The sequence below is a fragment of the Neomonachus schauinslandi genome, chromosome 11, assembly GCF_002201575.2.
Source record: "Neomonachus schauinslandi chromosome 11, ASM220157v2, whole genome shotgun sequence".
NCBI classification, from domain to species: domain Eukaryota; kingdom Metazoa; phylum Chordata; class Mammalia; order Carnivora; family Phocidae; genus Neomonachus; species Neomonachus schauinslandi.
The window spans coordinates 8674225-8739513 of record NC_058413.1 but is presented as its reverse complement, the minus strand read 5'-3'; the positions used below and the strand labels follow the sequence as shown (position 1 = coordinate 8739513).

General features: G+C 41.2%; 1 protein-coding gene and 1 pseudogene across 1 annotated transcript; both read left to right on the top strand.

Annotated features, from left to right (window-relative positions):
* Positions 1–6995: 6995 nt before the first annotated feature.
* Positions 6996–31873, top strand: LOC110575921 (solute carrier family 22 member 9-like). Its single transcript, XM_021684955.1, has 10 exons — positions 6996–7498; positions 8186–8289; positions 14387–14541; positions 14640–14808; positions 15535–15658; positions 25925–26040; positions 27226–27440; positions 28770–28878; positions 29341–29544; positions 31746–31873. The coding sequence occupies exons 1-10, from the start codon at positions 7097–7099 to the stop codon at positions 31804–31806; spliced, it is 1659 nt and encodes a 552-aa protein (XP_021540630.1). The 5' UTR covers positions 6996–7096; the 3' UTR covers positions 31807–31873.
* A 9875-nt stretch (positions 31874–41748) lies between these two features.
* On the top strand, positions 41749–49086 carry LOC110576180 (annotated as a pseudogene).
* Positions 49087–65289: the final 16203 nt, after the last annotated feature.

The following is a 65289-nucleotide window of genomic DNA, read 5'->3' as shown; positions in this document are numbered from 1 at the left end:
GCTTTTAAATGGTGAGATGGTAGGCCTAATGACTCCGGGGTCAAGCATATCTCTAATGAAGGGCCAAAGGCCTTCTGTACTTTGCTTCAGCCAATATTTTGGTTTAACATTTTCACTAGACCTGACAACTGGGCAGGTTCTCATTTGGTAGCTTCCAAGAGAAAGGCCAGGAATTTGAGTTTATTCCCAGATGTGTCACTGAGTGAGGGCCTTTGTACCTCTCATAGGAAGAAAGAGAGCTGGGGGGAACCACCACTGGCAACTCTTCTAGAAATATGGTGCCAGTAGACACGTCTAGATTAATATTCACCCCCTTTACAGTTTTACCTGCCATGCCTTGTAGACTGTAAGAAGTTTCCTTGGGGAATTGAGAAGGGTTATTTGGAATTATCATAACTTGAGCTCCTATGTCTAATAGGCTCGTAAATGGGTGTTTGTTCCTAGGAGGTGGGACAATCTCCAGGGAGCCACTGAGTCCCTAGGGGTAATGCTCTGGGAGACTGCTAAGTCACAGTTGGGGGAAGTTTTGGGCTCTGTAGTGAGGTAAGTGCTTGTTTTAGGGAGAGGAGTTTGCACCAGGGCCATCCAGATATAAGGTCATTAGAAACACCAGTTGGCAGAGCTGCCAGTGTAAGGCACTCTGCTGTTTAGAATCATCTTACGCATTGCTTGGGGCTCTGGGACCAGGAAGTGGGAAGGGTATTCTACAAGGAACGTTGCAAGGCCTGGAACCCAAGGGCTGACACTGGGGTTGTGGGCTGCCTGTGTGTGCACTGTTAACTCTGGGAGTCTGTGTGAGTGTCTCCTTCATGGCAGACCACATATGCATATTCCCTCCAGGACTTCTGAATAGTATAGGAGGCCCCATGAAATAAAGGAGTCCAGACTTGTAATTGCAAGGGGGGGGAGGGGTCCCTGAAAGAAGAATTCTCTGGATTTAGGGTTGATTGGGGGCCTTTTTAGAATTTGATATGAAATCCAGGTCATCTGGGTGGCTATGTTCAAAAAAATGAGAAACCCATTGGACCATACCAATCTTATGGAGAAGGAGTTGGGCCTCCTCTAGTGTCTTCCATTGGTTTGGAGCCTTTGCAGTGATAACCACAACAAAGGGGTGGGTGATTTACATTTAGTGGGGAGCAGGGTAACTTCCTTGGGTGTTTTAGATACCAGCACCAGGTGTTCAAGCCATTCATAGCTCGGGCCATTAGATCTTGGGCCACCATGCTCCGGAAGCGGGATCCCTGATATCCCATAGGGCTGGGGTGGGGACTGAGGTGTGACAGCAGCAGGGTATACAGCAACAGATGGACTGCAGACCCAGTCTGCACTTGCTTTTGTGAGGAACCACGCCTTCCAAAGCCGGGGTGTTCCTACTGTACTGGTCAGAGCTCGGAGTCCTGGTGTAGCTCACCCACACAGCAGTCAGGGAATAGGGGTCTTCCCCTCCTCCTTCTAAGGGCACTGCCTGGCACCTTTATACAGCAGCCCACACTTGGACGCCGGTTGCTACTCACATGTCCCAGCCGTGAACTCATGCAACAGGACCTTGAGAAAAATCATAGTTAATTTACCTAATAGTAGGCTGTGCTTGGAGTTGTGAAATACACTCAAAGTCTATTCCCTGCTGGGGGAATTCACCCTCTGTGGGCATTAGCAAGCAGAAGACACAACCACCACCAAACTCTGAACTGAGTTCAGGGCATTCTTTTCTTTCCTTTAAGGATAATGCATGTTCACAGCCAGATAGTTTTATTGACCCGTCCTGTAGAATCCCAGGAGTCTAACAGCATTCCTTCTTTTCTCCCTCTTTCTCATATCTTCAGTCCAGGCTTGCAGTGTTTCTGCTAGTATAAAACTCTCTAAAAATGTGTTGGCCTCCCAAGCAATCCGCAGGAGTCTGAGCCATTAGACAACCTGTCCTACCCAGATCTTTCCTTGTTAACCACATCTCCCCCCTGACTTCTGCAGTAATGGGGACTGATTTTATGGGTCACACCTGAAATCACTTTAGCAAGAGGTGGCCCAGCCACACTCCTGATGTTCTTTCCAGAACATTCTTTCTCATTTTTTGCAATATGTTTATGCTAAGAATTTTCCAAATATTCAAGTTCTGGCTACTATTTGCTTACTACTTCTTCTATGTATCTCTCTCCTCTTCCATCTTACTATAAGAAGCAAAGAGAAGCCAGGTCGCACCTTCAATGCTTTGCTTAGAAACCTCCTCATTGAATATTCAAATTCATCACTTACTAGTTCTACTTTTCACAAAACACTAGAACACAATGCAACCAACTTCATTACTATTTTATAACAAGGTTTTTTTCTCCTCCAATTTCCGGTAACATGGTCTGTCCATCTGAAACCTCACCAGAAGCATCTTTAACAGTCACCAATACTCTATTCATGATGGTGTATGCCTTCTCTAAGATCAAAAAAACTTTCTCTAAAACTCTCTCTTTTTTTCTTCCTGATTTCTCAAAAGAATTGCCTTTAACATACATATTTCTGCCAACAGTCTCTTCAGGACAATCTAGGCATTTTCTAGCATGTACTTCAAAACCCTTCCAGCTTCTACCCATTACCAAGTTTTAAGGCCACCTACTTCTATGTTTTTAGGTATTTGTTACTGAGAGGTAGAACTCCATATTACAGTACCAAAATCTGTACCAATGTCCAGGACAAAGAACAGTAGGGATAGAAGCTATGCATAAACCCAACAACATGGGCTCCCACTGACTAAGTCTGAATTAGCTACTTCCACTGCTGAGTGTCAAAGTGCTGTGTCAATAATATGTCAATGCTAGATCAACAGCACGTTGCCATTTCTCCAGGAGACCAACCAGAACAGGGATGCCAAACTGGTCATATCAGATCTCTTTCAAGACCAAAGAGCAGTGATTCATCTTGACTGGAATCAACCCAGACTCTGGCTAAGTATTTCTCTTTCTTGCCTTTACGACTCAGCTAGAATAACTGTTCAAAGGCACAGAGAAGCACTTGATCCACCAACATAAACTTATTCATACACTTCATCGAGCCAAAGAAGACATGTGGTGTGAAAAAAAGGCATGGCAGTGGGTTCATGACCACCAGATCTCTGATCCCCTGGTTGAAATTCACACTCTACCACATGGAAACTGCCAGGATCATAGAGCAATGGGATGGCTTTGTTAAATTTAAAGTGCACTGAGGAGACAGCTAGGAGATGATAGTATGCAAAACCTGGAAATTATTTCCAAATCGAATTACATACTCTAAATCAATGACCACTCTATGGTCCTTCATTCCCCATAGATAGAACAAATAGTTCTGGGAACAAAATGGTACAAGTTGAAATACCCTGTTTACCAAACTCCTAGTACTCCACTTGGGGATTTTGTTCCCTTTGTCCCTGCAAATCAGGCTATGTATATGAGCATAGAAGTCTTGGTATCCAGAATGGGAACATTTTCACCAGGAAACACAGGAAGAGCATCATATATTAAATTATGCCTACCCCACGGTCACATCTGTTTCCTAGGCTAAGAGGCCAGAAGTCAAGGAAAGGAGTCACCAACTGGACTGGATTAATAAACCCTCAACATCAGCAGGAGGTACAGCTGATCTTTCTAGTATGCCTACATATGCTTTTCCTCCAGAGTTGTTCCACTGGGGGGCAACTCGTGGTACCTCCCTGTCCAACTTTGATGGTAAAGGGACATGGGAACTTGCCAGCCCCTTGAAAGAGCATGATGTGTAGAAAGTCTGACCTTTCAAAGATTAGGCCACTGCTCCTGGTATGACTCATAGATCAGGACTATAAGGGGTACCTAGAATATGTTATAGCAGAGAGAGAGAGAGAGAATGAATAACACTCACAGACCTGAGATCAGCTGCATTTGTAGGTTTTCCCTGAAAGGAGTTACTCCGTGGTGATTGAATTTATTACATAAATCATATGCATTCACCCAGCACATGAGATGGACTCTGTGGGTAGTTATGTTACACCACTGAGATATCCCCAGCCACTGGGAGTTTTGACAGATGGTGGCTCATGGCAGGATTTAGCCCTTGGAATTGCCCTTGGTCAAAGGAAGGTATATTGTTCAATGTTACACCCCAGGGACACTGCCTCTATCCGATAATCTGTCAATGCGGGGTTGCAATGGCTTATTCTGTGCCTCAGTTACAGACATTTGTGAAGAGTCAAGCTTGCCTTAAAAAGCGCAAACTCCTAGCTATAAAATAAATAAGCAATAAATAAATAAAATAAACTTCCAGCTACAAAATAAACATTTTGTAAATATAACTGGTGGCAGCTGAACAGAATCTAATCTTTGTTTCACAAATTAATGTTGTCAAAGGAATGAAAAAAGTGGAAAGTAACTTTGAATAAAGAACACAATTTCATTCTAAGTTATGTGGTGTGATCTATTATGACCATCCAGAATTTTTCTGGTTTTCTTTGCACAGAATGTTATGTATTCTGGCTAATTTTCTAAAAGCAAGCATTTAAATCTTACAAACTGAAGCTATATATCAGTTTCTAGTGCACTATGATTTTTCTCAGTTATCTATTAAGATGACTTTAATTGTATGTTTACATGGTAGAGAAACTGGATTGTTTCTGTATAGAAGACTATGAATGCCAATACAAGCATTTGGGAATTTATGTTGCAGGAGGTATTCTTAGAGGTAATAATGAATCATCTAATAATACAAACTTACAAACTACTTGACTTTTCAAATACATACAGCACTGATGTTAATCATCTCTAAAAAGCTAGAAATATTTGGTCTAAGTAGGGCCATTCGGGTCAGATTTATTTTAATGCCACTGAACAAACAATTGCATTTACTTTAAATAAATTGCAAAATTACCAAATATGCTATTTGTATTGTTGAACGTAATACATTATAGTTGTCAACTCTGAATTTCACACAGGCTAGTTTTTGTCTTTTGTTTTACTATGCTTTTGGAACTCAGTCTAACAAAATTAGAGAAAAAGGCTTCAGGTTTCTGCTCTGACTTATAAAGGGTAAGAAAGATGCCATTTGTATCCTCACAAAAAGATGGGCATTAAGGAGGGCACATGATGGAATGAGCACTGGGTGTTATATGCAACTGATGAATCACTGAACTCTACCTCTGAAAGTAATAATATGCTATAAGTTAATTAATTGAATAATAAAAAAGGAATCCATAAGCTTGAAGGCTGGTTGGTGGAAACCTTCCCAACTTAAATGCAAAGTGAAAAGAGAATTTTAAAATGTAACAGAATAGGTAACTGTGAGACAGCAGCAAACAGCATAATATTCTTGTAATGGGAATGTCAAGAGAGAAGAATGAGGGAAAGGACCAGTGGAAACTTGAAAGTAACCGTGGCTGAGCATCTTCCCAAATTAAGGACAAACACCACATCAAAATCAGTGGAAAGGCCCTAAGGAGATTGATTTCTTTCAAAAAGAGACACACGCATCCAGGCAGAAATTGTATCATTGTTGCCAGAGTTTGGGTGCAGGTAATCAGGATTGCATGTTAATAGTCAATAGAACTGTTTCTTTTGGGAGGTGATGAAAATGTTCTAAAATGAAGTAATCATTATGGTTTCCAAGTTTTCCCACATATTAGACTTAGCAGAAAAAATACTCCAAAGCCACTATTAAATATGTTCACAAAATATGTTTGAGAACGAAGGACAGGCATGAGAACAATGACTTGTCTATGAGGTTATGTCAATAGAGAGAACTCGTGACTTGGGACATACAGTTGCTGAAGTGCTAAACCCACCAAATGTCTCAGTGGTAGATCTGAAATGGCAGCAAAACAGAATTCTCAAACGTGAAGCTGGGGCAACAGGGGTTATGCCACACGAAGAGCAGAAAGAAAACACTGGCAGATTCTCCAAGACAGTGTAACGCCCTTTGAGGAACAGAATGTAGCCTTTTCAGATTGGCTTCTTTGATTTAGTAATTTACATTAATGGCTCATCCATGTCTTTTCCTCTCTTGATAGATCTTTTTTTTTCTTCTCTTCTTTTTTAGGGTGATATCCCCTTGTCTGGATGGACCACAGTTTATTTATCCCTTCGCCCACTGAAGGACACCTCGATTGTGTCCAGATTTTGGCAGTAATGAAGAAAGCTGCTACACACATCCATGTGCAGGGTTTTGAGTGGACGTAAGTTTCCATCTTATTTGGGTAAATACCAAGAAGCATGACTGTTGCTGTATTTTCTCAATTCCTCCATAGCCCATTGTGCATTAGCCATGTGTAGTTTTTATAATGTCATTATTTCTGTTCCTCTGTCACCCACTGCAAGATAAGACCCTTAGACCTTGTCTTATCCACTGCTGTATTCCTAGCACAGAAACAGTCCTCACAAATGTTATCTGAAGGAATCAGTAAGCCTGTGGAAGTCAACCTCTTTAGGAGCTTACCACTGGCTTAGCCTCTACCCTCTGTCACTACCCACTCTGCCCACATTTGGAGTTAACTTATTTTTAGTGTGAATTCGTGGAATGATTTGAAGTGAAGCAGAGTGTCACTTTCCACAAGGGAAGGATTGCACCATACTTCACTTGCTTTCGTTTACTCAGAGTTATTTTCATTAACTCTTTTAATCAAAATTCAGGAACTACATAAGCCAAGCACTAAACTTTCAGTACTTTTCACGGGAAAATAAAAAAACGGTTTCCTTTTGAGTCTCACAAGTGATACATTCTGCAGAGAACTGGGATTCATGTAGCAGGTTTATTTTATGTTATTTACAGATGTGGGGATGAAAGTCCAGTGCCACTTCAGGGCATTGCTGACGAAAAGAATTTTCACAAAGTACACCTTTAAACAGTGCTGGTTGTCAACTGCTGGAAGCATCTCAGCAAAATACTTCTCTGGGACTTTAAAGAAAACGGCTACCCACCTGATCCTCAAACAATTTGGAGAATCAGCTTCTGTGGCCCTGGTGGAGGTGAAGCGGGGCCCACTGAGGAAAAAGTGGAGTCAGAATCAATACACGCTTGGTGTGACTTAGTGAATGGAGACCTTTCTCTCTTTGAATTTTTCTAAATAAAGTCATTTTGCCTTCCACTGGCAATCACTTTTTCAGCATTGATGGCCTTTCAGGACCTCCTGGATCAAGTTGGAGGCCTGGGGAAATTCCAGATCCTTCAGATGGTTTTCCTTTGTCTCTCCAACCTCATGGTGTACCCTCATATTTTGTTGGAGAACTTCACGGCAGCCGTCCCTGGTCACCGCTGCTGGGTCCACATCCTCGACAATGACACTGTCTCTGCTAACGGCACTGAGATCCTCAGCCAAGATGCCCTCCTGAGAATCTCCATCCCACTGGACTCAAACATGAGGCCAGAGAAATGTCGTCGCTTCATCCATCCCCAGTGGCAGCTCCTGCACCTGAATGGGACCTTCCCCAACACGAGTGAGTCAGACGTGGAGCCCTGTGTGGACGGCTGGGTGTACGACCAAAGCTCCTTCCCTTCCACCATCGTGACTAAGGTAAGAGGCTCTATTTACCTCTTGTGAGTACATACTCTGGGGGTTTAGAGGCAGCACAAATAATGAACATGCTTCAAGCCTTTAATCACTGTATAAGTGTTCATTCTTCATTATTTCAGCAAATATTCTTTATGTCTTTATTAAATGCCACTAATCTACATATTTAATGAGTCTAAGAACTAAAAAGTAGATGTGACCTTGCAATTATATGGCTTTTATTCTTAGGAAGACCAAAGTCTAAGCAAGTATTTTATGTAATGTGTTGAAAATGTTATGCTTGCGAATTAGAAACATCGAGATATTGATCAAAACCTCCAAGCACAGATTGTACCCCTGAGCAGCCATAAGAGATCTGCGGTGAAACTCTGCCATCAGTAAATGTTTAAAGCTTTTCAGATGATTGCATTCTGTGGCCAAGGTTGAGAATCACTTCATATGAAATAAAACAAGGCATTAATATAGCCAACAGGTTTCGATGAGTCTTCCTAGAGGAAGTTGTATTTAACCTGATACTTGAATGATAAAGGTCAGCTAATGCAAAAAAAAAAAAAAAAAAAGGAAGCTGTAGAGGAAGAGGGGGGCCCGATATAAAGAAACTGGTGTCATTCAAGCTGTTTCAGTCAGGTTTCCACTGAGGGCTTATAAGTCACTATGCTGCGCTCCTTTGCTGGTTTCCTTCTCTTCCAGTGGGACCTGATATGTGAATCTCAGTCACTGAAATCAATGGCCAAATTCTTATTCATGGCTGGAATGCTGGTGGGAGGCACAATATTTGGCCATTTATCAGACAGGTGAGTGTCTCTGGATCACTGGGGTATTTTGTTGAACCAACACATCATTCTTCCAGTAAGACACACTTATTGTCAATTACACTGTCCCAGGCTTCCTTGGTCCCTAGGGATCTAGAAACACATGGGGGATCACAGTCAGTATAGCAAGCTCTGTCAGCTGTGAGTGCCATGTACAGGGCACAGAAACAGCATCTCCATCAGACATGGGGACATTTTAGAACAGGGTTTAGAGAGGAGGTGACACAGCACGTGGTTTAGGAAGATGGGGAAAAGTTACCTGTGGGAACAGAGAGGATGTTTCATGACATAAGATCGGCCTATTTGAAGACACAAATACGTAAAACAGTGTTGCAGACTTTGGCCAGGGGGCCGTGTTCAGTCCCTCCTGGACGCTGTGAACTGAATGCTTATGGATTTCCAGAGCATGATCACCATGTCCCTGTTTCCCAAGTGTGATGGGTAAACATTCCTACTACACCTGTTGTGTCCATAGCCATGTGTCTTGATGGTGTATAGAAAACATTTTTCCAGTGACCTTGATTTTTTTTTTTTTGCAAAAACAGCGCTTTGAAGGTATGTTTTAAACCATGTAATTAATCTAATGACAACTGCTGTCACCATTTGTGCTGTTAGAAATTAGAGTATCCTGTGCTTGACAGTATCACTTCTGAATTAGACAGCCAGTTGCCAGCTCCAGGGATGTCTCCTCTGAGGGATATGGAGAATTCAGGTTCCCCTTACCACCTACCAGCACAACGTCATCTGTTATGTTAGCTCAAAACTGTGAACTCTGAAGGCATGATGGCATAAATGTAGCTTATAAAAGTGTTTCCAGTCAGAGTGTCCATTTCTAACAGTTCCATAACACAGAACCACCCACTTGCAGAAATAAAAATAAAACCATATCTCTGTGGCTGATTCATTTTTTGAAAAGAGTGCCAAGATCATTCAGTTGGTAAAATATAGCCCTTTCCACAACTGGCACCATGACAACTGGATATCCACATGCAAAATAATAAAGTTGGATCCTCACCTAAAGCCATAATAAATATTAACAAAAATGGGTTAATGATTTAAATACAAGAGCTAAAACCATAAAACTCTTTTTTTTAAAAAAGATTTTATTTATTTATTTGACAGAGAGAGACACAGCGAGAGAGGGAACACAAGCAGGGGGAGTGGGAGAGGGAGAAGCAGACTCTCCACTGAGCAGGGAGCCTGATGCGGGGCTTGATCCCAGGACCCTGGGATCATGACCTGAGCCTAAGGCAGACACTTAACGACTGAGCCACCCAGGTGCCCCTAAAGCCATAAAACTCTTAAAAGAAAATGGGGGGGGTGAATCTATACGACTTCGGGTTTGGCAATGAATTCTTTGATATGTCACCAGAAGCATGAGTGATGAAAAAATTGATAGATAGACTGGTCTTCATCAAAAATTAAAAACTTTTGTACCTCAAAGCACATTATCAAGAAAGTGAAATGATAACCTATGTAATGGGAGAAAATATTTGTAAATTATATATAAGCCATAAAATAGGAAAATAGACCAATGGAATGGGTTTAATATTCAGCATATATGAAGAACTCCCACTTTCAACAACAAAAAGACAAAAAACCCAATTTTTTAAATGAACAAAGGACTTGAATATACATTTCTTTAAAAAAGATGTACAAATGGTGCATGAGCACAAGAATAAAATGTTCAACATCATGATATTGAAAACAATGTAAGTCAAAGCCACAGTGAAATACACTTCATACCTACCAGAATGGCTATAATACAATAAAACAAGATGGGGGGTGCCTGGGTGGCTCAGTAGGTTAAACATCTGCCTTCAGCTCAGGTCATGATCTGGGGTCCTGGGATCAAGCCCCGTGTCAGGCTCTCTGCTCAGTCGGGAGTCTGCTTCTCACTCTCCCTCTGTGCTCTCCCTTTCTCTGTCTCAAATAAATAAATAAAATCTTAAAACAACAACAACAAACAAACAAAAAACAAAACAAAACAAAAAACCAAGATGGAAAATAACATGCATTCACAAGGTTGTAGAGAAATTGGAAGTCTGCTGACAGAAAGATTTTTAAGAAGGAGGCTTTGGTGTGGCAAATAGAGGATCAAGGATCAAATCTGTATCTTCAGCCAGAGCAAATGGATACATGCTGATACCATTTAGTGAGATGAAGGAAAATAGGAAATGAAGCACATACAGAGGAGAAAGTAAAGACTTCTGTTTTGGGTGTAATAAACTGGAAGTGCCTATTAGTCATGCAGCAAGAGATTTCAAGTAGAGGAAAACAATGCTGACTATGGATCTGCTTGAAAACCATCTGTCCTAAATATAACCCCTAGCCAAGATTACACTCAGCTAATAAATACCCAAGCCGCCATCTTCCCATGACCCTCCCATTAAAGGGGAATATATGGCCAAGCAAGGAGATCCTAAAGTTTTATTTATTTATTTGAGAGGGGGGGAAAGGGCAGAGGGAGAGGGAAAGAGAATCTCAAGCAGATTCCCCGCTGAGTACGGAGACTGCCACGGGGCCTGACCTCAAGAACCTGAGATCATGAGCTGAGCCAAAATCAAGTCAGACACTTAACCAATTGAGTGAGCCAGGCACCCCTAGAAACGACTTATATTTTTTATACATGCATGCTAAAAAAATTAGGAGTGATGTGTCATGTCGTCTGTAACTGCCATTCAGATAGTTCAATAGAAAGGAGTTTGTGTGGGGGTGTGTGTGTTTGGGGTGTGTGTGCGTGTGTGTTCACAAAGGCAAAGAAATAAGGCAAATATAGCAAAATGCCATCTAGTGGTGAATCCGCTTGAGATTTATAGCAATGTTCATTACAGTATTCATTTAAACTTTCATATTTGACAATTTTCAAAATAAAGAGCTAAGAACAAGTCCACCGAAGTGGGAGCCACATACATCAGAAATATATGTCTTAAATAAAATTGGTAAAAGTGTATATATAATTTTGTAACCTCTTTTTATGCATATGTTTACAGTTCTACATCACGTTTTCTTTTCCAATTAAAAAAAAATTTTTTTTAGACAGTCTTGGGGGGAGGGGCAGAGGAAGAGGGAGAAAAAGAATCTTAAGCAGACTCCACCACCAGCATAGAGCCTCACTTGGGGCTCAGTCTCACAACTCTGAGATCATGACCTGAGCCAAAACCAAGAGTGGGACACTTAACCAACTGAGCCACCCAGAAGCCCCTCAAATATTTTTTTCAAATAAATTTGAGAAACCTATACCAAAAAAGAAAACATACAAAGCTTCTCTAGTTATCTTCATCAAATACAATCATTCAAACATTACTGTGTTAGCCAAGGTAGCTAGTTACAGTAAGAACCCTAGAATCAAAATTAGGATTTTAATAAAATCATGATTCTCACTGTCCTCACAGTGTGGTGTGGGTCACATGGCCCCCATCCTCTGAGCAGTGGCTCAGGGAACCAGCATCTTCCATTGTGTGACTTTTTCATCTGCACGTTTTTTGTTTCCAGCCATGTTGTCAGAGAGAATGAGCAGGACCCAAGTGGACCTTGTATGGACAGGGCTGGAAGTGGCCTTGGTCACTTCTGTCTGCAACCCATGGTCAGAATGCAGACGTGTGACTCTAACTTAAATATAAGGCTGGGAAGAGTCATCTTCCTCTGCATTTGGAAAAAAAAAAAGCAATGGTGAACATACAGCCAAAGTGCACAATTAATAATTAATGAAACAATAATCTTTATATTTTGCCAGCACAAATTTCTCTTCCTTTGATATCAACCACAGATGGTTGAGTTATACTCATTTCATGAGACAGAGTCCTCATTAGTTTGGCCATGAATTCCTTTCATGTATCTATGTATATGTTTCATTTTTTCCTTATGCCCCAATCCCATTTCCTTCTTCCCAGTAGGGGTCATTATAATGCATTAACTATATTTCTTTAAATTCATATGTTTTTCAAAATAAATGACATTGTTTGGTTTACATATATTTTAATTCACATATGTATGTAAATGTGTTATTATCTCATTCTTTTTCTTTTGTACACCCAATGATATGTTTTTTGAGGTCTATACACATTCCTACGTGTACTTCTAGTTCATTCTTCTAATTGCTGCATAGTGCTCCTCAGTGAAGATCCATGACGATGCTCTTCATCCATTTTTCAGTGATGGACAACCAGATTGTTACCAAATGCCTGCCGCTCTAAATATCACTACATTTTAAAGATTTTTATTTTATTTATTTATTTGAGAGATATCATGAGCAGGGGGAGAGGGAAAAGCAGACTCCCTGCTGAGCGGGGAGCCCGACTTGGGGCTCAATCCCAGGACCCTGGGATCATGACCTGAGCCAAAGTCAGACACTTAACCGACTGAGCCACTCAGGCACCCCTAGATATCACTACCTGATATATCTTTAATACAGCTGCTTTTCATTTTGACTGACCAGACTTTCCAATAATAGTCATTACATCATTTCATTAATCATAGCGTTTCTTTACATAGATTTTATTCCATTTTAAATGGAAATACAAATGTATGTAATAAAAATACTCAGAATATAAAAGATTTAACACTGCGTTATAATGGAAATATTCTGCAAGCATAGCAAGGATTGCAGGTTTTTTTCCCAATCCCTCTGTTTGTCCACTGTTGGTCATACAGAATCAGCACAGAATCATCCACGTTGTCCAGAGAAAGGCCCTCTCTCCCAGACAACTGTGAAACACAGAATTCTCCTTCCTTTTTAAAAATACCTTGTCAGGCTCCCTGCTCACTGGGGAGTCTGCTTCTCCCTTCCCCTCTGCTTGCCACTCTCTCTCTCTCGTGCTCACTCTCTCTCTCTCTCGCTCAAATAAATACAATCTTTTATTTTTTTTAAAGATTTTATTTATTTACTTATTTATTTGACACAGAGAGAGACAGCGAGAGAGGGAACACAAGCAGGGGGAGTGGGTGAGGGAGAAGCAGGCTTCCCGCTGAGCAGGGAGCCCAATGCGGGGCTCCATCCCAGGACCCTGAGATCATGACCTGAGCCGAAGGCAGACGCTTCACCGACTGAGCCACCCAGGTGCCCCATAAATAAATAAAATCTTTTAAAAAATAAAATAAAAATACCTTCTCCTTCTCTGTTTCTTTATGCTCATCTCACCTAATCCTTTCCTCTGAGAACTCACTCTAAGTTCTCTGAGTTGTTCACTTATTATTTTAGGGAAACATGTTGTTGAAGGCCTATAAAGCCAGACATAGCAAAGAGGGCCTCTAATGCAACCCATCAGCAACTTTGCTGTATTGTTCCTTGGATATTCCTTTCATGTAGTTTATCCATGACCTGTGTGGTCCTAGAGTCCCAAGCACAGATTTAGATCTTGTCTTAGTCAGCTCAGGCTACCACAACGAAACACAGGTGGCTTAAACAACAGAAATTTATTTTTTCAAGTTCTGGAAGCTGGGAGGTCCAAGATCTGGGTGCAGAGAGATTTGGGTCCTGGTGAGAGCTGTCTTCGTGAATTCAAGGCAGCTGCCTTCTTGCTATATAGCCTCACATGGCAGGAAAAGGAGAGCAATCTCTCTTCTCATAAGGGCACTAACCCCATCATAAGGACCCCATTCTCATGACCTCATCGAAACCTAATTAGCTCCCTCAAAGCCCATCTCCAGATACCATTTCACTGGGTATTAGATCTTCAATACATGAATTGGGGTGGGGGCAGGGGACACAGTCCATAGCAGTTCCCTAGTGTTCTAGACACGGCACAGACTCCACTGTGTTAAGTGCTTGTGTTAGTACAAGGGACACGTGTGATGTGTTAAAATTTCCAGTACTGCAACTGGTCTCATATGGCTTCAATTGGTCTCAAAGATCTGGTAACAGACTGGGGAAGAAGTTTTGTTATACTCAGTCTCTATTTACAAACAGGTGGGTTGCTTCTGGGAAGATCTCCTGTTGACTAGCTGTTGATTCTTTAAAGTTTCAAGGGCAAAGTTTCACTTACTAAAACCCATGCTAAATTTCAAAGTGTACCTTCTTTTGTTAATTTTCCCATCCGGTCATTCTTATTCCCCCATCTAACCGGTTCCCATTCCTCAGGTTTGGGAGGAAGTTAATTCTCAGGTGGTGCCTCCTGCAGCTGGCCGTTGCTGACACCTGCGTGGGCTTTGCTCCCACCTTCGTCATTTACTGCGTGCTACGCTTCCTGGCTGGCTGCTCTACCACGAGCATCATGACAAATACTATTATGCTGTGTAAGTAAACACTTCGCATCTTTGACATTTTCCAAGCCTTGACTTTGACTTTGAGATTCCTACTTTGAAGTCAAAATCCTGTTCGTGTTTTCTTTCAGGCATAGAATGGACAGTGCCCCGATGCCAAGCCATGGGAATAACAGTGGCAGTCTGTACTGCTTGTGTAGGACAGATGATCCTGGGAGGACTGGCTTTTGCCATTCCAGACTGGCACACCCTGCAGTTGGTGGTTTCTGTACCGTTATTTGTCTCCTTTCTTTTCTCAAGGTAAAAGCTTTCTTTTTTCCTTTGTCTTAGAGGATCCTGGGATGCAAGATACATGGAATCAGGTCCTAAGAATTCTGTTTGGTTCTTAGTTAAGAACTTGAGCACATGCTCTCCTAATAAGTGTCCTTTGTACGCTTCACGAAGCTGAACAGGTGGGGTTACCAGATAATATCAACGACACTCAGGTAAACAATTTTTTTTGTATAATATTCCAAATATTGCATGGAGCATAGCTACACTAAACATTTTTCATAGTTTATATGAAATTTCTATTTATCTGAGAGTTCTCTATTTTTACTTACTAGCCTGATAGAATACAGGGTGTCTCATTCAAGTAAAATTTCAAACAAACAACAAATACTTCTCAGTGTAAGTAGGTCCAAAATACTGCATGGGAGATGGTTATACTCAACAATTACTCATATTCACTGTTCATCTAAAATCAGATTTAACTAGACACTATTTCTATTTGCCAAACCTGAAAATATTCCCCAGAATAAGAGTGAGGGGGCAATATGACTCCCGCTCTATATTGCCAGTAGTGAAATGTACCACACAGAGAGACCATCCTCCCAGTTTTTTAGTCACGGTACAAGAGAATGTAAGTTTGTGTTTTCTGGTATAACAGAACAAGAGGTAGGTATTAGATGGGAGGGGAGAGGCATTTCAGGACAAAGAGTATGGACACATGAGAGACTTGGCTGCACCTCTGTCTTCTTTGATCAGGTGGCTGGTAGAGTCTGCTCGGTGGCTGGTTATCACCAACAAATTCGAGGAGGGCTTAAAGGCCCTGAGAAAAGCTGCACATAGGAATGGAAGGAAGAATGCTGGAGAAGCCCTCACCATAGAGGTGAACAGGAATGGGAGTGGGTTATGGGATGTAGGGAACTGGTGACCTGACCTAGGCACTGGTTGGTGTCCATAAAGTAAATAAAGGGTGGGGACACGGGTCTGGCTTCGGGTCTTCTTACCTCATTGTCCTGGTCTCAGCGGCCATCCATATTGTCTGAGTTAATATAAAGAGAGAATATCCTGTTGCTGGGAACTGAACACAGATATTTTTACTCAACAGGAGCAGAGAGCTCTTAGTGTTTACAATCATAAAGATTGTGTATTTGTTAGAGAAAGTAACCCAAATGAAGCCATTTCTTTACATTCATATTCTGATGGCCTTTTTTGAGGATAGTAAGACCAGTAGAAGGGAGGCTTAGTGACCATGCAGACTAGAGCATGTTAAGTTTGTCATACACTCTTTCATTAACGGTATTTACTGCTTGCTTCCCTGGGCCCCTTCTGCTCTCTCCAGGAGATTTGGCATTGGCCACAATAGTCCAAATCTCTGCTTTGTGGAGTTTAAATTCTACTTATTACAAGTTCCAAGAGCATGGCTGAGTGGAAATGCCTCAGAGAAGTCTTCCCCCCCCCGCCCCGGGTCTGGAAGGCAGATATTGCTGTGGATCATTAAGTAAACCATTCATCATGTCATGAACATATACATTATTTATCAAAAAATTATAATGTGCTAGTCATGATGCTTGATCCTGAATAGCAGTAAGGGTCAGAATTCTGTGTTTCAAGGAACTTTAGTATTAATAAGAGAAAAATCAAGACATCTTAAAATTAACACATATTATGAAATCCAGCTTCTTAAATTTTTAACTGTATGATACAGTATTGTTAACTGTAAGTACAATGATTCTAAAACTTTTTCATCTTGCATGATTAAAACTCGATACCCATTGAACAGCAATCTCCCATATTCCTTCTCCCTGGTCTCTGGTAACCACCATTCTATTTATTGTTTTATTATTTTAATATTTTATATATTTCATATAAGTGGAATTGTGAGGTATTTGTCCTTCTGTGACTGCCTTATTTCATTTAACAAAATGTCCTTGAGATTCATCTGTTGTAGCCTCTAGCAGGATTTCCTCTGTTTATGGATGAATCATATTCTGTGTATGTATATGCCACATTTTCTTTACCCATTCATCCACTGATGGACATTTAGTTTGTTTCCATGGGTTGGCTATTGTGAATAGTGCTGCAGTGAACATATGTGTGCAAATATCTCAAGATCCTGTTTATAATTCTTTGGGGCTTAACTTAACTTTTCTGTTTGCAATGAAAGGGGGATGGAAAGGATTCTCAGAGAGACAAGGAAACATCATCTTTCCCATTTAATTGGAAAAGGAGAGGATTAGGGTCTAGACAGTCAAAGAGAAGCAATAAAACATCTCTGGAAACATGTTCAATGGCACAGCTGAAGGATTTTTCTTAAAACAACTTTATGCAAGTGATGAATCACAAAATTCTACTCCTGAAACTAATAATACAATATATGTTAACTAACTTGAATTTAAATAAAATCTAAAAAACCCCAACTTTATTGAGGTATGATTAACAAAGAGCTGTACATATTTAATATATAAAAGTTGATGAATCTGATAAGGACACATCCAAACATCAGTACCACAACCCATGCAATAAACATATCCATCATCTCCTAAAACTTTCTCCTGCCCTTTTTATTCATTATTTTTGTGATAACACTCAATAGAAGACCTACTAATAGCAAATTTTCAATATATAGTACAATATTGTAACTATAGACACTATGCTATACAGTGGATCCCTAGAACAGATTGACCTCACATAAGTGAAACTTCGTACTCTTTGACAAATATGACCCCATTTCCCACACACCCCAGCATCTGGCGAATGCCATTCTGTTCTCTGCTTCTTTGTTTCAGATCTTATATCTTAGTCTTTAACACTTTGTGAGTTGATTTTTGTGTACATCATAAGATGTTTCCAGTTTCATTCTTTTACATGTCAATATCCAGTTTTCCACAACACCATTCATGGAAGACACTATCCTGTCCCCACTAATATGAATTCTTGGCACCACTGTCCAATATCAAGTGACTGTGTATGCTGAGTTTATTGTTATTCTGCTCCATTGGGCTGTATGTCTGTTTTTATACTAGTACCATACTGTATCTTTGTAATATATTCTGACATCAAAAGATGTGATGCCTCCAGCTTTGTTTCCGTTCAAAAATTCTTTGATTGTTAAGGGCCTTCTGTGTTTCCATATGAATTTTAGGATTGCTTTTTCTTTCTTTTTTTAATTCAATTAGCCAATATGTAGTACATCATTAATTTCAGATGTAGTAGTCAATAATTTTTCAGTGCTTGCTTTTTCTTTCTTTTATTGAGAAATAGTTGACACACAATATTACATTAGTTTCAGGTATACAACATAGTGAATCAACAACTCTATACGTTATGCTATGCTCACAAGTGTAGCTACTGTCCCCATACAATGCTAGTACACCACCATTGACTATATTCCTCATGCTGTACTTCTCTAATTCATGACTTATTCATTCCATAAATGGAAGCCTATACCTCTGACAACCATCAGTTTATTTTCTGTATTTATTGGATCTATTTCTCCTTTTTGTTTTGCTTTTTAGATTCCACATGTAAGTGAAAATGTATGGTATTTGTCTTTGTCTGACTTATTTCACTTAGCATAATATCCTCTAGGTCCATCCAGATTGTCACAAATGGCAAAATCTCATTCTATTTTTATGGCTGAGTAACATTCCGTTATAAATATACATCATATACATACATATATATTATACACATACCACATCTTTTATCCATTCATCTATCAGTGGACATTATGTTGCTTCCATATCATGGCTATTGTAAATAATGCTACAATAAACATAGGGGTGCATACATCTTTTTGAATTAGTGTTTTTGTTTTCTTTGGGTAAATATCTAGTAGTGGAATTACTGGATCATATGGTATTTCTATTTTTAATTTTTTAAAGATTTTATTTATTTATTTTAGAGAGAGAGCGTGAGCACAAGTGGGGGGTGGGAGCAGAGGCAGAGGGAGGGAAATCCTCAAGCAGACTCCCTGCTGAACATGGAGCCAAATGTGGGGTTTAACCCCAGGACCCTGAAATCATGACTTGAACTGAAATCAAGAGTCAGATGCTCAAGTGACTGAGCCACCCAGGTGCCCCTCTATTTTTAATTTGTGAGGAAACTCCATGGTGTTTTCTGCACCAATTTACATTCCCACCAACAGTGTTATATCCTCTTATTGAACTTCTCCCTTTATCATTAGGTAATGCCCTCTCTGTCTCTTGTTACAGTCTTAGTTTAAAGTCTGTTTTGTCTGATATAAGTATTGCTACTCCAGCTTTTTTTTTGCTTCCACTTGCATGGAATATCTTTTTCTATCCTTTCACTTTCAGTCTGTATATTTCTTTAGGTCTGAAGTGAGTCTCTTGTAAGCAGCATATGGATGGGTCTTGTTATTTTTAATCATTCTGTTACCCTATGTCTTTTGATTGGAGCATTTAGATCATTTACATTTAAAGTAATTATTGATATATATGTACTTATTACCATTTTGTTAATTGTTTTCTGGTTGTTTTGTAGTCCTTCTCTGTTCCTTTCTTCTTCTTTTGTTCTCTTTCCTTGTAATAGATGGCTTTCTTTAATGTTGTGCCTTCTTTCTCTTTATTTTTTGTGTATCCATTACAGGTTTATATGAGGTTCATATATAACATCCTAAATATATAGTAGTCTATATTAAGTTGATGATCACTTAAGTTTGAATGCATTCTAAAAGAACTTCCTTTTTATTTCCCCTCTCCACATTTTATGTATATATTGCCCTATTTTACATCTAATTACTGTGTGAGCCCCCATAACTAATTCTTTACATATAACTGATTTTATTATTTTTATCTTTTAATCTTCATACTAGCTTTGTAAGTGATTGCTCTACTACATTTACTGTATGTTTGTTTTTACTCATGAAATTTTTTTCCTTCCAGAATTTTCTCATCTCTAATTATGGCCTTTTCTTTTCCACTTAAAGAAGTCCCTTTAACATTTCTCACAAGGCCAGTTTAATGGTGATGAACTTTTTTTTAAGACTGATTGATTAGGGCGCCTGGGTGGCTCAGTTGGTTAAGCGACTGCCTTCGGCTCAGGTCATGATCCTGGAGTCCCTGGATCGAGTCCCGCATCGGGCTCCCTGCTCAGCAGGGAGTCTGCTTCATCCTCTGATCCTATCCCCTCTCATGTGTTCTCTCTCTCATTCTCTCTCTCTCAAATAAATAAATAAAATCTTAAAAAAAAAAAGACTGATTGATTAATTGATAGATTTTAGAGAGAGAGTGCATGCACATGTGTGGGGAGGGGGCAGAAGGAGAGGGAGAGAGAATCTCAAGCACACTCTGCGCTAAGCACAGAGCTTCACACAGGGCTCAATCTTACAACCCTGAGATCACGACCTGAGCTGAAACCAAGAGTCAGACTCTTAACTAACTGTGCCACCCAGGTGCCCCTAGTGCGGATGAACTTTTAAAACTTTTGTTTGTCTGGGAAACTATCTTTTCTTCCCTTCTGAGTGGTAATCTTGCTGGGTAGAGTATTCTTGGTTGTAGGGGTTGTTTTTCCTTTCAAAACTTTGACTCTATCATGTCCCTCCCCTCTGGCCTGCAAAGTTTCTGCTGAAAAATCAGCTCTAGTCTTATGGGGTTTCCCTGGTATGTAACTAGTAGCTTCTCTCTTGCTGCTTTTATTTATTTATTTTTAATTTATTTTATTTTGTTTTATTTTTTTATTAGTTATGCTAGTCACCATACATTACATTTTCAACTTTTTGAGGAACCTCCATACTGTTTTCCAGAGTGGTAGCACCAGCTTGCATTCCCACCAACAGTGTAAGAGGGTTCCCCTTTCTCCTCATCCCCACCAACATCTGTCATTTCCTGATTTGTTAATTTTAGCCATTCTGACTGGTGTGAGGTGGTATCTCATTGAGGTTTTGATTTGGATTTCCCTGATGCCAAGCGATGTTGAGCACTTTTTCACGTGTCTGTTGGGCAAACAGGATTTTTTTAAAGTACCACACCCAGGGTGGAGCCCAATGTGGGGCCTGAGCTCACGACCCTGAGATCAAGACCTAAGGTGAGATTAAGAGTTGGATGCTTAACTGACTGAGTCACCCAGGTGCCCTGAACAAGATTGTTTTCTTAATTTCATTTTCAGATAGTCTGTTGCTGGTATATAGAAATGCAACTGATTTTTATATTTTGATCTGATATCCTGAAACTTTACTGAATTCATTTATTGTTTCTAACAAAATTTTGGAGGTGTCTTTAGGGTTTTTTACATGAAAGATCATGTCATCTGCCAACAGAGATAATTTTACTTCTTCCTTTCTGATTTGGATACCTTCTTTTTCTTATCTAATTGCCCTGGCTAGGACTTCTGAATCCTCTGTTGAATTAAAGTGGCATTCTTGTCTAGTTCCAGATCTTAGAGGAAAGGCTTTCAGTTTTCCATCATTGAGTATAATGTTAGTGGTGGGCTTTTCATATATGACCTTTAAGGTAAGTTCCTTCAATACCTTATTTCTTGAGAGTTTTTTGAATCATGGATGTGTGTTGAATTGTGTCAGATTCTTTTTTACATCTATTGAGATGATCATACGGTTTCTAACCTTCATTCTGTTAGTGTGGTGTATCACGTTTTTAAAAATTTACTTATGTTGAATTATCCTTTCATCCCAGGGATAAATCCCACTGAGTCATGGTGTGCAGTGTGCTCTTGAAGTTGGTTTACTAATATGTTGTTGATGGTTTTTTCACCTTTGTTCATCGGGGATATTGGCCTATAGTTTTCTTTTCTTATGGTGTCTTTGTCTGACTTTGGTATCAGAGTCATACTGCACTCATAAAACAAATTTGTTAGTATTTCCTATTTATTTTTTGGAAAAGTGAGAAGGATCAGTGTTCATAATTTAAATGTTTGGTAGAATTCACCTGTGAAGCCATCTGGTGTTAGGCTTTTATTTCTGGGCTACTTTTTAAAAAAAATTCTAGTTAGTTGATATACAGTTCAATATTGGTTTCAGGAGAAGAGTTCAGTGGTTCCCCATTTACATAAAACACCCAGTGCTCATCATAACACGTGCTCTCCTTAATACCTATTGCCCATCTATCCCATCTCCCACCCACCTCCCTCCATCAACCCTGTTTGTTCTCTATAGTTAAGAGTCTCTCATGATTGGGGGGCCTGGGTGGCTGTCATTAAAGTGTCTGCCTTCAGCTCAGGTCATGGTCCCAGAGTCCTGGGATCAAGCCCCACATCAGGCTCCCTGCTTGGGGAGAAGCCCGCTTCCTCTCCCACTCCCCCCGCTTGTGTTCCCTCTCTCGCTATGTCTCTCTCTGTCAAATAAATAAATAAAATCTTAAAAAAATTAAAAATTAAAAAAAAGTCTCTCATGATTTGTTTCCCTCTCTCTCTCTTTTCCTTCTCCCAAATGTTCATCCATTTTGTTTCTTAAATTCCACATATGAGTGAAATCATATAGGATTTGTCTTTCTTTGACTGACTTATTTTCCTTAACATAATACACTCTAGCTCCATCCACGTCATTGCAAATGGCAAGAATTCATTCTTTTTGATGGCTGAGTAGTTAATTGTATATATATACCACATCTTTATCCATTCATCAGTTGATGGGCATTTGGGCTCTTTCCATAGTTTGGCTATTTTTGGTAATGCTGCTATAAACATCAGGCTGCATGTACTCCTTTGAATGTGTATTTTTGTATCCTTTGGGTAAATACCTAGTAGTGCAATTGCTGGATCATAGGGTAGTTCTATTTTTAGCTTTTTGAGGAACAACCATACTGTTCTCCAGATCAGCTGCAACAGTTTACATTCCCACCAACAGTGTAAGAGAGTTCCTCTTTCTCCACATCCTCACCAACACCTGTTGTTTTCTGTGTTATTAATTTTAGCCATTCTGACAGGTATGAGGTGATATCTCATTGTGGTTTTGATTTGTATTTCCTTGATGATGAGTGATGTTGAACACCTTTCCTTTTTGGGGGGGGAGGAGCTGCCTGTAATGTTTTTTAATTTAAATTCAATTAGCCAACATATAGTACATTATTAGTTTCTGATGTAGTGTTCAATAATTTACCTTTTCATGTGTCTGTTAGCCATATGGATGTCATCTTTGGAAAATGTCTATTCATATCTTCTGCCCATTTCTTAACTGGATTATTTGTTTTTTGGGTGTTGAGTTTAATAAGTTCTTTATAGATTGGATACCAACACTTTATCAGATATGTATCTTGCAAATATCTCCTCTGGGATACTTTTGATTACTGTTTCAATCTCCTCATTTGTAATTGGTTTCTTCAGGTTTTCTATTTCTTCTTGATTCAGTTTTGGTAGTGTGTATGTTTCTAGGAATTTATCTATTTCTTCTAGGTTGTCCGCTTTGGTGGCATATAATTGTTTGTTATAGTCCTTTGTGATCTTTTTTTATTTCTGTGGCATCAGTTGTAATGTCTTTTCTTTCATATCCGATTTTATTTATTTGAGTCTTTCTCTTTTTTTCATGGCCAGTCTAGCTAAAACTTTGTCAATTTTGTTCATCCTGTAAAAAAAACCTAACTCTTCTATCAGTTTTTTTCTCCCTCCCCCCCCCCCCCCCCCCCCAATTCCTTAGAGCCTTGTATGGTGTTTGTACATTTTTTTTCAATTAGCTAACATTAGTTTTTGATGTAGTGTTCAATGATTCATCAGTTGCATATAACACCCAGTGCTCCTCACAACACATGCCCTCCTTAATACCCATCACCCAGGGTGTTTGTGCATTTGAAGAAGCAGTCGCCTCTTCCAGTCTTTACAGTCTGCTTTTGGCAGGAAATGCCCTTCACCAGTCACCATGGCTGGAGATTCTGGGTAGGCCATTTAGCAGGGTTCATCAGTGGACTTGCTGTCTGGGTCCATGGATGTGTGGACCATTTGCCAGGGTCTGCAGGTGGGTCCACTTCCAGGTTCATGAACAGACGGGCCAGGTTGTGGGCTTGATAAAGCCTCTTTGAAGTAAAGCAAGGGTAGAATGTGAATGGCAAGAGGAAGACATAGCCTGGATTGCAGATGTGCAGGAACTGAATGCTACTTGAATGTAGTTACATTTGAAATAGGCCTTACAGGTTAAGGTAGAACTAGCCATGTTTAAATCAAGCAGGGATATGATTAAATTTGCAATTGAGAGCAGTCCAAATGATGGCAGAGGGGCCATGCCAGTGGTGTGCTGGTAAATGTTTAATACCTAACATTACAAGAAGTGAAAAAAGCCATAGATCTCAAATTTGTGGTGATTATCAATTTTTGTAGTATGAATACCACCACCATTGTCAATAAAAGCCACCAACCTCATGGCAACTGCTTTACAAACTACCTAAAAATTTAACAAAGGGCTGTTGTGAATTTGTACATGCTAATTCCAGGACACCAACCAGCTGTTCCATGTTTTTCACCCCAACATGGTGTTATGATTGGCACAAATAGTTTTTGTTTTGTTTTGTTTTTCTATTAGCAAAGGACAATCAGAGGAAAAGATGCATTTTAAAAAACAAAGATCCAGCAGGCTCCCATTTGAATATAGGCCTCCTCTTCCATGAATAAGAATTTTACCAGGTAGGAGGAGCTCCTTGAGTTCCCATAAATGACCTGGCATCACCTCCCTAAATTCTTCTGGAAATGCAACTCACATCTCTGCTCACCAAAAATGAATGGCCAGTGTGAAATAACCTCATCATCTCCCAAACTTTTACTCTGATATTGGATGTGATTTGAGGCCAGTCTCACAGGCATGGCAGCCCTCATCTGGTCCAAGTTTAAGGTATTCTTGGAGCCCATTCTTAGAATACTGCCTAGACAATGGCCTGTGGTCATGGGTTTCTGGTGTTAGTTGCAGGAAGGAGTTGCTATCTTGACTTTTCTCTTCCAAAAGCTTAAGTCCAGGATTTTGCTGCTTGAGCTAGCTCTGCAACTGCAAAGGATATTCTTGATCTGGTAGGTCCTCACTTAGGTGACCTTACATTTCTCTAAAGTCCCTTCCTCATGGAATTTTTCCAATGGACTTCATGATATTGTTTCACTTGTAGAGGTGGGATGAGAATTAAGTCAATATTATTGGAATAATTAATAAGTAAGTATCCAAGGTGTGCTGGATATAATTCCATCTATGTATTTGTAACCTCATGTATGGCTAGAAAGTCTTTATGAAAAAGGTGCTATTATTTTTCGCTACCTATTTCTTCTCCCTCTCCATCTCCTCCTCCTCCTCTTCCTTCTTCTCCTTCTCCTTCTCCTTCTTCTTCTTCTTCTTCGTCTTCTTCTATGACAGGGAAATTGGGGTTTAGAAATACTTAATCACCTTCTGCAAGGTATACACCTAGCATGTTGCAGGACCATCAAGTAACCCCAGATTATAACCAATTTGGGTATAAATTATTCTACATCAAGTTCCTGCCCTGGTTTCATCCTCAGATTTAATTCTAGGCACCTCCTCCATGGAGGCACAATATGCCAGGATTCCCCTCAAAGAGACTGAATGAAGAACCAAAATAAAGGCTCTCAGGAAATGTCATTTTTCCTGAGATAAACAGTTTCTTTGCAAAGGATGGCTGGCTGGGAACCAAGCTTAGCTTCTGGGTCTTTCATGTCCATCTAGCATAAATGGAGCTTTGGACCTTAATCCAAGTAATTCACATTTGATTTTCTTCCTGATCTGAATATCTAACATATACACCCTTTTGGATGCCCTGCAGCCCACTCAGATCTTGTGTTTAAAAAGTCTTTGTTGTTGGGCGCCTGGGTGGCTCAGTCGTTAAGCGTCTGCCTTCGGCTCAGGTCATGATCCCAGGGTCCTGGGATCGAGTCCCACATCGGGTTCCCTCCTCGGCGGGAAGCCTGCTCTCCCTCTCCCACTCCCGCTACTTGTGTGCCTGCTCTTGCTATCTCTGTCTCTGTCAAATAAATAAATAAAATCTTTAAAAAAAAAAAAAGTCTTTGTTGCTACATAATTTTCCTAAGGCTCCTTTAACTCCCTAATTCACCTTTCACATGTCAGTGCATTTTTGCTGTCTCAATTTCCTACTAAATATAACAACAAGTGGTCCAGCTTGTCCCCTGTGGGGGACCTCCCAATGCTCACATTGTGTGACAACTGAACAGTTTCTTGTTGCGGTTGTTTTTGAAGGTTTTGAGATCCACCATGCAGGAGGAGCTGGAGACAGCACAGAAAAAACCTTCCATAACTGACTTGTTCCACACACCCACCCTGCGCAGAAGGATCTGTTTATTGTCCTTTGTGAGGTAGGCTTCACACTATGCATAAAGAATATTAAAGTAGTGGCTGGGCGCCTGGGTGGCTCAGTTGGTTAAGCGACTGCCTTCGGCTCAGGTCATGATCCTGGAGTCCCTGGATCGAGTCCTGCATCGGGCTCCCTGCTCAGCAGGGAGTCTGCTTCTCCCTCTGACCCTCCCCCCTCTCATGCTCTCTCTCTCATTCTCTCTCTCAAATAAATAAATAAAATCTTTAAAAAAAAAAGAATATTAAAGTAGTGGAGACATGAATCTAATCCTATCAAAGGATACAACATGTTGTAGGGACAGATTTGGAGATAAAACATGAGGAAGCCAGAAAGATAATTGCATTTTTTAGTTACAGAAAGACTGACCCAGAACGAATTGTGCAATGAGTTTTGTTTATTGTGTCACCTTACCAGGCTCAGCATATGGAAATGGAGGCTGTGAACTTCAATCACAGTAGAGATTTTAGCTTTAAGTTTCTTCACTTGTTTGTTTCCACTTCGATTGAGATAAAATTACAAACATTTGGGGTGCCTGGCTGGCTCAGTCAGAAGAGCATGTGACTCTCGATCTTAGGGTTGTGAGTTTGAGCCCCACCTTGGGTGTAGAGATCACTTAAATAAATTAAAAAAAAAATTTTAAGTGTACCAATGTATACAGCTAAATGAATATTTGCATATGTAAATATGCAACCGTCACCCAAATCTGGATATAGAAAAAATTCTAAAACCCTAGAGGACCTCATTATGTATTCTTTTTTTAAAAAATATTTTATTTATTTATTTGAGAGCCAGAGAGCACAAACAGGGTGAGGAGCAGAAGGAGAAGCAGACTCCCCGCTGAGTATGGAGCCTGATGCTGGGCTCAATCCTGGGACTCCAGGATCATGACCTGAGCCGAAGGCAGATGCTTAACTGACTGAGCCATCCAGGCACCCCCCTCATTATGTATTCTTAAGAACAATACCCTACCCACCAAAAAAGTAACCATTATGACCTCCATTATTATGCAATATTTTATGACAGTTTTTAAATCATCACCATGTAGAATATTCTACAAAACAGACCATGCCTTTTGTACTGGAACACCAACCACTGGCTGCCTGTCTGATAATATTTATGATTGTTGTTTGTAGAACCTAGGGTCTAAACGTAATGACATCTTTCTTTCTTCTTTTGTTCACCACAGATTTGCAACCTACATGCCCTTTTTTGGCCTGATTCTCCACCTCCAGCACATCGGGAACAATGTTTTCCTGTCCCAGGTTCTCTTTAGCATGGTCAACCTCCTCGCCAATTACGTTGCACTTTTGGCACTGAATCATATGGGCCGTCGAGTAAGCCAGATGATTTTCATGTCTGTACTTGGAGTCTCCATTCTGATCACCACATTTCTGCCTGAAGGTGAGAAAAGAGCACAGGTTGAAGAAAGGAAATATATCAGGGACTCGGGGACTGGGCTCACACATGGGAAGGGAGAGTATGGGTCTAATGATCCCCCAAAACTGATCTGAAGATTTAGGACAGATTCTACGATTAAGCAGCTGGGAAAGAGTCAAAGCCCAGTAAAATTTGGTTCAGACATGGCTATCCTCATCACATCTGAGAAGTATCTGGTGTCATATCTTTCTAAAAGTTTCTCTAGGAGAGCAATTGATCACTTGCCCTTTTGGCTTTGACCAATCACACTTGTAACTGTAAATGACAGTATTTTGTCCAATATATATTAATTGTATCTCATATGAGAACACAATACCCTCATTTCCTCTCTCTGGTTTCTTTCTTATTACTACTGCTTCAGTGACAATTTACTGCCTGATGTCTACATATATCCACTTGTGTGTCTTGTATTAGGTCACCATAATTGCAATTGTGGTTTAGGGAAGACTTTTTGATTTCAAGAAAATAAAAATATCTTGTCTTCAAGCAAAGAAGTATGCAATAGGAACAAGGAGTGAAGCAGTTAAAGCCTCTCTTAGGATCAGTTTTACTAAATTAAATGATCCTATGTAATGGATAGGAGAACTGAGGTGGTCCTGGGCTTCGCCTAACTCCCAGCATAGCTGTGTATCTTACAGGATCCCAGATTGGTAGCTCTGCCCTCATCTTGGATGTCAGCAATGATGTTTGCTTCTTTACCGCGGAGCGTATTCCAATGTTGTAACGCTCTCGTGAGATTTTTTTTTTTTTTTTATTGAGTAGAAAACGGACTCAGATTTCCTTTCAGAGGTTTCCAAAGTCCAACAATTGTTCTTGTAATACAGGTCTTTATTCTTCAATCTTCAAATATAACTGTAGATCAAGCTACTTATCCATAGACAATGGTTTTATTACTCTCTGCCACAGTACTAGCCCCAAGTCAATTTCATGTATGCATACAGGTTTTAAACTTCTCAAAGACATGGATGAGTTTTACATCCCTTGGTAATTGTTCATATGGAGTCTTACTTTATACATGAAAGGCAGAGGAGACACTGGACAAAATAAATGAAAGCAAACTCACATTCCCCTCTCAGTCTTTGGCAAATTTCTGATGTGTAAGGGAGAGGTAATAAAATGACTCGGGTTTTTTATTCTGTTTAAGCTGTAACAGTAAGCTCAGCTCTAGTCACTATACATTCTCTGCCTCTCTGCACTTTCTCTACAATGTATTTAACACATGCAAACATCTCCAACTGTGTCTTCTTCACTTGTAATTTGGTGGGTGGTGAATCTCACTGTCTTCCTCTCCAGAAATGCAGACCCTGCGTGTTACTTTGTCAACTTTGGGAGTAGGAGCTTCTTCTGCTGCAATCATGTGTTCTTCTGCCCATGGAAATGAACTAATCCCCACCATAATCAGGTACAAATCGCATGGGAGCTCTAGCCGGGTCAAAATAGGCCTTTCCCAGCTAATTAACATTCATAGTGGGAAGAACACTGATGAGTTATCAAAAGCATCAATTATAATAGTATTAATAGTAACAAAAATTACAGCCAAAATTTGTTAAAATCTGACTTTGGCAAAGCACTGTGTTCTTTTTTTAACATATCACCTCACATAATCTATAGAACCACTCAATGGTAGATGCTATGGATAAGAGTATTTTTTAAATAATGAAAGTATGTCTTAGTGCACTTGCACACTTGAAAAAAATTGCCAGCAAATAAAAGAGCATATTTGAAATGTAAGAGTATATTGTCAACCTTCATGTATCTAACTAAACACTGTTGTGATATCTTCTATAATCGAAGCAAAATAATAAATCACAAATTACTTGCGTGGATTTATACCAAATTATTTTTGTACTGTTTGTACCCCAAGGGCAACAGCCACAGGAATCCTGGGAATTGCTGGTAATATTGGAGCGGCCCTGGCTCCCCTCTTGATGATCCTAACCGTGTATTCTCCCCACCTGCCCTGGATCATGTATGGAGTCTTCCCCATCCTCTCTGGTCTTGTTGTTCTCCTCCTTCCTGAAACTAGGAATCAGCCTCTGCCTGACTCCATCCAGGATGTGGAAAAAGAGTGAGTAAACCCTCTGGCTGCTCCTTAAGGGAGCTGTGTGCTCTAGATCCGTGATGAGGAAGGCAAGACACCATTCAGGATCACTGTCCCCTGGGAAAGATTTATGAATTTTTTTTTAAAGATTTTATTTATTTATTTGACAGAGAGAGAGACAGCAAGAGCAGGAACACAAGCAGGGGGAGTGGGAGAGGGAGAAGCAAGCTTCCCGCCGAGCAGGGAGTCTGATGTGGGACTCGATCCCAGGACTCTGGGATCATGACCTGAGCCGAAGGCAGACGCTTAACGACTGAGCCACCCAGGCACCCAAGATTTATGAATTTTTAAAAAATGTTTTATTTATTCATTTGAGAGAGAGAGAGAGAGAGCACAAGCAGGAAGAGAGGCAGAGGGAGAGAGAGAAGCAGACACCCTGCCGAGCTGGGAGCCCGACGTGGGGCTCGATCCCAGGACTCCAAGATCATGACCCGAGCTGAAGGCAGACGCTTAATGACTGAGCCACCCAGGCACCTCTATGAATTTTTTTTAAGTGAGTTATATGCCCAATGTGGGGCATGAACTCATGACCCCAAGTCCAAGTCACCTGCCCTACCAACCGAGCCAGCCAACTGCCCCTCCCAGAGAAAGATTTAGACTTAGACACATGCCATGTGGTCAGTGCCTTTGGTTTAGCTACAGCCTCAACTCTCCTCACACTGACCTCAGACTCCCCCGCGGCTCCCCAGGTCACACAGACTGGCTCTGCCTTGCCTGCATTAGTAAGTTAGTGGTGCAGGGACCAAAATTAGGTGCCTAAGGGTGACAAACACACCCTGAAGGTATTTCACAGACACACACAGATCCAGACACCAGACTCTCATCCCTCAGACCCTGGCAGCCCTCAGCTGGGGGAGTGCAGTAGCTCCCCAGAGTGTCTGAGGACTGCCCTGGTCACTGAAGAATCTGAACGGGATCAGGGAGAGAACAGGAGCCCCTCCCACAGATGACCATGCATCTCAGGGGAAGAGTCCCATTAGGCAGCCCGTGAGATCCAGACTGGTTGGTTTCCGCTGGGAATGCAACTGTTGAGAAAAGAGGGAAAGGAGGAGTAAATATAGGTTTGTTTGTTTGTTTTACACAGAACAAGAAATTTTATTATCTTGAATGCTGGTGCATTCAAACAAATGACAAGCTTAATCAGAAGAGGAGGCAGAGGGAAACTTCACATACGGAAGTGGATTTCTGGGCAGGTTTAAAACCTTTAAAAGTTGAAGGCATAATTGTTCAGGCTTTTTTCAGATGGAAGGCTTCTCTTTTACTTGACATTTTCACTTTAACAGTTGTTATGTTATGAAGTTCAACCAAAGTCTTTCACCTGTAAGGTTAAATGGAAAACAGAGTTGAGTAAAACAATTTCTCTAGTATATTAAGAGTGTTAGAAAGAGTTTGTTTTCTTTGTTCTTTCATATACGTGGTAATGTCTAACTTTGAAATTTTCTTACAGATGTCTTAATTTTTGAGTTTTTAAAAATGGTAAGACCATGAATTTTCTTGATTTATAGATCATAGTAGCTTCATAAATGACCAAGACTCATGTACAAACAAAATTTCAGATGCTCTCGAAAACATATTTTGAGATATAGCACAGGTGATACCTATTTCTTTTTGGGTTTGCTTATCCTTTTGGTATACTGAAGAATACCCAATTTAAAATACAGGTATTTTTTGGGCATGGAGCCTACCAAAAAAAAAAAGGAAGGAAGGAAGGAAAGAAGAAAAGAAAGCAAGAAAGAAAGAAAGAAAGAAAGAAAAAGTGGGGCTGCCTGGGTGGTTTAGTCAGTTAAATATCTGACTCTCCATCTCAGCTCAGGTCTTGATCTCAGGGTCATGAGTTTAAGCCCCGCATTGGGCTCCATGCTGAGCATGGAGTCTACTCAAAAAGGAAAAAAAAAAAAGGCATTTTTAAATGATCAAGAATTGGAAAGGATTTTTAAACTTTTGTATACTGCCTTTGCCTCTTCCAAATCCCTTGGGCATCCAGATCCCTTGGCCTCCAAAGGTAAGAGTGGGAGTTGGAACTATGGAAGCTGCCTTCCCAGAATTTACTCAGATTCTTGGGGCAGGGGTCAAGAATCCATTTGCTCTAAAGAATGCAGGACATACATGTTGATTTGACGTCTTCTCATTTTTGTGCTTGTTTTTTGGTCTCATTGTATTTTTACCAGGAGAGAAGCCCCAAGAAAAGCAAAGAAGGAAGATACCTTCATGAAAGTGACACAGTTTTAAGGAGTTCCAAGAACTAACTGCTAATCAAAGAGCAAGATAGAGGAAGGAAAATCAGGATCATCCCCAGATATTGGCAAGATCTGTAAAATAAATAAAATAAAGATGTAATGGAATCATGGATCCTATTTACAATTGCAGTACTAAGTAACTATGAAATATATACAATTAATCATAATGAGAAGTTTGAGAAAAGTCATAATACTTAAAAATATTTTTTTATTGGGGCACCTGGGTGGCTCAGTTGGTTAAGCGACTGCCTTCAGCTCAGGTCATGATCCCAGTGTCCTGGAATTGAGCTCTACATCGGGCTCCCTGCTCAGTGGGGAGCCTGCTTCTCCCTCTCCCACTCCCCCTGCTTGTGTTCCCTCTCTCACTGTGTCTCTCTCTCTGTCAATTAAATAAATAAATGAAAAAAATATTTTTTATTTTTTTTTTTTTAAAGATTTTATTTATTTGAGACAGAGAGAATGAGAGAGAGAGAGCGCACGAGAGGGGGGAGGGTCAGAGGGAGAAGCAGGCTCCCTGCCGAGCAGGGAGCCCGATGCGGGACTCGATCCAGGGACTCCAGGATCATGACCTGAGCCGAAGGCAGTCGCTTAACCAACTGAGCCACCCAGGCGCCCGAAAAAAATATTTTTTTATTCCTGAAGTCTCACTGATATACAATGTTATATTAGTTTCGGTTACACCACGTAGTGATTTGACAATTCTATACATTAAAAGTCATAACATTTTAAAAGGAATCATAGTAAAATATTTGTAAAATTGTAGATCTCTAGCATGTTTCTGGATAGAAAGGTAGAATAGTATTTAAAAACTTTGATTCTGCCCCAATTAATTGGCAGAGTAATTGATGGAGTAATTACAATGGAAAACTCCATTCTTTTGGGACAACTCAAAAAAGAGTTCCAAATGTATCTACAAATTAGTGATAGACAAAATTATTCAAAAAAATGAGGCTCATGGAGGGAGGGTGGGGCAGGTTTTGGGGGCAGCAAATGCTGGAATGAGAGGCAATAGGTTTAAAACATGAATAGCAGATGCATTTACAAATCCAAAGAAGTCCAGAATGATATGGTAGCATGTTTGACACTTAAAGTTTAATAATTAGGGCATCATAAATCACTGGCTGAAATAAATGATTTACATAATAAGTACCATTAACTGACTTTATAAATAAATGCCTAATAATTTAACTTAATTCTCTAAACCAAAAAAATACTCCATGTGATTAAAAAGATATATAGAACAATTAAACCATGTTATTCAATACAAAACCTGGCTACAAAATCTTGGGATTACAAAAGTGTTCCGCATAGTAAAGCAAATGCCAGTTATATAAGTAGAGGTAGATTGGACTACTTATTTAAAACCTCTCTTGGACCAGCTCTAGCGAGAGGAGAAATAGGAGAAATCTAGAATAATATTCATAAAAATGATAAAAGCTGTTAACCTTTAGTAGTGTACCTTTATGAGATTTTTATTTTCTTTTTTTATAAGTCTCTGTGTTCTAAGTTTAAAAAGGATAATGCAACATTTTAAAATATTATAAGGATTTGTCAAAAATAAATCGTAGGGGCACCTGGGTGACTCAGTCGGTTAAGTGTCTGACTCTTGATTTCAGCTCAGGTCATGATCTCAGGGTCGTGAGATAGAGCCCTGCATTGGGCTCCAAGCTAGGTGTGGAGCCTACTTAAGATTCTCCCTCTCCTTCTGCCTCCCCTAAAAACATTGCAAAAGACAAATTAAAAATTTTCAAAATGGCTCTATATTAATATGTGCATCTAATAAATACTCATGAAAAGAATACATAATTCAATATTAAATAGTCAAAAGGCAGGAACATATAATTTTCAAAAGAAAAAAGTCTTATAATAATGCAAAACTGTACAAAACCACTGGAATTTAAAGACATTCAAACTAAAATAAAATGCCAACTTTTATTTCCAAAAGACCAAAGATCTGTAAATAGAAATTTGTTAATTGATGGCAGGATTATAAAATAACACATGCTATAGAACTGCTTTAAACACTGAATGGTGTCATTATAAAGAGCGCTAAAAATCTTTAATTAATTCAGCAATCATTTATTCAGCATATAACAGTTACCAAGCAGTATGCTGGGAACCTTGGATACAAAGAGGAAAAGAGGGGCGCCTGGGTGGCTCAGTTGGTTAAGCATCAGACTCTTGGTTTTGTCTCTGTTGGTGATCTTAGGGTCATGAGACCGAGCCCAGCGTTGGGCTCCGTGATGGGCATGGAACCTGCTTAAGATTCCCTTTCTCCCTCTGCCCCTCACCCCCTCAAAAAAAAAAGACATGATCATATCAAAAATATAAAAAAGGAAGGAAACTTGATAAGTGAATGAAGATAAATTGCTATCAGCAGAAAAAGGATTATTTTATGAGATGTTTTATGTAGACCTCGTGGTAACCACAAAGCAAAAATCTAGAGCAGAGACACAAAACATAAATAGAAGGGGAGACTGAGCAAATCACCATGGAAAACCACCAACTTACTAAAGTAGACAAAAACAAGAAAAAGGAACAAGGGAGAAACAAAATAACCAGAAAGGAAAAGATGAAATGGCAATAGTAAATTCTTAACTATTGATAATTACCCTAGATGAAATGGATTGAACTCACAAATCAAAAGGCACAGAGTGGCTGAATGGATTAAAAAAATAATACCCTAATATATACTGCCTGCAGGAGAATGAAAGTGTGGAAGATGATATTCCGAGCAAGTGGAAATGAGAAGACAGGTGTAGCCACACTTACATCAGACAAAATAGACTTCAAGCCAAAAAGGTAAAAAAAGACTAAAAAAACATTATTATATGATATCAAAGGGATCAATACATCAAGAAGATATAATAATCATAAATATATATGCTTCAACACCTAAGCATTGAAATATATTAAGCAATTAATAACAGATCTTAAGGGAGAAACAGACAACAATACAATAACTACAGAAGATTTCAATAACCCACTATCAGCAATAGATAGATCAGCCAGACAGAAAATCAACAAGAAAATATTGGAATTGAACCACACTCTACAACAAATGGACTTGGTAGACTAGAACATGCCACTCAACAGCAGCAGAATACATCCCTTTCACCCAACATTCAAAGATGTGCAGTCTCATACTTTTCTCATTTCTTTAAATTATTGAATATCTAAATGCTTAGATATAAACAAAGCAATTAAAAATTTCATGGTTTAAATCTCTCAAACAAGCCAGACCCCACCTTCACTCCATTGCTGGGACAAGACCCATGCTGGTGCCCTTGTAGAAACAAGTTTTAAAACACACTGGTGAGGGTGACTCAGGGTATGGACATGGGCTTCTGGGACTCAGACAATTACCTTAGTGATCACAGTTTTGTGCCAATTAAACACTAGTCTGAGCCTAGACAAACCTACTCAGCATCGGTTCCTTGAATCCTTTCTCTGCATATCTAGTGCAATAGTCCAAATTCCTTTATTCCCCGAGTGACCAGTAATCCTATTTGCCTAATTATTTGCCTAATAATTAATAACACCCTCTTTTGATGTCAAAAGTATCCCACTGAGGATGAAAACTTTATGGTCACTCTACATATTCTTGACTGGAGAGAGGCTACATATCAGAGTTTGGAGAAAGGAAATCATTGGCAATGCATTTAAGCCTTTTGATGATGATTAAAAATTTTATTATGAACCCTAATCTGAGACACTGACCTTGAGTCATATACAATGTCATCCAGATTATTATCTGCCAAACCTCCTTTAGGATCATAGAAACAATAAATAATTGGGTAAAGAGAAGGAAATAATGAGCCATGCTCACTGTCACAGACTAAAAACTGTTTACTGGAGACTGCATAATATCTGTAACAAAAGCCCTTCCCTATTCCTACACAATTTTAAAAGGACTCTCAAGATGTCAGTCTTCCCAACTTGATCTATAGATCCAATGCATCAAAATCAAAATCTATCCAAATTATTTTGTAAATATCAAATAATTCTAAAGTTTATATGGAGAGGCAAAAGAGATTCCTCAAAAAATTAAAAATAAAACTACCACATGATCCAAAAATTCTACTTCTGGGTATATATCTGAAGGAAACAAAACCACTATGTTGAAGAGGTATCTGTACCCCCATGTTTATTGCAGCATTATTTACAATAGTCAAAACATGGAAACAACCTAAGTGTCTATTGATGGATGAATGGTTAAACAAGTTGAATGGAATACCATTCAGCCAGAAAAAAGAAGGAAACCCTGCCATTTGTAACAACATAAATGGACATTGAGAGCATTATGTTGAGTGAAATAAGTCAGACAGGGAAAGACAAATACTGTATGATATCACATAATGTGGGCGCTAAACAAAACAAAACAAAACAAAAAAAGACACCCATAGAAAAAGAAATCAAATTTGTGGTTACCAGATGAGGAGCAGTGAGAGGGATTGGTTGGAGGTGGTCAAATGAAACAATTTCCAGTTATAGAATAAATAAGTACTGAGGAATAAATACGTACAACAGGATGACTATGGTTAACATTGCTATATGATATATTTGAAAGTTGCTAAGAAAATAGATCCTAAAAGTTCTCATCACAAGAAAAAAATTTTTTTTCTTTTTGTATCTGTATGAAATGATTGCTGTTAAATAAATTTTTGTGGTAATCATTTCACAATATTTGTAATTCAAGTCTTTAGCTATATACCTTAAACTTATACAATGCCGTATGTCAATTATATCTCAATAAAACTAGGAAAAAAATATGCACCAATCATCATAGTACCTAAATATCTTAAGCAAATACTAACAGATATAAAGGGAGAAGTAGACAACAATATAATAATAGTAGGGGATTTAAATACACTCATTTTCTTTTTTTTAAGATTTTATTTATTTGTTTGACAGAGAGAGACACAGCGAGAGAGGGAACACAAGCAGGGGGAGTGGGAGAGGGAGAAGCAGGTTTCCCGCTGAGCAGGGAGCCCCATGTGAGGATCGATCCCAGGACCCTGGGATCATGACCTGAGCTGAAGGCAGACGCTTAATGACTGAGCCACCCAGGCACCCCTTATATGCCCCATTTTCAACAATGGATTGATCATCCAGATAGAAAATGAATAAGGAAATAATAAACTTAGAGTATACTTTATACTAAATGGACCTAAGTGTTCTATAGACATATGGAGAACATCCCAACAACAGCAGCAGAAAACACATCCTTCTCAAGCACAGATGGAATGCTCTCCAGTATAGATCCCATGTTAGGACACAGAACAAGTGTTTCCACCAGCTCGCCTTCCTCATTTCCTGCTCACTGCAGTTCTTGGCTAGACTTTCTCTCATGACTGTCTTTGCAAACAGTGTTATGCTCAGTAAGTCAACACTTTTGGCCTTGTACACTTTCCAAGCCTTGACTCTGACTTTGACATCCCGCCTTTGTTTGAACTTCAAATCCTGTTTGTGTTTTATTTCAGTTGTAGAATGGACAGTGCCCCAATTCCAAGCCCTGGGAATGACTCTGGTAATCTGTATCAGTATTTTCAGACATTTAATCTTACGAGGTCTGGCTTTTGTCATTCGAGGCTGGTGTACTTTCCAGCTGGTTGTTTCTGTGTCATTATTTGTCATCTTTCTGTCTTTAAGGAATAAGCTCTCTCTTAGTCTTAGAGGATTTTGGAATGAAAAGTGCATGGGATCAGGGTATGTGGATTCTTTTTGGTTTTTGGTCAACCTTTGAGCATGTGCTTTACTAATCTGTGTGATTTGAAAAGCTGAACAGACAGAGTTTCCAGGTAGTATCTTTGGACACTAAATTAAATTTGAATTTCAGACAATGAATTTTTTAATAATAATTATATCTCAAATGTTTCATGGCACATAGTTACTCTGAAAAATTTTCTTTGCTTGTGTGACATTTCTACTTGTTTGAGGTTCTGTATTTTTATGTGCTACCTGGATAAAATACAAGATGTCCCATTAAAAATTCAAATTTCTGATATATAACAAATAATATTTTAGTATAAGTATGCCCAAAGTATTGCATAGAACATAGCTTAACTAAAATTATTCACTATTCATTTGAATACAATTTAACTAGGCACACTGTACTTATTTTTGCTAAAATTGGCACCTCCCCTGAAGAAAAGGGGAGCCAATATAACTCCAAGTCTGTATTCCAAGCAGTGAAGATGCACTGCACAGAGGGATCATCCTCATAATTTCCTACTTATGGTACAAGAAGTAGATTAAATATTTTCCAGTATAACTGAAGAGTGGTGGTTATTAGATGGGAGAGGAAAGGCATCTATCTGCTGGGGAAGAAAACTTCCTTCTACACTTTTAAGTTCCGTGGATGGCCTGAGAATTAAACTGACATAAGAGAAATTAGCAGGAGAAATACATACAAATTTATGTAATATTTTTACAGGTACACGGGAGTCTTCAGAAGGAAAATGGGAAAAACAAGAAAGAAAAAAGGAAGAAGAGAAAAGGAAAAAAGGAAAGAAAAAACAAAGGAAAATGAAGATTCAAAAAAGCCAATAGCTCTAAAGGCTTATATACCTTTTGACTACACACTCACACATACAAACACACAGTAAATTGTGGCGATGAGACAAAACAAAGGGGCTGATCCCGATCAAAATTCCAATGACATTTTTCAAAGCGCTGGAACAAACAATCCTAAAATTTGTATGGAATCAGAAAAGACCCCGAATCGCCAAGGAAATGTTGAAAAAGAAAAACAAAGCTGGGGGCATCACGTTGCCCGATTTCAAGCTATATTACAAAGCAGTGATCACCAAGACAGCATGGTACTGGTGCAAAAATAGACATATAGACCAATGGAACAGAATAGAGAACCCAGATATGGACCCTCAACTCGATGGTCAAATAATCTTTGATAAAGCAGGAAAAAACATGCAATGGAAAAAAGACAGTCTCTTCAATAAATGGTGCTGGGAAAATTGGACAGCCACATGCAGAAGAATGAAACTTGACCATTCTCTAACACCACTCACAAAGATAAACTCAAAGTGGATGAAAGACCTCAATGTGAGACAGGAATCCATCAAAATCCTAGAGGAGAACACAGGCAGTAACCTCTTTGACATCGGCCACAGCAACTTCTTTCAAGATACATCTCCAAAAGCTAGTGAAACAAAAGCAAAAATGAACTTTTGGGACTTGATCAAGATAAAAAGCTTCTGCACAGCAAAGGAAACAGTCAACAAAACAAAGAGGCAACCCACAGAATGGGAGAAGATATTTGCAAATGACACTACAGATAAAGGGCTGGTATCCAAGATCTATAAAGAACTCAAACTCAACACCCAAAAAACAAATAATCAAATCAAAAAGTGGGCAGAAGAGATGAAAAGACACTTCTCTGAAGAAGACATACAAATGGCTAACAGACACATGAAAAAATATTCATCATCATTAGCCATCAGGGAAATCCAAATCAAAACCACACTGAGATACCACCTTACACCAGTTAGAATGGCAAAAATGGACAGGGAAAGAAGCAACAAATGTTGGAGAGGTTGTGGAGAAAGGGGAACCCTCTTACACTGTTGGTGGGAATGCAAGTTGGTACAGCCACTTTGGAAAACAGTGTGGAGTTTCCTCAAAAATTTGAAAATAGAGCTACCCTATGACCCAGCAATTGCACTCCTGGGTATTTACCCCAAAGACACAGATGTAGTGAAAAGAAGGGCCTAATGCACCCTAATGTTCATAGCATCAATGTCCGCAATAGCCAAACTGTGGAAAGAGCAGAAATGACCTTCAACAGATAAATGGATAAAGAAGATGTGGTCCATATATACACTGGAATATTACTCAGCCATCAGAAAGGATGAATACCCAACATTTGTATCGACATGGATGGAACTGGAGGGGATTATGCTAAGTGAAATAAGTCAAGCAGAGAAAGTCAATTATCATACGGTTTCACTTATTTGTGGAACATAAGGAATAGCATGGAGGACATTAGGAGAAGGAAGGGAAAAATGGGGGTGGGGAATTGGAGGGAGAGATGAACCATGAGAGACTATGGATTCTGAGAAACAAACAGGGTTTTAGAGGGGAGAGGGGAGGGGGGATTGGTTAGCCAGGTGATGGGTATTAAGGAGGGCACATAATGCATGGAGCACTGGATGTTATACGAAAACAGTGGATCGTGGATCACCACATCAAAAACCAGTGATGTATTGCATGGTGACTAACATAACATAATAAAATTAAAAAAAATAAAATAAAAAATAAAAAAGTTAAAAAAAAATCCCTGGAGAATGAAATGTTATGTGTCACTTGTCAACAAAGCCCAGCACTTTTCAGTGAAATAAGCATCTCATTCTGGAAAAACTTAATTAAAGCTGCTGTTGGCACTCAAGTGATTTACACCATCATTCCCAGCCTGTGCCTGGTGATTCCCTGGGGAGACACCAATTATCTCCTGGGGATATTGTGAAATTCTCAAAATACTCCTCTATACAACATGAATCTTTAATTCATTTTAACTTAACCAAAAAAGAAAAAAAAAAGGAAGGAAGGAAGGAAGAAAATGAGGGAGGGAGAAGAAAACCAAATTATGCGTATTTGTTCCAGAAAAAGCTACAAAGTTTGGAACCGAGAGGAACTAAAAGAAATGGGGGGTAGGGAGGGGGGCTCTCTTTTGCAAACAGGTCCAGGAGGCATGGATTCAAACTCTAGTTGAAGACCCACTGTGTGCTGGTCACTGGGCAAAATCCTAGGCTCACTCTTTTCCCCTTCGACTTGAGAGGAAGTGAGCTTCGTGCACAGAGGTGGTCAGGCTCTTGGTTTCTCGGCGCCTGGTTGCGAAGCCTGGATTTAGCAACTTCTTGCACAAACCCAAGAATCAGCAAATGCCCACAGGGGCAAAGTGGCTGCAAATCCTTAGCTTACCTGCCATCTCTACCCTCCAGAGTCCCAGCCTCCCTGTTTCTGGTTGCTTCCATCGTTCTCTTGCCTTTTGTATTTTTCCTAACTTGTCTTGTTGTTTTTAGCAATACTGTTGACCTGCCACATACTCTTCTATTCACCCGAGAAGTGCATATGCAAAATGGTAAGTTTGTGGGGTGCCTGGGTGGCTCAGTTGGTTGAGCATCCGACTCGATTTCAGCTCAGGTTATGATCGTGGGGTCGTGGGATCGAGCCCTGTGTCAAGCTCTGTGCTCAGCGAACACTCTCTTGACATTGACTCTTGACATTCTCCTCCTTGCCCCTCCCACCACTACCTCCTACACACGCATACGGGCGCTCTCTCTCTCAAATAAATAAAATCTTTTTTAAAAAGTAAAAAAAAACAAACAAACAAAGGGGCTGCACCTGGGGGCAGTAATTTGTGAGACAGTGAGTAGAAAATATATGGGAAAACTAAGGGGAAAAGTTATTTTATTACAAGTTATTTCATTAAGTTTGTACAGGTCCTTTTTGGCATCAACTCCCAGTCTCTACGATAAGAATCTCTTCTCTTCCTGGCACAGAAAGGACATCTTTGTCATGGGAAATTTCATGACCTACTTTCAGGTAGAAAGACGGAGGTTGGAGCTCTTCCTGCATCTGCTGTTTCTCACGTGCCTTCAGCTCAAAATAATCAGTAGGCCAGAGCAGTATATTTGGGGTGGTATGTTCTGAGCACCTCCACATCTCAAGACAAAGAATACGTGAAAAATGGGCACGTGAGAATTGGCTGCACCGCTGTCTTCTTTGATCAGGTGGGTGACAGAGTCTGTTCAGTGGCTGATTATCACCAACCAACCTGAGGGGCCTTAAAGAAACTTAGGAAAGCTGCACACAGGAATGGAAGAAAGAATGCCATGGCATGAGGAGGAAGGGAGCTGGATAGGGATATGGGGAAGACATAACCTGACATCTATATTAGTTAGTATCCATAAGGGGAATGGAAGGTAAGATCACAGGTCTTCCGAGCTCACTTTCCTGGTTCTCAAAGGGTATCAACATTGTTTGGGTTAACATTAGACATTAGGAGACATTAGAAGGGAATACGCTGTTGCTAAAAGTATTGAACACATATTTTGCTCAATGGAGGCAGGAAGCACTGAGTATTAACAATTCTAAAGAGTATATATTGGTCGGGCGCCTGGGTGGCTGTCGCTTAAGCGGCTGCTTTTGGCTCAGGTCGTGATCCTGGGGTCCTGGGATCGGCCCCACGTCGGACTCCCTGCTCAGCAGAAAGCCTGCTTCTCCCTCTCCCTCTGCCTGCCACTCTGCCTACTTGTGCTCTCTATCTCTCTGTCAAATAAATAAATAAAATCTTAAAAAAAAAAAAGAGTATATATTGGTCTCACTCTGTGTAAGGAAAAGTAATAAAAACTAATCCATGCCTTTCCAACTAATGTTATGGCGGCCATTTTTCAGAACAGTAAAGCCAGTAGAAGGAAGAATCAGTGACCGCGTAGAAGAGAGCATAAGGAGGTTTCCTATTTGTTCATTCATCCACACACTTTCATTTATGGTATATGTAGTGAGTGTCTACCTGTGGCAGGTTTTGTTCTATCTCTGGAAATATGTAATATTCCATTATTCATATATACCACATCTTCTTTATCCATTCATGTATCAGTGGACACTTGGGCTGCTTCCATATCTTGCCTGTTGTAAATAATGCTTCAATGAGCATAGGAGTGCATATATTTTTTCAAATTAGTGTTTTTGCTTTCTTTGGATAAATACCCAGTAGTGGAATTACTGGATCATATAGTATTTCTATTTTTAGTTTTTTGAGGAAACTACACACGGTCCCCCACAGTGGTTACACCAATTTACATTCCCACCGAGATTGCATGGGGTTCTGTTTTCTCTACAGCCTCACCAACACTTGTTATTTCTTATCTTTTTGATACTAGCCATTCTGAATGGTATGAGCTGATATCTCACTGTGATTTTGATTTGCATTTCCCTGGTGATGAGTGGTGTTGAGCATCTTGTCATGTGTCTGTTGGCCATCTGGATGTCTTCTTTGGAGAAACGTCTGTTCATGTCTTCTGTCCATTTTTAATTGGATTATTTGGGGGCTTTTTTGTTAAGTTGTATGAGTTCTTTATATATTTTCCCAACACCATTTATTCAAAAGACTGTCTTTTCCCCACTGTATATTCTTGCTTCATCTGTCATAGATTAATTCACCAGACAAGCATGGGTTTATTTCTAGCTCTCTATTCTGTTCTTTTGATCTATGTGTCTATTTTTGTGCTATACTGTTTTGATTACTACATCTTTGTAATATATCTTAAAATCTGAGATTGTGTTATCTCCAGTTTTGTTCTTCTTTCTCAAGATTGCTTTGGCTATTTGAGGCCTTTTGTGGTTCCATACAGATTTTAGGATTATTTGTTCTAGTTCTGTGAAAAATGGTATTTTTACAGGGATTGTATTGAATCTGTAGATTGCTTTGGGTAGTATGGACATTTTAACAATATTAATTCTTCCAATCCATGAGCATGATACAGCTTTCCATTTGTGTCTTCCTCAATTTCTTTCATCAGTGTCCTATAGACTTCAGAGTATAGGTTTTTCACTTCCTTTGTTAAATTTGTTCCAAGGTAGGGCGCCTGGGTGGCTCAGTTGGTTGGGCGACTGCCTTCGGTTCAGGTCATGATCCTGGAGTCCCTGGATCGAGTCCCGCATCGGGCTCCCTGCTCGGCAGGGAGTCTGCTTCTCCCTCTGACCTTCCCACCTCTCATGTGCTCTCTCTCATTCTCTCTCTCTCAAATAAATAAATAAATAAATCTTTAAAAAAAAATTTGTTCCAAGGTATTTTATTCTTTTTGTGCAATTGTAAATGGATTGTTTTTTAAATATCTCTTTCTGCTACTTCATTATTAGTATACAGAAATGCAACAGATGTTAGCTGTGGATTTGTTTGCTGAGAGTTTTTATCATGAATGAATGTTGAATTTTGTCAAATGCTTTTTCTGCATCTACTGAGATGATCATATGGTTTTTATCCTTCACTTTGTTAAAGTGATGTATCATGCTGATTGATTTGGGGATATGAAACCATTCTTGCATCCCTTCTTATTCATATTTTTAGTGATGAGGAAGTTGAGGCTTAGAGATGTCCTGTTACTTTCCTCAAGGTATATACCTAGCATGTTGCAGAGCCGTCGTATAAGGCCAGGTTATAAAATCTGGGTATAAATCATACGACACCAAGCTCTCCCCTGATCTCATTCTCAGATTTAATTCTAGCCATCTCATTTGTGGAGCACAGCATGCCAAGATTTCTCTGAAAGAGGTAAACCCAAGAACCAAAATATGGACTCTCAGGAAATTATCCTCCTTCCTGAAATAAACTATTTATTTATTTTTTTTAACTAAGAGCAGCCGACTGAGGACCAAGCTCGGTTGCCAGAACTGTCATGCCCATCTGATATAATGAAGCATTGGACTATAATCCTAGTTACTCTTCATTTAGTCCCCATCCTAATCTAAATCTCTAGCCAACACACCCCTTCTGAGGCCCTGCAGCCCAACCGAGTCTCGCATTAAAATGTCATTGTCACTACATAATTTCCCTCAGTCCCCTCTAACCCTCCAATTCACCTTTCATAGCACTTTTACATTATCAATGCATCTTTAATGGCTGTATTTTCCAGTATACAGAAAAATAAGCCATCTATCTTGTCCTCCATTATGGACCTCACGATGCCTACATTTTGTGAAAACTGAGCGATTTCTTGCTGTTGTTGTTGAAGGTTGTGAGATGCAAGAGGAGCTGGAGGCAAGACAGATAAAACCTTCTGTGTGTGACTCGGTCCACATACCCAACCTGCCTAAAGGGATCTGTGCCCTGTCCTTTGTGAGGTAGGCTTCGCACAGTACATGGGGAATGTTAAAATATTGGAGATATTTTTCTGTTTCTTATTTCAGAGGATACAACATGCTCTAGAGACAGATTTGAAATAAAATCTGAGGAAGCCACAAAGATAATTGTTGTTGGGAAGTAGCAAACAGGTTATGAAAAGACCAACACAAAACAAATTGTACAGTGAGGAGTTTTATCATATGGCCCTATGAGGCTCATCACTGGAGATGATACTGAGATCTTCAATCATGGACAGAACTTGCTTCAAGTTCCTTTACTTATTTGTTTTCATTTCAACTGAGGTAAAATTATAAACAGTAAAGTGCGGCTCAATTAATATTTCCATATGTGAATATATAACCATCACCCAGATAAAGTTTAGGAAAAAACTCTAAAACTCTAGAAGGTCCCACTATGTATCCTCCACAACAAAACTCCCCACCCCCCCAATAAACTTAATAATTATAGCCTCCATGATCATACCATTATTTTATGATAACTTTTAAATCATTACTTTGTGAAGAAACTGTGTTTAAAATGTACCCAGAGATTATGTTTTAATCAGGTATGGCAAGACATGCACACTTGGAAATGATTATCATGAAGGAAGCTTATGCTCACAGGTCCCTAGAAAAAGAAGGCATGACATGCCAGACAGGGCCATGTGGAGAGCACCAGGGTCATTCAGGAGGCAGAGAGGAGAAAGCATGGCCTAGCACCTTTATTGCAGTTTTGGTGGGAACAGGAGAGGGTAGGTCCCCAAGTAAGGTTAGGATTGGATGGTTTGAATAATTCTGGTGGGCTCTGGGCCATAACAGTGGCCCCTAGTTGTCCAGAACCTGGCCCTGGGGTGGTTTAGGGGAGAGGGAATATTGGCATGATGTGTGAGCTTGATAAAGGAGATGGTTGGAGCATGGGCTCTGGGTTGGTGGTTTGTGTATCAAAGGTGGACTTACAGGGGAGTCATTTGCTCTCTCTATGAATTAGCTACCCCTGGGGGAGGCAGTCTCTCCAGGATCAAGGCCCAAAATGCCAGAGTTTCCAAAATACAGAAAATAAGATATAGTCAACACGAATATTCTACAAATCAGACCATGCCTTTGTATTTTAACACCAACCCTGGCTTCCTAGCTCAAATAATCATTTTTAGGACAGAGAATCTAAACCTTATGACATCTGTCTTTCCTCTTTTGTTCACCACAGACTCACAACTCTCATACTCGCTTACGGCCTGACTCTCCACCTCTAGCATGTGGTGGAACATTATTTTCCTGTTCCAGATTCTCTTTGGCTTTGCCAACCTTCCAGGCAACTGTACTGGATTTTTGGCAATGAATCGCCTGGGCCGAGTGAGCCGGATGATTTTTTTTTTTAATTTTTTTATTCTTATGTTAATCCCCATACATTACATCATTAGTTTTAGATGTAGTGTTCCATGATTCATTGTTTGTGCATAACACCCAGTGCTCCATGCAGAATGTGCCCTCCTCAATACCCATCACCAGGCTAACCCATCCTCCCACCCCCCTCCCCTCTAGAACCCTCAGTTTGTTTTTCAGAGTCCATCATCTTTCATGGTTCGTCTACCCCTCCGATTTCCCCCCCTTCATTCTTCCCCTCCTGCTATCTTCTTCTTCTTCTTCTTCTTTTTTTTTTTTCTTAACATATATTGCATTATTTGTTTCAGAGGTACAAATCTGAGATTCAACAGTCTTGCACAATTCACAGCGCTTACCAGAGCACATACCCGCCCCAGTGTCTATCACCCAGTCACCCCATCCCTCCCACCCCACCCCCCACTCCAGCAACCCTCAGTTTATTTCCTGCGATTAAGAATTCCTCATATCAGTGAGGTCATATGATACATGTCTTTCTCTGTTTGACTTATTTCGCTCAACATAATACCCTCCAGTTCCATCCATGTTGTTGCAAATGGCAAGATCTCATTCCTTTTGATGGCTGCATAATATTCCATTGTATATATATACCACATCTTCTTTAGCCATTCGTCTGTCGATGGACATCTTGGCTCTTTCCACAGTTTGGCTATTGTGGACATTGCTGCTATAAACATCGGGGTGCACGTACCCCTTCGGATCCCTACTTTTGTATCTTTGGGGTAAATACCCAGTAGTGCGATTGCTGGATCATATGAGCCAGATGATTTTTATGTTCCTGCTGGGAATCTCCATTCTAGCCATCACATAGGTGCCCCAAGGTGAGAAAGGAGGTTATATGGATCACTGATCTGAAGCCAGAAGGAAAGGGAGGATGGTGTTCCAAGGATTTCCTGAAACCGGTCTGGGGGTGAGCACAGTTTCTGCCATTACGTTGCTGGGAAGAGAACCAGAGGTGAGCAAATGTCAGCTCAGATATGTGATTGCCTGCATCACATCCTGGAAGTATCCAGAAACTGGTGTCACCTCTTGCTGGCAGGTTCTCTAGGACATCAACTGATCACTTGTATTTGGCTGGTAACACTTTATATAGTAAGCATGGAGGATCTGGACCTTGTCATTGCATCCCACATGAGAACACTTCCTCTGTCTGGGCTCTTTTTTTATTACTATAGCTTCAGCCAACATTTACTCTCTGGTATGTACATAACCACTCACATGTGTTCTATCAGGTTGCCATAACTGCAGCTCTGGTTTAGGAATGTCATCCTGACAGTAAGAAAATAAAAATTCCTTGTCTTCAAGAAGAGGAGTAAACAGTAGGAACAAGGCATTAAGTCATTAAGAGGCTCTCTTAGATCTCTTTTACTAAACGGAGTGATTATATGTAATGAATGGGGCAACCAAGGTGGTCCCCAGGCTCCACCTAACTCCCAGCACAGTTGTGTATTTTATAGAATCCCAGATCGGTGGCTCCACATCTCATATGGAATGTCAGCAATGGTGCAAGTTTGCTGTCTTATAACAGAGCCCACTCCAACGTTGTAACACTCTTTTTTATTTTTTTAGGGAGTGAGAGAGAGCGGCGGGGCCGGAGCAGGGGGGGAGACAGAAGGAGAGTGAGAGAGAGAATCTTAGCCAGGCTCCACGCCCAGCACAGAGCCCGTTGTGGGACTCGATCTCAAGACCCTGAGATCGTGACCTGAGCCGAAATCAAGAGAGTCAGACGTTCAAACGACTGAGCCACCCAAGCTCCCAGGAGTTGCTATTTTATTATTCTCTTCTGCAATACTAGTCCCATGTCGACATTGTGTAAGCTCCTAGGTTTTAAACTCTGGAAGACACGAAGGAGTCTTTCACCCTCAGTCACTGCTCACACGGCAGTCCTACATTGTACACAAAGGACAGAGGAGACACGGGACAAAATAAATGAAAGCAGCTCCTGCTGGACTCAGCTTCCCCTCCCTCCTTTTCTGGCAAATCTCAGATACACAGGAAGAGTGGATGAAATAACTCAGAGCCTTTTATTCACCGCAAGGCAGATTATGTAGGTCAGTCATACTTCTCAGCAGGTTAGCCACCACACATGCTCTGCCTCTGTGCACTTTCTCTACAGTGTATTTTAAAAGCACAAAATCATCTCCAAAAAAGGCCCTTTTTGCTTGTCATTTGATGGATTCTGATTTTCAGCCCAGATGTTTTGGGTCTCACTGGTCTTATTCTCTCCAGAAATGCAGACTCTACGAGGGGTTTCGGAAGCTTTGGGTAGGAGGAGTTTCTCCTGCCACTGTCACCACTGTTTCCACTCATGGAAGTGAACTCATGCCCACCATAATCAGGTACAAATCTCATGATGCTCTTTCAGGATCAAAACAGACATTTCCCAGTGAATTGACACTTACTGGGGAGAAGAGAACCAAGACGAGTTGGTTGTCAAAAGCATCAATTATAATAGTAATGATAATAACAAAAATTATGCCTAAATTTTATTGAAAGCTGAGTTTTTGCCAGGCACTGGATTAAATCATTTAATGTAACATCTCATGTGATCTTCTGGATCACACAAAGGGTAGATGTCATGGTTAACAGTATTTTCTTAATGATCAAATTGTGTCTTAATGCGCAATTAAAAGAAAAAAATCGTTAGCAAATAAGAGAGATTTTCAAAGCAAGAGGATGTCATCAGCCTCCCATGTGTCTAAACACGCTGATGTGCCATCTCCCATAACCAGAGCAAAATAATAAACCACAAATTATATGTGTGGATATTCACTATATATTTTGTATTATCGTTTGTACCCCAAGAACAACAGCCACAGGAATCCTGGGAATTGCTGCTAATATTGGAGCAGCCCTGACTCCCCTCTTGATGATTCTAACAGTGTATTCTCCCTACCTGCCCTGGATTGTGTATGGAGCCTTCCCCATCCTCGCTGGTCTTGTTGTTCAACTCCTTGCTGGAACCAGGATTCAGCCTCTGCTCAACTCCATCCAGGATGTGGAAAAGGAGTGAGTAAACCCTCTGGCTGCCCATTAGGAGAGCTGTGTGCTCTAGATCTGTGATGAAGAAGACAAAACACAATGAGTTGAGCCCACTGCCCCCAGTCTCAGACCCAGACTATTCCATGTGGCCAATGCCTTTGGTTAGGTTATAGCCTCATCCATCCTCACACTGACCTCAGACTCCCCCGCAGCTCCCTAGGTCACACAGACTACCTCTTCCCAGCCTGCACCATAAGTTTAGTGGTGAAGAGGCCAAAATTGGGTGCCTTAGGGTGACAAACACACCTTGAAGGTACTTCACGAACACTCACAGATCCAAACACCAGGCTCTCATCCCTCCGATCCTAGGAGCCTCCAGCTCGGGGAGTGCAGTCAGCTCTCTGGGACTGCTGATTCCTGTGGGCCTGTATTAATCTGATTCTGATTTTCCAGGGAAACAGAACCAGTAGGATATGTACATATACAAAGAGACATTTATTTTAAGGAATTGGCTCACGAGATTGTGGAGGCTGGCACATTTGAAATCTGTGAACGGGCAGCAGCGTGGAGATCCAGGGAGGATTTGAAGGAAGAGACGAGTTTCTCAGGCTGAAGGCAATCTGGAAGCCGAGTTCCTTCTTCCTCTGGGGGGGCCTGTCTCTTTCCTTTAAGGCCTTCAACGGACTGGACGAGCTCCCCACCCCACCTCCACCCCCCACACACACGTTATGGAGGGTAATGTGCTTTACCCAAAATCTACTGATTTATTTATTAATAATATCTAAAAACTACCTTCACAGAAACATCTAGATTGGTGTTTGATCAAACATCTGAACACCACAGCCTAGCCAGGTTGACATATAAAATCAAACACCACGAGGTCTGAGGACTGCCCTGGTCACTGAAGAATCTGAGCAGAATCAGGGAGAGGACAGGAGCCCCTCCCACAGATGACCGTGCATCTCAGGGGAAGAGTCCTGTTGGGCTGCCCGTGAGATCCAGACTGGCTGGTTTCCGCTGGGAATGCAACTGTTGAGAAAAGAGGGTAAAGAGTGGTAAATGTAGGCTTTTTTTTTTTTAAGACATTTTTAAATGATCAAGAATTGGAAAGGATTTTTAAACTTTTGTATACTGCCCCTGCCTCTTCCAAATCCCTTTGGCATCCAGATCCCTTGGCGTCCAAAGGTGAGAGATGAAACTATGGAAGCTGCCTTCGCAGATCCTGCCCTGGGGGCCTGGTCTTTTTCTTCGCAAAATTTACTCAAACCCTTGGGGCAGGGGTCATGGTTTTTATCGAACCTGGTGGGTCAAGAATCAGCTTGTTCTAAAGAATGCAGGACATATATGCTGATTTGATGTCCTCTCATTTTTGTACCTGTTTGTTGGTCTCATTGGATTTTTACCAGGAAAGAGGCCCAAGAAAAGCAAAGCAGAAAGATATTTCCATTAAAGTGACATAGTTTTAAAGAATTCTAGGAGCTGATTCAAGAGAAAAATAAAGGAGAAATCAGATAACTCCCAAATACTGGAAAAATTTGTAATATAAATAAATAAAAATGGAAAAAATGATTTTTTTACATTTATGGTACTAAATTACTAAGTATAAAATACCTATAATTAATCACAATAAGAAAGGTGAAGAAAACCATAGTATTTTAAAAAGACTTAGAATATTTGTATAATTGTAGATAACTAGTGAGCTTCTGGATGGGAAGGTTGAATAGGACTAAAAATAACAATTCTTCTCCCAATTAATAGTAATTATAATGAAAAACCACATACTTTTAGAAGAATTTGAGGGTGGCTCAGTTGGTTAAGCATCTGCCTTCGGCTCAGGTCATGATCTCAGAGTCACGAGATGGACACAGCGTCGGGCTACCTGCTTAGCTCCGGGTCTTCTTGGGACTCTATCTTTCTCCCTCTGCCCCTGCCCCCTGCTCTCTCTCTCTCTCAAATAAATAAATAAATCTTTAAAAAAAAAACTTGGCTACAAAATCTTGGAATAAAAAATGTTCTTTTTTTTTTTAAGATTTTATTTATTTGACAGAGAGAGACACAGCGAGAGAGGGAACACAAGCAGGGGAAGTGGGAGAGGGAGAAGCAAGCTTCCCGTGGAGCAGGGAGCCCCATGCGGGGCTCGATCCCAGGACCCTGAGATCATGACCTGAGCGGAAGGCAGACGCTTAACGATTGAGCCACCCAGGTGCCCCTGGAATAAAAAGTGCTCTGAATAGTAAAACAAGTGCCAGAAATTTAAAGAGAGGTCAGTTCGAATAATACACATTTAAAGTCTCTTTTGGACAAAAGCTTAACAACTTATCAGAGAAAACCAGAAAAATATTCACCAAAATGATAAAAAGACAATTAACTTTCTTTTTTAAGATTTTATTTATTCATTTGAGACACAGAGATACAGAGAGAGAGAGCATGAGCAGGGAGAGAGGCAGAGGGAGAGGGAGAAGCAGGCTCCCGGCTGAGCAGGGAGCCCTATTGGGACTTGATCCCAGGACTCTGGGATCATGACCTGAGCCGAAGGCAGACGCTTAACCATCTGAGCCACCCAGGAGCCCAAGACAATTAACTTTTATTCATGGACTTTTGATTGTTACTTTCTTCTTTGTAATTTTCTGTATTCAAAGTTTAAACAAGCAGTATGTAAAATTTCAAAATATCATGTCAAAAATAAAAGAGCAGATGACAAAATAAACAATTTTCAAAATACACCTTTAATATCTACCCCCCCAAAAGACTATAAGTAGTTCAATAGAAAATGGGTAAAAGGCGGAACATTAAATTTTCAAAAGCAAAAAGCCCACATGGCTAATACATTTGTGGAAAACCATATAAACCCGCTGGAAATTAAAGACACACAAACTAAAATGGAGTATCAACTTTTATCTTCAAAAGACCAAAAATTAAAGTGTGCTCATTGTCAAGGCTGGTGAGAGTGCAGTTAAATAGAAATTCATGAATCAATAGCAGAATTATAAAATAGTTCCTGCTGGAAGGCTGCTAAAAACACAATTTGGTGTCATTATCGAGAACTTTGAAATGAGTCTTCACTAATTCGGCAGCCATTTGTGGATCACATAGTAACTACCAAGCAGTGGGGTAAACACTCCCCAGATGAAGATGCAATAAAAATACAGGCCTAAACAGAGATTTGAATGGTATATAGCTCAATGCACAAGTAGACGTGTAGTCTTGTAGTTTTATTTTCTATAGGGCAACATAATTTTAAGTCCCCATTTCCTCCAAGTTGGCAGTAAATCACAGGTCAGTTAGTTTTGTGGATTGTTTTTATGACCCATCCCTACCAGAACTATTCTATATCCCATGGACAGGTGTGGTACTACAGTGATAGGGTGTGAAAAAGTCAGGGATTATTAGTTATCTGTTCAAAAAGACCACCAGGTTACTACTGGCCTTGGACACACTTGGTTGCTACAACATTGACATTCACCACCACATGAGGCACTGGAAATGGGGGCTTCCGGTCTGGCTGCCCCCTCTACCTAAGCAGCTGCTCTGTTATGGGCCTGCTGCTTCCCTGGGGTGCTACCAGACCTCAGGACTGAATCCTTGCCCCCCACAACCTGCAGACCCTGTCCCACTTTCCACCCTCCCCAGACACTCAACTTCTTTCCTCTCTCTCATTATCTCTTCCAGAGAACCTCTAGTTTTACTTGGGTACTTAAGTTTTGAAAGCAAAGTCAACTGGTCTTAACAAGCTTCTTCTATCTTTCATCTGCAAAATGCCCTCCAAGAGACAAAACAAAACAAAAAAAGCAGATAGGATAAACCGTAAGAATGTGGGGAAGACACAAAGGAAATTGCAAAGAAATCATCCCTAATATTATTGGCTTATCCAGCCACATCCCTCCTCCTAATGAAATGTTTGAGGTCCTATCGTGAGAAGGAACAGGCAGAACCTATAGTTGTTCACCTTGAAGGGTGGTGGCCAGTCCACGGATTCTGAGGTTTCCAGAGGAGAGTGTCCCAGAGTTCTTCATGGGCATTTGTCAGTGGTACAAAGACTGAAAAAGAATTACGTAGGAAGTGAAATCATGGAAGATGGGAGAGTAGAAAGCACCTGGAATCCATCTTTTCATCTGGACAACAAAAGTACTGGCTCAGGTCATGATCTCCTGGTCCAGGGATGTAGCCCCACATCCCGCTTCCTGCTCAGCGGGGAGTCTGCTTCTTTCTCTCTCTCCCTCCCTCTGCCCCTCCCCACCACTCATTCTCTCTCTCTCTCAAATAAATAAATAATATCTATAAAAAATATAGAGAGTCTATTCAAAGCTTATAGCTTCCAAATGAAGTCTTGGCTGATAAATTGTCTTTCATTTTAGTCAATTTCAGCCACTAGCGCAGCATTGGCTACCATCCGGAACACCCACCCCGGTAGGTAGCCATGCCCACATTCCTAGAACAGGCTATGGGGAGCCAGGGTGGGCAAAAAGGACCTTGTCCTTCAGATATCAAGGATCTGTGTTCAATTGCTACGTCTGATCACAGAGGTGCATACATAGAGGCAGGCTGCCATCACCACAGACCCCACGGGCTGAAGCAGCTCCCAAGAGATATAGAGAGAGAGCACCTGTTATTCCTTTTTTCTCCCCCCCCCCCCCCCCCCCTTTCCCCTTTGGGAGCTATACATTTAAGAACTAGGACAATTGGAAGCAACCACATAGGGGTTCCCAGCTGGCTCAGTCAGTAGAGTGTGCGACTCTTGATCTTGGGGTTGTAAGTTCAAGCCCCATGTTGGCTGTAGAGATTACTTTAAAAAATTGTTTTAAATCTTATTCTAAGAAAAGCAATCACATATACAGGGAAATCTAGACATCACCACTCATGCTCAGGTAAAGTTCAGGCTCAGAAAAGAACCAAAAGACCTTAAGATTTCATCTTGAGCTGATCTCTATCACAGAAACACCCTGTAACAGTTTTTTGGGTTTTTTTAAGCACTGGCCCCGGAAAAGGCAGAAAATCTGACTTCCGGTGTTAACTATGTTAAGATTCAAATGTTAAGTTTGCAGCAAAAAAAGAACAAGAAACACAAAGAAACAGGAAAGTATGACCCATTCAAAGGAATAATATAAACCAACAAAAACCATCCCTAAGGAAGCCCAAAGGATGAACTTACTAGATAAAGACTTTAAGGGGTGTCTGGGTAGTGTAGTCAGTTGAACAACCAACTCTTGATTTTAGCTTAGGTCATGATCTCAGGGGTGGGATTGAGCCCTGCATCGGGCTCCACGCTCAGCAGGGAGTCTGCTTGAGATTCTATCTCCCTCTCCCTCTGTCCCTCCCCCCTGTACTCTCTCTCTAAAATAAATAAATCTTTTTAAAAATAAAAAATAATAATACATGGAATGCTAGAACTATGTCACCAAAAATGTATTTAAAAGGCCTGGAGTATTTAGCAGTGTTATATGTTATATTTTTATGCAAAACAAGATATTTTTAACTAACAACTCATGTTTTATTTTTTCTACACACACACACACACACATACACACACACACCACTCTTCCGTTGACATCTTCACGCATGCACTAGAGTGATCGTGCATCCTGGTTTGTCCAGCTCACACCTGTTATTTTGGCATAATTATTCAGCATCCACTTTTACTACTAAAAGTGCCTCAGTTTTGCTTTTATGATCATCCTACCTAAGGCCTTTCTTTTCAGGTCAAGCAGCTAGAAATGGGTCATTAAACTAGACATGAGTTATCATGTCATGGGAGGGAACGTGTTAAGATAAACCAGCAAATTATTTACTTTGGGTTCAGAAATCTTTGTCCAAGTATAAGAAAGAGTTAGGGAAACAACTTATTTAGCTAGTCCTGTCCTCCATACCATCCCTTCAACCCAAAGACTAGCTAAAGACCTTCTGAGCTGGGGGAGGACTGTCTGAGAGGAAGCAACAGGAGAGTAGGAGCTCATCAAGAATTCTGGTCAGAGTACATGTCCCACCATCCAAAATAGAACGAACTCTCTCGCTTAGCAGGAAGTCGAGGGTATAAGGAGGTGCATTCATGGAGAGAATTTGAAAACAATCAATAAAACTTACTAAGTCAATCTCTGTTTTATTATCACCATGCATCAACAATTTTAAATAATATAAGTGATAAACTCTTCCTACCCACCCAAAAAATACTTTGTCGGTCCAAGTTCTAAACAATTGATGTGATTACTGCTAAGTTTTAATAATATATATGTAGGCTTAAAGTTAGCACAGTTTTGTTACTTACCACTTAACAGATACTGTATCCACATGGATGTTGATTTGGAGCACTGCCCGCTCTACAGTTGATTCCAGATATCTGTGGACTCAGGCACACTCATTCCTTTCAAGAAGAAGTTCTTGAGGATTCAGAATCATACCAGCTCACTTTGGGCACTAGCATATCTTCAATCCCTGTGGTGCGATGTGTTCCTGCCTTTCCATAGTGGGTTCAAATAAATGATGAAAGCGTAGTGATTGGAAAGATAACGAACTTGAACTTGAATTACTTCAATTATGTAATTTTCTGTGACCACCTGGAGTCTTATCTGTGTTTAAAATTTACACCAGTAAAACAATGCCAACTGTGAGATGTCACATTTTTGTTTGGCAGGTGAACATTTCATTTCATGTAATAAAATATTTTACTGAATTTGAAGAATATTTTCCACTTGGAACTCACATTTTTTAAGTGCTTACCTCTTTTAAAACTAAAGAACAAATTAAGAAAACAAAATGTTATTTAAGTGGTACAATAGAGGTTGCTTCTATTGTATCTTTTGCTGATGTTTCTATTTTGTTGTGTGTGGGTTTTATTTCAATTTACTTACTGGACAGTTATTTACATAAAATATCATATCAGGCAGTAACCAAAGGATCAAGTTCAAAATACAAGGTAGAATAAAAACTATTGAGCAAAGGTATAAGGAGGTGCATTGTATTAGTGGTACTTTGTATTAGTTGTTTTATTTTAGTCAATTGTTTAACTTGCTTGGTTATATATTCGAAATTCAATTAAAAAATTTTTTCCCTGTCTATTCTGGCTATGAATATTATTTGCTTATTTCATGATTATTACTGAAAATTATTTTGCCATATAGAGGATGAAGGGCTTAAAATATGACCTATTCTGGGTGACAAATATGCTAGGTTCTGCGCTCCCCTCCCCCTCCCCAGAATAGGGGAACTGAGAATAGAAGAACTCATGCATGATTCCCAGCAGAGACTTTTGTCACTTGACAACACTCTAGATGTTCCCCTGCCACAAAGGTAAGGAAGCAGCAGAGTATGGATGGCTGCACGCCAGGAAGGGTGTGATGACAGACCCAAGTCTTCTCTGGCCCGCGGCGGCGGCAAATAAGCCAAGAGAACAGCTGGAGCGAAGTGATGGCTGGAAGGAGTTTCAGAGTCTTGAGGAGGGTGCCTCCCTGTGGACAGTGGTGTGAACTGCACCTATGGGAAATGAAGGACCCACAGGTTGCTCCGCAAGGTGCCGGCGACAGTCGCACCGCGGCTGGAAGAGTTCACCGGCAGCAGGTGCAAGCAATGGGGGAGAGGAAATAGACCGGACTCCACCCTCTTCCGTGTCACTTAGGTATCATCCGTGGGCAAAAGAAAGAAAATACTGGGAAATGGCTCGGTTTAAACCCTAAATGACTGAGTACCGATGCGTGCCAACAGCAGAACTGGGAATCTAAACAGACGGAAAGTTATATTTTTTCGAAGTTACATTTTCTTAGAGCCTAGTTCCTTGGCTTTAGAGGAGATCTCATCTGCGACTCTGACACCGCTGTTGAGTAAAATCCAAACATCCCCAAAACAGAAGTCGTTTTCCTATTTGCCAGCAGAATTGCATTGATAGCAAATGCGGGGGGCAGGCAATTCTCCACTCGCTGAACTTCTCGTGGGGCCTTTTTATCGTTCACTCCCCAGAAACCATCAGGGCGCCCAGAAAATGTTAAGTGTGGTAGAAACTGCAGTGGGTGGCCTACATCTGTGGTGTCCTGTCCACTTGCCACGGTCTTCAAGTCTGAAGGATGAATTTCCCACTTTCCCACTGCTAGGACTGTTGACGGTTGGCAGCTCCCAACTGAGACCCTCTCCCCTCGTCCTTCACAGCCTGCAACCACCAGCGAATAAATAGAGAGGCCCTATATTAAAGGACAACCCTGCAAGGCCGTTGCAGCTCCCCAGCTCCCCAGCTCCCCAGAGGCTGGCTCAGGCCTTTGCTGTGGCTGCATCACGGCTGGACTCTCTGTCTGGTCCTGCTGCCTCATCTTCCCGTAGTGGGCAAACCTCTGCCTCAGAGTCTGCATCCCAGGGAGCCTGATCTGCAACAGTAGATTCTCTACAATGCAGCATTGAACTGAAGCCGCAAAAACTGTAAACCCCAAACACACATTTTTAATGGAGTAACCTAAGTGTCTACCCATGTGTCTCACTACATATGAAGCTTCTCTAAGGAAGACCAGCCATGAGTCTGGACCGACCGATCAGCTTTTGGGCATCAGAGCATGTTCTGGGTCCCACCGGAAGAAAACAAGCAAGGATCTACTGCGATTATTTGCTCTTTCTGGCTATCTGAGTCCTTCACTTCCTAATCCACAATAATCACATGGTTCTGGAGAAACGGCCCATCACGTTACTTTAAAGCCAATGTCATGAAGCCCTAAATCCAGCTGTCCTCATTTACTCCAGGATTTGACAGTCACTTAAACCAGCAAATTCCTCACTTTGCTTATGCTATTTTGTTGAGTTTTCCATCCTTTGCAACTAAGAGAGCCCTAAGACAGGTCTACTTGCAGCTCTGGGAATATCTAGAGAAAAAGACTTCAAGAAGTTTCTCCCAGATTATTTCCCCATATTTGGAGGATGACAGATCACGATACATATGCATCTTTCTACACTTTTCTTTTTTTAAAAAAAAAAAAGATTTTATTTATTTATTTATTTGACAGAGAGAGACAGAGCGAGAGAGGGAACACAAGCAGGGGGAGTGAGAGAGGGAGAAGCAGGCTTCCCGATGAGCAGGGAGTCCGATGCGGGGCTCGATCCCAGGACCCTGGGATCATGACCTGAGCCGAAGGCAGACGCTTAATGACTGAGCCACCCAGGCGCCCCTTTCTACACTTTTCTTAATATTATGTAACTGCCAGGGTCCTCATGCTTGGAGTGTGGGTATATGTTCTTGACGGACAAGACTGAGTGAGCCTCCCCCACCCCATCCCTCCTGAGCCCAGCCTTGCAGAGTAGTAGTTGAGTTGATGCTCTCTGCCACATCAATCCTGAAAGGCTGATTCCTACCAAAGAGATTCTGATGCCCTGTGACTCCCTCGTCCCTCCCCAGACTGAGCTTTTCTCCACCTCCCGTAAAGAGGACACACCTTATTGCTTTGGTTCTATGAGTCGTTACTGCATGTGGATAAACACAGCTCAGTGTGAGATCCTGCAGAGCACTTCCATCCCAAAGGTGGTACAGATCAGCTTCAAAAATTCATCCTCCCCCCGAATCTCTACTCCTACTCACCTACCAGCCGCGGGCCGCTGTCAGGATTATGTGCAGACTCTGCCTTTGCTTGGTGGGCCCCGCGGATGATGCGGTCTTTGGCCCTGCACATTGTCATCATTATGCATCTTTGAGCCTTAAATACTCTCTTCCCCTAACTAGGGGTTCATTATCAAGCAGCTCTTAAAAAAATAAAATAAAGCAGCTCTTGATCTCAAAGTTCTTATTTCACCAAGTGGAGATATTACTGCTATAAACATTTACCTACTTAAAGCCCTGGATCAAGCGTGTCGAGCGGGAGCAGCTGTTTCAGGGGCCACAGAGTCTGCGGTGAAGGTAAGAAACACATGGAGCATGGGGTCAAGGGAGGTCCTAAAGCATTTAAAACAGCGCCTAGAGCGGGGTGCACGCTCCGTGAATGTCACTATTACTATTGTTGTTAGTCGGTAGTATTGCATTCTTATCAACAGTTGGCAGAGCTCCTCTGAGAGGCTTCCCGTCCAGTAGACGCCGCCCTCCACCCCCAGCCCCCTGCTGCCCCCCGGGCCTCGCCTCACCCAGAGCTGCTCCAGGTTTATCCCGTGCAGACACAGGCAGCTCGATGACATCGTGCCTGGAGAGAGGGTTCTGCTGCTATGACATGGGGGCCGCAGTAGCCTTGTCTTTTTAACTCAGAACTCCTCACTGCCACCCTGGCCCCTGCTCGTGGGTTCGGGCAAAGGTGAACGAAGCCTGTTGTGGCCTCCGCTGATTTTCTCGAAAACCTTTCTTTTGAAGCAGAAGCGCAAGTACCCGAATGTATTCATTCCCAAAGCATCCCCCACGTGGCTACAGACTCAGATATGCCTTAACTTTGGGGGTGAACTTTAAGCAATACGTCTGAAAGCAAACATAAAAATTAATCTTTTATATTTAACCTAGCAAACTGAATAATTTGAGTCAGCAAAATATTAAAAAAAAAATACCCACCATAATCCAGCAAAACAAAACCAAACCCAAACCGCTTCCTCTGTGCCAAGAAGCAGCCGTGAGGTCCACGAACAGTTGTCTTCTAATCACAGGCTCTGCCTAACTGACGGGTGGCTTCAACCACGCTGGGAGGAGACAGTTCGAGAGAACAGAACCTTACATGGCTTACAGAGCTTTCCCCGAGTTTGTATGGCCATTTATCATTTTGCTCAAGTGACAAAAGAAGTTTCGGTAGGAACAGTGTGCAGGTCAGAATGGTCTATGATCGTCAGAAGGCAGAGTGTTCTGCTCCCACTGCCCTCACGTTGGGCCGGACCACATGTGTGGCATGAGCATTCAAGTCCCACAGATTCAGAAAGCAGCCTTCCCTCTAAGATCTTGCTTTTTTGGAGCCCTTGTGCCCTGTTGGTGGGAATGCGAGCTGGTGCGGCCGCTGTGGAAAAGAGGATGGAGTTTCCTCAAAAAATAAAAAAATAAGCCATAAAAAAGAATGAAATCTTACCATTTGCGATGACAGGGATGGAGCTAGAGAGTATTATAGTAAGTGAAATAAGTCCGTCAGAGAAAGACAAATACCATAGGATTTCACTCATACGTGGAATTTAAGAAACAAAACAAATGAGCAAAGGAGAGAGACAGAGAGAGAGGCAAACCAAGAGACTCTTAACTGTAGAGAACAAACCAGTGGTTACCAGAGGGGAGGTGGGTGGAGGATGGGTGAAATAGGGGATGGTGATGAAGGGGTGCCCTTATCATTGTGAGCTCTGAGTCATGTATAGAACTGTTGACTCACTATATTGTATACCCAAAACTAAAATAACACTGGATGTTGTCTATACTGGAATTAAAATTTTAAAACTTCATTAAAAAATTAGAAATAAAATTGCCATATCATCCAGTAATTCAACTACTGGGTATTTACCCCCCCCAAAACCCAAAAACACTAATTCAAAGGGATACATGTGGGGCACCTGGGTGGCTCAGTCAGTTCAGTGTCCGACTCTTTTTTTTTTTTTTAATTTGAGAGGGAGAGAGTGCAGATTGAGAGAGCATGAGTGGGGGGAGGGGCAGAAGGAGAGGGAGAAGCAGGCTTCCCTATCCAGGGCTCAATCTCAGGACCCTGGGATGGTGACCTGAGCCAAAGGCAGATGCTTAACTGAGCCACCCAGGCAACCTGCGTCTGACTCTTGATTTGGGATCAGGTCATGATCTCAATGTCGTGAGATGGAGCCCTGCACTATATGGAGCCTGCTTAAAATTCTCTCTCTCCCTCTGCCCCTTCCCCCACAATTGCACTCTTTCTCTCTCTCAAAAAAAAAAGGGAATACATGCACCCTTATGTTTATTGCAGCATTATTTACAATAGCCAAATTATGGAAGCAGCCGAAGTGTCCACCCATAGGTGAGGAATACTAATTATCCATAAAAAAGGATGAAATCCTGCCATTTGCAACAACGTGGATGGATCTAGAAGGTATAAGGCTAAGTGAAATAAGTCAGACAGAGAAAGATAAATACCACAGGATTTCATTCATATGTGGAATTTAAGAAACAAACAAAGAAGAAGGAAAAAAGACAAACAAAAGCCAGACTCTTAAATACAGAGAACAAACTGGGGGTTGACAGAGGGGAGGGGGGGGGGGATGGGTGAAATAGTTGATGGGGGTTAAGAGCACACTTATCATAACGAGCACAGAGTCATGTAGAGAATTGCTGCATCATTATATTGTACACCTGAAATGACCGTAACGCTGTATGTTAATTATACTTGAACTAAAAAATTTTTTTAATTAAAAATGCATACATTTCCATAAAAAAATAATAAAATAAAATCTCATATTTTTGACCAAGCTCCCCTCCTGCGTGACTGCAGGAGACCCAGTTCCCTCCCAGGGTTTTCCGGAGGACATGGACCTGGAACCGCCGCTGGTCTGCTTGCTTCTGACGGACTCCCTCCAGCGGTCCCTGGGCCTCTTGTCTCTGTAGCAGTCGCTCTCTTGGGTACTATAGTCTTGTGCTATGGCTCCTTCATCTCCCTTCTCAAGACAAGGCTTGAGAATAACAAAAGGGGATTGTGAGCATTAGGCAGACACTGGGGAGCAGTTTATCTCTACTCCTGGTGTCGCAGGAGACTCCCTTCTGTCCAGGTCTCCCCTCAGCCTCTGGCCTGCTGCCAGGGAGGAGGGCTTCTTTGTTTTACTCAGTTGGCCTCCCTGACTGACATGTTTTGCACTCCCTATCTCCCACTCCCAGCCAGCGAAACCAGATCCCTTTACCATCATAATACTCTCTGCAGAGCTAATTCAGTGTTTCCCGAAGTTGGCCTTTCAATCAGTAAGCAAAACACCCGGATTGCGCACAGTCCCTGCGGGCTCATGTGTCACGACTACCCCTACCCTGAAGGAAACCAACATGGTCAAGTTCTCTGACTTTCCCTGTGACATGCCCAGTGAACCAACACCACCACTGACCCCACTCGCCCTTCCCCCCAAAGGGAAAAGGAATAAAAACACTAAAAAAAAAAGCACACAAACAAGAGATCCATGTGTAACATCTCAGAAACATTTGCATTCACATGACTTTCCCTTAGGGATTCCTGGAACAGCAGGTATGTACCTTCTAGCTACAAGACTGAAAAGGTTTACCCGATTGGTTCCACCCAAAGCAGAGATTTCAGTTTTGACCCTAGAAGGCAGAACTTCAGGTTTGTAAACTCCAGGTTTGTAAACAGCACTTTAAGAAACCCTCCCTCCCCCCCCACCACCCCACCCCTGGAAGTGTAAGGTGTGCGTTCCAGAGCTCGCGGCTTTATGGGCAGCTGGGAGGTAAGAGAAGACAGCTGTCCAGCCAGGTGGTCTCCGCCCCATGCTCCACTGTGACTTGCGTCCTTCTAACCAACTCAACTTCTCACTGCTGTCCCTGAGCACTGCTCGTGGGTTCAGGCCAAGGTGGGGAGAGCCAGGGCGTGGCACGTGGTAGATGCTCAAAAATGTTTGTTGGATGAATGAATGAACGTAAACCCTGATTACGCGCCTGAGGCCCTCGGCCCCACTGGGTGCAAACCCAAAAAAGCCACAGAAGTGTCTTTCTGTCCCAAACCTAAGCAAGAGATGGATGAGCCTTTAGTTTAGAAGTTACTAAACACTCTCTGGAGTGGGGGAGTTGTTTGTAAATCAAACAACATCCAGTTTACTGGATTAATGATTACTATGGTCTGGGAGGCCAGTCATTCTTCAGAATCAAAAGGTTTACTAATACATGAGCGACTTAATTCAAAACTAAAAGGAATATACTTTATAAAAGATACATTCCTGGTGGTTGGGTTCTACTTCAAAGCAAGTCTCAACCTAGACAATAATGAAGACGGAGCAGAAGGGAGCAGTTTCGGGAACTCAGCGGATTCTGGGGGGTGGGGGGAGGTGATTGGAGGGACTCAGGGTAATAACGGCTTTACCCTCATCATGATTCACAGAAATGAGGGCATACGCTCTACCTACCAACACCCGGAACTGCCACGCAAAGCAGAGATAGAGGCTATCGGGAAAGACAGAGACACACACCCAGACTCCAGCGTCTAGGGAACAGGAGGATGTAGTCAGGTTCGGATTGCTAAGAAAAGAATGGAAGGGAGGGGGTTAGGGAATGGAAGAGTTTCGCTGAGGGTCTACTCTGTTCAAACAGGAGAAAGGCTCATGGGCGATCCTAACAGGTCTCATGTGAAATGCTTTGGGGGCTCCATCTTGCTCTCGTTCACATCGATCACAGTTCCTAGCCATTCTGAGAGTCCCTCTCTAGCCTTCCCGGATGGCTTCAGCTCTCAGTGGGCACCAACAGTCCCTGGTCATAATTCTGGATCTGCTGTCATGCCAACAGTGGTCAACACACAAAAAATCGCTCCTTCCTCTCCCTCATGTGCACAGAAGTCCACTGAGGAAATTATTTTAAATATTCATCTGAAATCAATGAAAATAACAGTTTCAAATTTCCCGGTAATTCTAAGGTAGAAAAGCAAAGTAAATGTTGATTATACTTTAAAGCAAGGGGGTGTCAAACAACAAAGAATAAGGCTGGTGTATGATTTTGGATTAAGCACAGATGGCCCCGAATAGCAAGCCACTGAGCTTCCTTCCATTTCCGCCCCCCCTCCCCCCCGCCAACCCTACACAGCGCTGCAGGTCAGGAAGAGCAGGATTCTCATGAATGCAAAAAGCTGGAGACTTTCTAGTTCAAGAACAAGAACTTCTGAAAAAGAGGGGGGCGGAGCAAGATGGCGGAGGAGTAGGAGACCTGGATTTCGTCTGGTCTCAGGAATTCAGCTGGATAGGGATCAAACCATTCTGAACACCTACAAACTCAACAGGAGGTCGAAGAAAAGAAGAGCAACAACTCTCTCATCAGAAAAGCGACCACTTTCTGGAAGGTAGGACGTGCGGAGAAGTGAATCCGAGGCGATATTCGGGAGGATAGACGGCGGGGGAGGGGCCTCCGGCGGCCGCTTCTGGCAAGTGATAGAGCCGCGGAGCACAAAATCGGAACTTTTAAAAGTCTGCTCCGCTGAGGGACGTCACTCTGGTGGCTAAGCGGGGGGTGGAACCCTCCGGGACAGTGTGGTCTCAGGACCCACGGGTCACAGAAAGACTGGGGGTGCCTGAGTGTGGCAGAGCTCCTAGGTATTGGAGCAGGGAAGCTGGCTGCAGAGGCGGAGCCCAGGCGCGGGCTCTCAGCTCGGGGTTGCCATAAACTGTGATCCGCGGCACAGTCAGGCCACTGCTCCTCCAGCAGGGACCCAACAAGCGGCAGATCCGGGGAGACTCACCTTCCTCCCCCGGGAGGAGCCGCGCGTGAGTGCGCCGCAGGGATCTGCTGGGTTTGGAGACTCCACCCGGGGTCGGGTGCCAGAGATAGAAACGCGCGGTCACAGGCCGGGTGAGCACGGAGTGCGGCTGGAGACCGGGGAGACGGGAGTGACTGACGGCTTTTCTCTGGGGGCTCACTGAGAAGCGGGGCCCCGAGTTCTCGGCTCCTCCGGGGCGGAGATTGGGAGGCCGCCATTTTCACTCTCCGCCTCCAAAGCTGTACGGAAAGCTCGCAGGGAACAAAAGCCCCGGAGAGCAAACCCCAGCAGATTACTTAGCTGGGAGGGGGCAAGGGCGGGGCAATTCTGCCTCCGGCAAAGACATTTGGAAACCACGGCAACAGGCCCCTCCCCAGAAGATCAGCGAGAACAGCCAGCCAAGACTAAGTTTACCCATCAATGAGAACGGCAGAACTCCAGCTCTAGGGGACTACTGCACATAGAATTCATGGCTTTTTTACCATGATTCTGTAGTCTTTCAAAGTTAATTTTTTTTTAACTGTCTTTTTTTCTTTTTTTATTCTTTTTGAATTTTTCTTTTTCCCTTTTTCAACCAACATCTTATCAATCCCTTTTTTTTAAAAAAAAAAAACATTTTTATTTTTCATTTTTAGAGTCATATTCTATCCCTTCATAGTAGTTACCCATATTTTTGGCTTATATATATAAGTTGTTCTCTCTTTAAAATTTTGAGATAGTTTCTTCTAACAGATCAAAATATACCCTAAATCTCTAGTATATGGTGTTTTCTGTTCCCCTGCCTGATCACATCCTCTCCCTTTTTTTTTCTTTTTTTAAATCCTCTTCTTTCTTTTTTTAAACAACTTCTTATCAATTCCTTTTATAAAATTTTTTATAATTTCCATCTTTACAGTCATATTCCATCCCTTCAT

Coding starts and splice junctions, on each gene's coding strand:
- LOC110575921 (XM_021684955.1), top strand. CDS start 7,097: ATGGCCTTTCAGGACCTCCTGGATCAAGTTGGAGGCCTGGGGAAATTC. Junction 14,542..14,639: donor GACAAATACTATTATGCTGT/GTAAGTAAACAC, acceptor GTTTTCTTTCAG/GCATAGAATGGACAGTGCCC. Junction 15,659..25,924: donor GAGAAGCCCTCACCATAGAG/GTGAACAGGAAT, acceptor TTGTTTTTGAAG/GTTTTGAGATCCACCATGCA.